A 72,089-nucleotide genomic window follows, 5' to 3' on the forward strand; every position below is an offset into this window, starting at 1 on the left:
TGATCCTCTTTTCCTTTGTTCTTACTAGTTCCTTCATCCTCTTTGAAACATTCATGAATATCCATTCATGAGATATCTCCCGGGAGACAAGGATCCTCCTGCTCGGTTACCCATTCATCATCCGAGTCCATGTTCGACAAACATTCATGAATATCTATCCATGGGATTCCCTATTATCTTTTTCTCTGCCAAAACAACATACACACCTTTTTTTCTGTCAATAATCACCGCCGTCATCCATCATCACCAACACCTCGACCATTGTCGTCCATGATATCCGCTATAACTAGTGAGTACCATGCTCATTGTAATAACAAAATAACGGGGTTTGTTGATTAATCTGTAAGTTTTAGTGGGTCCGAGTTTCGTATTTTGTCAGGTGTAGTCCATTTTTACAAAATAGATTGAAACTACCCCATTTTTGCAGAGGATTTCAATACCCAATTTTGCAAAAAATCCAAGTATAGCATAAAAATATAAAATTCACTATAAGTAAAAATGTAATGACCTACTCAACATAGAAAATTATAGTTAATTATCTATAATCCTTTATAAAATATATTGAATTCTTTTATTTTAGAAAATTCACCAACTTTTTATACCTAAAATACTCATATTTTTTAATTTTAATTCTCCTATACACATAATCTATATTTTTATATTATCAAATTAAAAAAAAAAAACTCTCTCTTTAAATGTTACATGAGGAAATTATCTAAAATAACATATGATTAAATTACAACACTCATATTTTAAAATATCTTTGTTAACCTTTTGAATCAATTACTTTTACATCAATTATTTACACCACTTGACGCCGTCTCCACCACCAATACTCGCTCTCACCACCACACCATCGCCGCCACGACCACCGTCGCATTGCGCGGGTACCGTGCTAGTTTATTATTATGACTAGGATTTTCTAACATTTGACCTTTTTATTTGACGTTGCAATCTAGCACTTTATTATTAACAATTTTTATACGTGGAGGTAGTAAAACAGGTGAATTGGGTAACAAGTCAAGATAGTATTTCCATTTCCTACTAAAGGAGCTTAAGTGATGATCTCACTTAAGGCTCATGTGTCAGCTTCTAAGCCTGTCCACATCAGAAAATACACATAAAATACATAATTGATTATGTCATCTATGTGTTTTTAGTATAAATATAAGGTATATGTATATTTGGTGGGCCTTTTGTGTAAGAGATAGTTTCTTTGAGAAGCTTAGACTACTTTCTTCTCAAAGAAGCTTTTATGTCTATTGATAAAAAAAAATCAGATTCAAAATTTTCTCTCTCTCGAATCTGATGAGCTCTTAGATCTACTTTCTTGGGTTTCAGAGATCTATGTTCATCTTCTCTATTTCGGATCTACGTATATATATATATATATATTTATATACAAAAATAAGATTAATATCGAGTGAGCCGATGGCTCACATATTAGATATTAAACTGATAAGGATCTTAGCAAAAAGGCCGAGAAAGGTATATATATATATATATCTATATAATTATTAAAACAGTAGGAATCCTAAGGATTCTAAAAGGTCTAAAAAATAAAACCTATTTTATAAAAATGCCACCTAGGATTAAAACTTATGTGTCATTCTTAGACATTTTCCTCATTATTTCATGATAAAAAAGTGATAAATTTGATTATATATTAAAAAAGGTTAAAAAAAAAACAAAAGACAAACAAACCGTCCAAATAGAAAACGGCGAAAAAGTAGTATACCATAGGCGACAAAGTAGTTCCGCATTTTTATACATCGTATCATATTATTTGGCAATTATATTCTTTTTCAATGTACCAATAATAATAATCATAAATTAAATTAAATTAGAAAAAAAAAATAGATACAATTCTAATTGCATAGATACATATTCATAGATCTATATCCCGTATATATTCATCACATATATATCCTCTTTTCTCATAAGATCTAATCTTTCAAATTATATAAACCCTTATATTATAGGAATTTAAATCTTCATAATTAGGAATATGATATCATTTACGCAAAAAATACATCAATGTTCATTTTATATATATATCGATCAAGAGTTTTTGAAATTATCTTCTCCTTCCGTATCTCTTTTTTGCTCGAAATATGTAAGTTTTTAATTCATTTATTTATTTTTTTTAAACTGTTTTTTACAAGTATATTATGGTTGAATTAGCTGCTGTGTAAGTTCTCATATTGATTTAACAAAAACATGTAATTTTAAGATTAATTGACTTATTAATTATTAACTATTATCATGGTTGAATTAACTGTTGTGTAAGTTCTCAAATCGATTTAACAAAAACATGTAATTTTAAGATTAATTGAGTTATTAATTATTAATTGTTCACCAAAGAAGGTTAAGTGACTGTGATATCGATTGTGGTGTCAGAAAAGATAAAAGGTAATCAGAATGTTCCAGGAATTAACCATGAAGGCATGAACTATAACATAATTGATTTCCACAAGATAAACCTGTAGTTTAACTATTTACTAATGCATAAAATAACTTTTTTAACTAGCCGCGCATCGCGCGGGGTAAAATACCTAGTATATATTTATAAATATACCGTTCGTATATATTATATACATATATATCAGAAAGTGAATGATTTCGATTTTGGAAAAAAAATTCGAGTTCATGGATATATCAAAAGTGAATGACTTCAAATTTGAGAAAAATTTTCTTTATTCTTTGATTGAGATCTTCATAGATTGGAACGAGCAAGTTAGAAATTGGGTTGTATTTTTTTTTTTTGAAAAATTTCGTGAGATTTTTAGTGTATGTATAGTTTCTGTATCTATATCTATATCTATCTATGTTGTTTTTACTTCAATTGATTTCGTTGTTGTTTGTGATTTTGTGTTATAGGTATCCGTTTGTGGATAAAAGACGGTGACTAAATATCTTATCAAATGGTTAGTTTATATGTATATATATATATGTTTTGATTGTTCAAAATGTGTTTTCGAGTTGATTAGATGTAATTATTTTAGGTACATATGTATATTTTAGGTGTTTTGTAGAGATTACAAGAGTGTTAACAATGGCTATTGCAAATTCTATTGATCCATCCAAAGCAGGTGAGCTGTTTCCCAATGGTGATTTTATTGATTTCATTTTAAATGGATGAAATTTTGGTCATGTTACTGTGGTAAAATCTGATTTAAGTGTTTGTTATTTATTTGAAATATAGAATTAAAAAATATGAATATATGTAGCTGGGTTGTTTAAGTAATGTTTATTTAGCTAATGTCTGATACATATATAATATAAATAGTGTAATCAAACTCTAATTGTATAAATAGTTGATCATTTTCATTGTATAGTTGCTAAAAGACTTTTCTGATGGTGCTGTTTTTTTTCAGGATTTAAAGGAGCAAAAAGAAGGGATCATGCTATTGAAACTAGATCATCGAACCTTGCTGAATTTGCTTTTCTTGAGCAAAGATTCATCTTTCGGTGCCTAATAGCAGACTGTGGTCCGATACTCTCTGTAAGTACCTTTTAAAAATACAACTTTTTTCCCAATATTATACCTTGCTAACCAGAGATTGGAACATGTATGGGTCGGGTAATGGGTCAAACTGGTTCGATTATCAATATCTTTTTGCAAGATGCATTTACTTAGTAGAGGTGGAAAAATGAGCGGGTTTGGATAAACAGCTCAGGTCAAAACATGTTTTTTAAGGTGTTTTGAAGTATGTATTCTGTTTTAGTTATTATTACAAAATTGGTTAAAACTAAGATATAATATATGTGATTAAATAAGTTATTATCATAAATATGATTCATATGTGGTGCAATGTAGCTTTGAGCTAAGATTTGCTGATAAGACAAACCACCTGAAACCACCTCACAATATGTATCATGGACAGGTGTGGTGAGGGTAAAAATTGAAGCCATATTCCTATTGTGCTTCTGCCCCAAAATGAAACTAACTGAACAAGCACTGGTTGTGGTAAGGTCCTAGACATCTTTTATTGCACATTGAGAAGTCATATCCCTATTATGAATCTGCCCAAAACAGGTCTTAAAGGTCACACTCTTAAAACCAAAGTACATGTTGGCATTTAATGTGTATTTGAAAGGTAATCTGTGCATATAACTTGGATATTTATAATTTATGTACTTTGGTTTTAAGAGTGTGACCTTTAAGAGAACGGTGTCATATTTGTAATTAGATTGCTATATCTCAGGTTATTTAGCTGCTTACAAGAATGATCAACATCTGATGAAATGCTTGAGTGAGAAAATTAGTTTCGAAACTTTGATTTTGTGGTTGCTATTTTGTATTAATATTACCTCTTGTGAATCTGTTTTGACACAACACCTAGAAAACAATCGTCTAGAGCTGAATATGATTGATGTACTCTGTTTGTTTCTATAGATTTTGTCCTTAATTAGGATTGAAAAATTAAAGTTGTGAGGGAAGGTTGAAATAGTAAAGTAGATGGGCTTAAGTAATCCACTTCTATGTCAAATCTTCAGGCTTTCTTAGACACCCAAAGCAAGGGGGCGTAAGAGATTTTTTATTGTTTGAAAGTTTTAGATTAAGCTTAATTTTCAAGAGTAAACCTTAATTCTTAAAGTGGTTGTTTAGAAAAGCTCTGCATAAGTTAAAAAGATGGCAGTTTGAAACAATAAAACGAAAGCATATATAAGAATCAATTCGCCTTTTCTTTAAATTGTACAATAGATCTATTAGAAGCCGCAATGTGGTTATCGTTATAAGACACCTGAAACTAAGATTAAAGAAGTTATTATTACCAATTAATTTACCATTAATCATAGATGAAATACTTTGAAAAAGCCTTTTGACAAATATTACACAATGAGTAATGCTTGACAGGTTATATATAAGACCTTGCCTTGCATTCTTCAAAATACGTATATATGTATTATTTACTCATATTATAGTCAAATGTAGTGTTTGTGCTATTGTATAGCTATATCAATGGACAAAAAGTTTGATGGCGGTTTTTGGCTTTTATGGAATGCTACAGGGCATCTCTAGGCTGGTTTGCCCATGAACCCGAATTATTCGAAGTCGAACCAGTTAACCCAAACACCCCCGAATACCAGGTATGTATGCATCATTTATCACTCATAATTTTTATCATACATACTTCTATTTGAAAATAATGAAGCGTTATTTACATTGCTGATTCATGGAATGATGGAAATTGAAAATGGACCAGTAGCTTTATAAATTTGCATTTTAGGTTTATATATGTATATACTTTTCTGTTGGGTAATTTGAAATGAACCATTAGTATGGATTTTTTCGAGCTCAAAGACATGTATTAGGAAATTGAAAATAGACCAGTAGCTATATAAATTTTGACATAATGTTTTCGGCTGGAAGGAGATGTTTTTGGATCATGGAAAGTGTACAAGATGGTTGTGTGCAAAAAACTCAAAAGCAACAGCTATGTATAATTATAAGTGGCCGAGATGGGTTGAGTTGTATGTAAAACTTTAGTTATGTGTTCCTCTGTTTTGAATCTTGAAACGGATATACATAACATGTGATTTTATAATTATTGCCCCTAATGTTTATGTCAGTTATCTTTAGGGGGTATGACCAGCAAAAGAAAGCTTAAAGGCGGAAAACACTAGCAAGCGTCAATGGAGAAGCGTCCTAAGAAGCAAACCTGACAGTTTTAGAGGTACATATATATATATATATATATGCCTTCCAAATCTAACGCATCATACGTTGTCATTGTGTTTAATGGTCTTTACTACATACATTCTTATGCGGACTTTTTTAATCTACAGGATGCTTGTCACATCCGGAAGCGGATTGGTTATCACATAGTATGATGCAGTAGCAGCATTTTGAAGGGTTCTCTACTTTTCTGCTTAATCTAAGCATCTATCCGTCTTAACAAAATTGTTCTTTTGGAATTCCCGATCATTCAACCACCTTTGTGTGGACTTTTACCCAAATCTGATGGTTTTGTAATGAATGTAACTTTAATACTCGCATCTGCAAGCCGCTGGGATTTGTTATATTGTTTTCGTTGTGCACGAGTACATTGTATGAGATCTGCCATCACCTTAATTTTACAACTCATTGTGTAATTTTCCGATCGTCAACATGTGTTTCACACGGTTTCTACATCTATACTTTTAGGAGTTAATCATAGTCTTAATATTATAATTTGTAAACATATAAAATAAGACAACTATTTTTTCAGACATATATTAAGTTATTTATTTAGGTTATATTTCTATACATATCCCGTGTTTTCACACGGGTTCTACATCTAGTTTGATCAGAGATAGTACATATGTTTGTTAGTGAGTCATCGGGCATGAGTTCTATTCCATGTACGCTCTGGGTACCAAACCGATACATGGGACCAGAGGGTTCCCACCCATTCACCTTTTTTTTTTTGAAATGGGCTGGGTTTTGGTTTACACACAAACACTCCTCTGTCTTAACTTTATCAAACCACATAAAACATCGTGAAACATCTTTTAAACACGCCGGTTGGACCAAGATTGACTGGAATTTATTGTCTAAACTCTAAATTCCCATAAACAACCCGTTCTATGGGGTAAGGGTGTAATGCCAAAAGTTTGGCTAATTATCAACGAAACACAATTCGTCACGTGTCATTGCCAAAAACTATTGAGGCCCAATGCCAATTGTAAATTTGGTGATGACAAATATGATGTATAAGCACTTAGAAATCTTTTGGTTCTTGCAATCTGATCTGGGTCAGACTAAGCTGACACAGCTTACGTTCCATTTCTGACCCAGATCATGCTTCATACTTTGTAATTGTTAATCTTATGGAAGCAAGTGTTGTTCAAGCTGCATTAAATGGTTACAGCATTCAGTCCAAGTCGAAGAGGAGGATTGATGTTAGAAAACCAAGCTGGTAGTGGAAAACAACTTGGGATTAATAGTCAGCTTGGAAACACTTAGACAGATTTGTGCTTTGACAAATGGCCCAATCTGTGTCTGAGAATCAAATGAAGATAACAACCTGGATTTGTTGATAAGGACAGATGACGTGACGTGGAAGGTTCCTAGAATCTAGGTTGGTGGTTGGATTACATATGCGTGTCCATACTCTCTTTGGAGGATCAAGAACGTGCTGCAGAATTTGGGGACCAGAAGTACCATGAAAGACACGATCTAATATTCCTTGATCGTCTAACAAATGGAGAATACGTGGCTTATTTGGATACCAAGAGAAGAAGGGCTTTCGCCTATAAAAGCCACATTCCTTGTATGCATATGTGTGGCATTCCTTAGAATCATTCTTCACATATAAGTTTCTTTGCTCTTACACACAGCTTAGCCTGTATATGATCAGCTTAGGTTGATCTTATTGAGTAGAAACATGTTGATTGTAATTTGTCATTTCAAAGGGTTGTTTAGATATCTGTAGGCTATCTTGTTTCCGCAACAACCCTATAATTCTTTGTATAGATTATATATTAATAAAGAATTACATTTGAAAATTACAATCTCTATGCAAGAATGCTAGCTTTACTGTTTTATTGATTCATTATCTTTACATGCTTAATATACATAATTTGAGTCTCTAAAACATTTAGTTAAAAAGTTTGTAAAGATTAAAAAAAAAGTTGTATTCACCCTCTCTACAACAGTTATGTGCTCATTATACTTTGGTATATTGAGACACTTTGGGACATAATAAAAACTAGCCAAAATTTAGCCAAAACTAGTGGTGTAGCAAACAAAACTAGCCAAAGTTTGCCAATTTACTAATGTCGGAAAACATAAAAAAAAGGTAACCGGAATATATAATCAAAGTTGTCGGAAAACTTAAAAAAGTGACCGTTTTTTTGAATAAAATAAAAACTTGGGCATAGAATTTGGGGATCGGGAATTTCGAAAGTCGCAGACGCCATGGCTGCTAATCCGAAGGTTTACCCCGCCAAGATACACCTCGGATCATCCGAGTCCCATTTTTACGAATATTTGTATCATCATCGCCCATTTAACGTAACACCGGCAACCTAACTGCTCAACGGTACCATCATCAACTAAAACTACTTTTTCCAGCTACCTATTGCTTTAATGGAATAAAATCTGTCAACGCTACCAAGGAAAAATACCGCAACGCTACCGCTAAGTTAACACTACCAAGCTAATCACAAAAAAACAATTAACGACAATGTAAAGATATATATATATATATATATATATATATAAACAGCAGTTCCCCGTAAAACCCAAGAAAGGGTTTGCCGGAAAACTAGCCGTCGTAAGCAGCAATAGTTAACCATAAACCAAAGAAAAGGCTCGCCGGAAAACCACATCCGCCATAAGCAGCAGCAGCAGTTAACCAAAAACCCAAGAAAGGGCTCGCCGGAAAACCGATGCAACATGCAACAGCACCAGCAGTTCACGGGAAACCCAAGAAAGGGCTCGCCGGAAAACCGACCGAGCAAGTAGTCAAATAGCCAACTACACCCTTGCACAAGCCAAACAAAGATTTGGCCATTAAAAAGGTGAACGTTTCTGGCCGGTAACCACTAGAAACCCCAAAAAGGGGTTTCTAATCTCACCAGAAAGGGTGATATATAACATTAGGAGCATCGACAAGTTTTATCGACATGTATTCCGACAATAGAATCCAAGAAAAACATAGATCTAGCCTCAAAATCGAAAACCCCCAAATCAATTTTTTAGGTTTCCGGTGATACAAAGGAGATTGGCACAAGAACAAAAAAAAAAAAAGGTCACAAGTACACGCTCCCAACGTTCACAAGGATTGATCAAAACATGCCGATATATATAGCCAAAATAACTAGCCGATTAAACTTACCAAAACTAGCCGATGGATGTGCTATAGGGTTGCCAAAGAGCCGATGCAAGCCGATGTTTTTTGCCGATATAAATAGCCGACTACACCCTTACTTTTAACAACTGTGGGCTGTAAAAGCTATTTAATTAATTAACAATTGATAATTCATCCTTTAATGAAGATCTATCTTACATAGTACACGGATTCATTGGCTAGTTTAACAAGTATAGCATGAAATGCACTATAAGGAAAAATCGAATGACTCAACATAGAAAACCATTAATTCTATAAAATCTTCATGTCATTTGTTAAAGTTATAGTTAATTATTTTTTATATTATTACGATTAAGATTTTCTTACATTTAATGGTGCAAATAATGCATTTAAAACAAGTCATGTTATAAAACAAACTAGAAAGTGTATGAATTTTTTTTTTATAGAAAGTTTACATTTTTTTCTCTCAACTTGGCAAGATTCACAGTTTTTGCCCTTAAGTGAACAATATACAAAAAAAAACCTTAAAGTTGGTCGTTTTTTTCATTTTACACTCCGCGATCTAACGGAGTCCAATTTTGGTTGTTAACCCTTGCACGTGCCAAACACGTGAGGGCATTTCTGTCACTTTCACCTTGAAGACCGAAAGTGAAAAGATATACAACTTTCGGGACGAAAAACACAAAAAATCTTATTCTTCCTTTATAACTCCCATCTTATTCTTCCTTCATCATCATCATTCATCCCAAAACCCAAAATTTACATCCAATCTTAATAAAGCTCATTTAGAGCAACTACAATCCTACAAATTCTAACAAACATCAATTATATAAACATGTATCTAGTATTATATATCTAACCAAAAATGAACCACATTTAATCATACAAATTCTAACCCAAAATGAATCACTGTTAATTTTCATTTGTCTCTGTATATAGGGGTGGTGGTCATAGATGGATACGGTGGTGATGAGGGAAGAGCAGAACGATGGCGGTTGTGCTCATGGTGGTCGTGCTCATGGTGGTCGGAGTTTGGTGGTGGTAATGGTGGATGGAGTTTGGTGGTGGCTATAGTGTATGTTTGAGTTTTTGTATTTTTTTAATCTACAAATATATAATACTAATAGATACATATTTATATAGTTGATGTTTGTTAAAATATGTAGGATTGTAGTTGTTGTAAATGAGTTTTATTAAGATCGCCACCGTATCCACCTATCACCACCACCCTTGTATACAACGACAAATGAAAGTTGGCAGTGGTTTATTTTGGGTTAGAGATATAATACCAATAGATACATGTTTATATAATTGATGTTTCTTAGAATTTGTAGGATTGTAGTTGTTGTAGATGAGTTTTATTAAAATTGGATGTAAATTTTGGGTTTTGGGATGAATGAGAATGATGAAGGAAGAAGAACTTGGGACTTGTAAAGGACATAGGTAATATAAAAGTTTCTTTTTTCATAAGATTTTTTACATTTTTCGTCCCTGAAATTGTACATTTTTTTCAAATTTGGTTTTAAAGATGAAAATGATAGAATTGCCCTCACATGTTTGGCACGTGTAATGGTAAATGACCAAAATTGGACTTCGTTAGGTCACCAAATGTAAAATGAAATAAACGACCAACTTTAGAGGTTTTTTTTTATAATTAATTCACTTAAGGGCACAAACTGTAAATCTTACCAAGTTGAGGGACCAAAAATGTAATTCTCTTTTTTTATTAACTCGCTTTCTCATGAACTTCTCTTTCACAGCTTATGCTCCTTTCATACACCTTATTTAACATTATAAAATGAGTACTCACCATTCAAAAATCCCACTTAAAGTATTGAACGGCCTAAAATACTCATCTGATTTCTATACTACTCTGTATATTATAAAGCAAAAAACTTCTGTTTAAATTTTAAGTTTCAACATTTATTTTTCTAAAATGCCCCCTATCAATTATATATTTACCTAAAAATAACTATATTACTCTTTCTCTCTCCTCAAATCTCAACCAATCATTTTTTCTCTCTTCCCCCATAAACCATTTATTCTTCCAATTCATTCAAAGTTTTTTATCTCCAAAACCATTCATCGATAAATTATAAAAATTATATAGATGTTTTTAAAATTTTATGCTCTTTATTAGAGATGTCATTCGATATACTTTCAACAAATTTTTAAATCCGAGGCCGGAACTCGTACGGTTAAGGCATTTGGCTATCACACTCTATGACCTATCACACTTGATGACCAATCACCCCATCATCTCACCGCCGCAATGTGCGGGTACTTATTCTCGTATTTATTAAGTTATACATCTCAACCTAATAAAGTCATAATATCGTTAATAAAATAATTTATAATATAAAGTCCTCAATCCTTAAAATAAGTGCACTATCTTTTATAACATCAATTACTTTTACATTCATTATCATTACCGCCTCCACCACCTCCACCTGTTGCCTCCGCCATCGTCACCTGTTGCATCCACCGCCGCCACCACCACCATCGCATTGTGCGAGCATATATATAACTCGTATACCAAGTATTTTTTGTGCATCAAGGTATGACAAAATGCATTAGAGCATCTTCAATGGAGAACTTGATAAAAACTTTTTATTATTACATCAAGTTTTGAAAAGAGCTTTTATTCATTGGAGTAAAGACCTTTTTATGTAATGATTTGATGAATTGCAAGTCATTGGAGGAAAAAACTACTCTCTTTCTTTTATATTACAGTATATTATTAAAAAATCTTTCAAACATTTTTTCTAACATTTTATCATTGAGAATCCATCACTATAAAGTGAGTCATGTCTTTGTCCATCCTTGTCTAAATGAGCCGACTCAAAGAGACAATTTATAATTAGCGGAGAGGGTGGTGTTTCTCCACATTTATCCATCCAAACAAAAGAGGGTTGATAAAGGACAGTACCAAGTCGTATTTACTAGGTCCCTACAAAAATGACCGAAAATTTATTGCACAAACCAGTAAGAATAAATTGTTAAAAGATCGTTTTAGGAAAAAGAAGAAAAAGATGTCAAATGAACCATTTCAATAGGATACAAATAATTTTTTTAATATTTTAAAGGAAATAAGTTGTACTTCGTTTACAAAAAAGATTCCATTCAGCTTCTCATTAAAAAGGAAAAAAATAGTATGGCTTCGCCCGGGCTCGAACCGGAGACTTTTAGTGTGTTAGGCTGATTTAATAACCAACTACACCACGAAACCGATTGTGAAAATTTTTTCTGATTATATTTACTTATTTACTATAAATAATGTGGCTCCCAATGCTCCTTCCGTCCTTGGCATTTACCTTTTAATGAGGATCGTGAGATGGAAATTGTACCATAATCCATATTCGCACATCAATGGAGCATGCATAGCTGCAGTTAGTATTGGCCCTTTGGTTTCGGTTCTTTACCTTACTGTCAGTAGATGACGCCATCAACCGAGGGAAGAAGTGAGTTGGGGAAAGGATGATATCGCACTTCCCTTCCATTCGCCTTCATGACAATTGACAACACATACTTTCAAAAAAAGGCTGAAAGGGGGGGCTATGTGGACAACAGTGTTAAAATAAGAAGATTGCAGGGATCAAGAGAAATCATCATTTCCCGGAATATAAAGATCTCAACTTTGACAACAAGAAATGGATCGGCTCATATCAAGAAAAAAATCAACAAAAATTTAATTCCTTTGATTTAGTTACCTTAATTAAAGTATCGGTTATTAGTATAAATAGAGGTTTCAGCTCTGTGTAATAATTATCAGAAAACTTAATAAAACATTTTTTCTTATTTTATATAGCTTAACTTGGTATCAGAACCATAAAACCCTAATAAACAACTATCATATAAAAAAAAAAATCATGAAAAAAAAAAAAAAAAGTTTCCGTCAATCCATTCATCAATCTCGTCATCCGTAAACCACAATCATCCTACCACTTTTTGAGTCAAAGTTACTCTTTTGTTTGTATTCGTTTTTATTTTGCTGCCGTCAAAATCAAATTTGTTCCTCTATCTTTTATTTGTTTTAATCAATTTGTTCCTTTGTTTTTGTTTTTTTCACGAGAGCTATTGCCAGTATCCTCTAATTAATAAGAGCAAAGTTTTCAATAAAAAACCCAAAACCCTTTTTAGTTTGTTCTTCGTAAAACCTTTAATTCATGCTACCTTTGGAAAAAGTCGGGTTCAAGAATTTGAGCTCGCGAGAAAAAGCCGTTTGCAAGAAGAAAAAACCGAGTTCTGATTTTAATCCGCAAGAAAAACAAACACTCCAACTTAAGGGGGAGCGTTTAGAAAAGTAAGAAATATACCTGTATATTTTTTAGGGGGAGATATAGGTATATAAAGAAATGAAGATGGTGCGGTATCTCACAAACAAAATTGTGAGACTATCATGTTGAAGACGGTATCTCAAACCAAGTATACCATATTTGTAGAAGACGGTATCTCAAAACAAGTCTACCATGTCTGAAGAAGGCGATAGCAAAAATCAAGAACTACCATGCCTGAAGAAGGCGGTAGCAAAAATAAAAAACTACCATGCTTGAAGAAGGCGGTAGCAAAAATCAAAAACTACCATGTCTGAAGAAGACGGTAGATCAATAATCAATCAAAGGCTGCTATGTCGGAAGGCGGTAGCTCAACAATCAAATCAAAGAAAAGGCTACCAAGTCTGAAGGCGGTAGCTCAAGTCAAACTCAAAACCAAAACCAAAAGTAAAAACAAACGCAAGTTGAATATTGAAAATCCCACTATTCAACTTGAGGTGGAGTGTTACAATAAGAAGATTGCAGGGATCAGGAGAAATCATCATTTCCCGAATATAAAGATCTCAACTTTGATAGCAAAAAAAGGATCGGCTCATATCAAGAAAAAGATTAACACAAATTTAATTCCTTTGATTTAGTTACCTTAATTAGAGCATCAGTTCTAAATATAAATAGAGGTTTCAGCTCTCACAAAACTTAATAAAACATTCTCTCTTATTTTATATAGCTTAACAAACAGTGCAAAATACATGAATGATGAAAATTCACATATGCATAAAATACATATACTTGAACAACATCACAAATTCACAATATACACACTTAAACAGTACAAGACTTTAAAATAACTACACAATTTACGAGAAAGCCTTTGAGTATCTATTTTGCTTCCGATTAGTGATAACTGCGTCCCATCTCTGTCAATTGGAACATAATTAGTCAATCATAAACTAGCCTAATCATATTAATTAGTTAACATGTAAATAGTCTATTTTGTGGCCTATGAAAGCTATCTATAAACTCTTATAAAGGATATTGGGATTAAGTTTTAAGCACTTTTTTTTATTCTCATACTACCCTCCTTAATTATATTATATTTTACATCCTCTCCTCTAAATGCTAAAATTATCTCTATCAAAATTTAAACCCACAAAAAAAACCATATCAAAAATATATATATATATATATATATATCACTTTTTCCAGCCGATCTCCCTATCGCAACCCTTGCTATCAATTCATCACCATCAACAACTAAATCACAACCTCTCTCTCTCTCCGGATTCATCGCCCCAACCACCACCGCCAGATTCCTCACCATCAACAAGGGTTTTTCTAATATTGACAGCCGCATTCTAGCCGTCGCAACGTGCGGGCACCAGGCTAGTACAAAAAAAAGTAGCTAATATGTATAGATGGCAAAAAGGATGGGTTGGGTAATGGGTCAACCCATAAAAAATGTTAGTATCAAAATTGGTAAATACTTTGTTAATCGGTAATGTGTTGCGTTGACTAGTTACGTGGTAAAGATTTAAAAAAATTTAAATTTGAACAACCAAGATTAAAAAATATGTATATTCATTTCTCTTTATTGTAGGAGCCATCTATCTATATATATATATATATATATATATATATATAATTATTAAAATAATAAGAAACCGAATGATTTTAAAGCCTCTAAAAGCTCAAGCCTATTTTATAAATTTGGCACATAAGATTTATTTTATGTGGCATCTCTATATTTTTTTAACAATATATATACCTAAAAGATAAAAATAAAATTACTCTCATATTTATCAAAATCAATTATTATGTATGAAAAATATATATACTTATATAAAATCAAATCAAATCAAATCTTAAGTACATATTAACAAATCCTGTATGAAAATAATAATATTCATATATAAGTTTATAAGAAGCCATTTCACATTATAAAATTATTTATAAATGGTAGGGCATGATGTATACTTTGTTTAATAGAACGTGATATGAATTGAATCTAATAATTTATATGGGTTTGATCCGTTTATAACAAAAAAGTTGCAATTACTTTTCAGTTGGTATCTGGTCATGCAGTACAATATCAGTTGATTTTTAAATTTATACGCTTCAAAGTAACAAATATTATAGTTGACATAATGGCGGGTTTTAACATTGTGAAAAACTTGCTTAAAACTAATAACTTATCACTAAGAACTACAACTCAAACGCATAAATACATGATGCCACCAATTAAACTTTAGAAGATGAATTTTACCAATGTATATAAAGTAGAAAATAACTTATTAATAATCGTCAACATTTTCGCCATAAACTTATTAATAATCGTCAACATTTTCGCCATAAACCTTACCAACTTAATTTAACTATATTTGTAAACAACCGCACATCGTGCTGGTAAAAAACCTAGTATATATATATATAAGCATATCGAAAAGCGCTTACATGGCGTTTTCTTAGCCCGCCACGTCAGCAGTCATGTTTGCAACACGTCATCAATCAATTTCCACGTGAATATTTAGAGGTAGATTTTATAATGGTTTTAAAACTATTCAAAAATTAGTTGAGATTTAAGAGTTGAACTCGTGACCTAAGGAAGAAGGGAAGAATGCTCAACCATTGAATCACCATTTACTTCACGAATTATTTACTACATTAAAATAGATATCTATTCAATTTTGCCTACTCTACAAAAGGAGATCTATGGAGTACTAATTATTCACCTTGCTAATATGCAAATCATATAAATTCAATTGTTTTTGCTACTGGTTAAGTGCATATGTCGATACGTTTTTTCAAACCTTCATTCACAAATTCTAAAACCTCGATGTTCGATTATTATTATACTAGATTTTAGCCCCGTATCTAATACACGGAGTTACGACGTTATTCAATATTAGATTTTTAATTAAAACATATCCTAAATATTTCAATTGTAATATGACAATGTTATATGTGTTTTCTATAAAGATTATATTTTTAAACGTTTTTTTTTCTTATATATGTCATGACAATTACCAAAAAAAAAAAAACACTTTAAAAATGATGATTATACAATTACCATTAAAATCTTAATATATTTACATTAGATGTTATTTATTTTTAGTTAATTAATTTTATATTAATATGATATTAGCTACTATTATTCTATTGAATATCTATACAACTAATAAAACAATAAGAATCCTAGCTTTATAAAGCCATCCAACTCAACTTAAAAATATTTTTAGACTTTGCCACGTAGGAATTTTCTTACGTGTCGCCTCCATATTTTTTTTGAATATTTATATACAATATAATTAAATAATAATATAAATATATTTTAAAAGTATTTTTAGACTTTGCCACGTAGGAATTTGCTACATTATCGATTTACATTTGATTTATTTTTACACAAATGGTGTTGTTGATGATATCAAAATATCTTAGGGTAAATGTTCTCAAAAGAAGTGTTTAATAACTACGGTAGGTTGAGTGATTGTAATATTGACATGTCAGAAAAGTCAAAAGGTGACCAGAATTTAACCATGAACTATAACATAATCAATTTTCACATAATAAACTTATAGAATACCTATTTACTAATGTATAAAATAACCTTTATAACTAGCCGCGCATCGCGCGGGGTAAAATACCTAGTATATATATATAACTATTATTCTATAAAATATATATTAGTTATTATTTTTAACTTATTACATTGAAGTTATTGGTTTAGAAGTATAAAATATGATTGAAAATTAAAAAATGTAACTTAAACTCATAATTGAAGTAAAAGTCAATTTTAAAATATTGAGATTTGTGATGGATAAGTTATTAGAGAAATTACCTTTTAGTATGTTAAAATATATTTGTTATGTGTAAATCCACATTTAATCCATATGATTTTCGAAACCTTCTTACATAAATTCCAAAACCTCGATGTTCGATTATTATTATACTAAATTTTAGCTTCGTATCTAATACACGGAGTTATGACGTTATTCAATAATATTACATTATTGAATTCGACCTTATTTCAAGTCGTTTTTTGATTTAGTCTTTATTGAATTCGACCTTATTTTTTTATTATTATTGAATTCGACCTTAATTGTCGATTTTGATTTAGTCTTTATTGAATTTGACCTTAATTGTCAATTTTGATTTAGTCTTTATTGAATTCGACCTTATTTTAAGATTTTGATTTAGCTTGATTGAACTTGACGTTATTTCAAGTTGAATTTGATATAGTCTTTATTAAATTCGACATTACTTTATTACATATAATGTCGTTATGTAAAACATGTTGAACTAAATTACTCGATGTTGAACTAAATTACTCGACCACTTATGCGAATATTACATATAAATGTCATATAAACCATGACATTTTTCTTTATTATATGTCGATTTCAACCTAAAGGTTGAGTTCGACCTAAATATTTATAGAGGTCAACCTATCTATTGAGTTCAACCTAATTTTTCTAAGTTGAGTTCGACCTAAACTATTATCAAGTTCGACCTAACATCTTATCCAGTTCAACCTTAATGTTTCAAAGTCAAGTTAGACCTAATCTTGTCTAGTTTGACTTTAACTTATCAAAATCGATCATTACTTGTTGAGTTCTCTTTGATTGTTGAATACAATATCACCTAAAAGTTTTAAGGCAAAATTTGTCACTCAAATTTCAAAAAAAAAAAAAAATTCCTTTCTGTAACATTTTTGCCATAACACATATAGGGAAATTAAAATAAATAAATAAATAATTCAATAATGAAATTTGATTTAGTCACCATGGGTTGCCGCCCCTTGGACCCTGCTTTCAAGGGCGGTAACCCGGACCCCATAACTTACGGGCTTCACACTAAAGTACATAGTCTCATCATTTGTGCCCAAAGGTCAAATATGATTCTAATGTTGCGCTCTTTTTTTCTTTTGCATAATGAACACTAAGTATATTAATTCTGCCCAAAGGTGATTTAATATGCTTTGTGTGCCAAAAGGACTATTTGCATGCAAAATATACACGATTTATAATTTTGTGCCTAGAGGTCAAAAGATAAGCATTGTGTTGCATGACCCTAATGCTCATTTATACTTAGATATTAGTTACTTCTGCCCAAAGGTGATGTAACATCTAAGTAGAGCCTTAATTTAGCTTATTGTTTTGGTGTTTACAATAGGCTTACCTATCACTAGCTTTATTACTATAATAATGGTCATAATCTCATTACTCAAAGGAACATTACTATTAGGCCTACTTATTTTAGGCATTACTTTAGTTCCATTACTATTAAGAGACATTACTTAATCCACCTTAGATAGCTAATCATGTCACTATAAGAGCATTATTATTAGGCCTACTTATTATATGCATTACTATAATAATCTTCTATCACATATATCATAAATTTATATCCTCTTTATCTCCACTATAGTACCTAACTTAGGAATTGAGCCACTTACCAGTGCAAACTTTGCTTCATGAAAAGATTAATTACCTCTAACTATGGAGAATCTAGACCTTGACTATGTCATTTGCCATAATGAGCCCACAACTATTACTGCAAACTCTTTTGCAGCTCAGAAAGCGAATTTTTAAAAGTGGGATAGGGCGAATCGCTTGTCACTAACGATGGTCATGAACTCCATTAATCTCAGTATCCGAGAAGCTATCACTTCAAGTAAACGTCTAAGAGGAAATAGCAGTGTTCATGAACACATAATGAATATAACTGACATGACTCATAAGCTTAAGAGTCCTAGAAATGGAAGTCTCTGACAGTTTTCTTGTGCACTTTATAATGACCTCATCGCTTACTTGTTTCGTCACCTTCAAAATTAACTATAACTCTATGAAGGATAAGCAGACGATGAGTGAACTAATTGCAATGTGTGTGCAAGAAAAGGGTCGCCTCAAGTTGGGCCAACCATAAAGTTATTCAACTAACTATCACTGCTAATTCCAATAAGAGGAAGGGTAATAACAGTAATAAGACTGCGCATAAAGTTTAAAAGGCTTATCATGGTGTAGTTGCCTCTAGCTCTAAGTTCTCGATGAGCAATCTTAAATGTAAATTGTGTTGTGTCAAAGGGCACAGTCAGAAAGATTGCCATAATATCAAAAAATGGCTAGCTAAGAAAGGTAACTTAATGTAATATTTGAATTATTGATGTTCGAATTAATACATGGTGTGATGACTCTCGGTCATAATTTTTCACAATCTTTGTTGTCTCCTAATATTGATGACATAACTAAAACAAAGACAAAATCATCTAAGCAATTAGACAATTCCTCCATGTTGTGCGATAAAAGTTTGACCACATCTCATGAGTTTGCATGATACGACTTACAAAGAATGGAATAGTATATTCTCTCGCCTTTCGTGATTTTGAAACATGTATTTAGTGCCTCAAAGAAAAAATGGCTAAAGGGAATAAGAAATGAGCCACAAGAATTTCCAGCTTGTTGGAAATAATTCATTTTAGTGGTTCTTATCCCGCATCCATCACAAGACATACATCATTTATTACATTCATTGACAATTATTCTCGTTATATGCACTTATATCTGATCTTAATCCTTACAAACTTTTACTGATCTTTAAAACTTTGGTTAAAAATCAATTTGATCATAAAATAAAAGTTGTGAGATCAGATTTAGGGCGTAAGTATTATGGTAGACATACTGATATTGGTCAAGCTCCTGGTCCTTTCCATAACTTTTGAAAGGAACATGGCATAGTTATTCAATACACCATGTCTTGGTTCTCCTTAACAAAATTGTTGCTAAAAGGAGAAATAGAACCTTAATGGACATGGTGTGATGTATGCTTGCCAACACTAACTTACCTATTTTCCTTTGGACTGAGGCCTTAAAAACAACCGTTCATATACTCAATAGGATTTCATGAAAATCTGTCCATAATCTGGATAGGTAGGAAACTGAGTCTAAAATATATGAAAGTATGAGGTTGCCATGTCAAAGCATAAGTCTATAACCATAACTTAAGGAAACTGTATCCTAAAACTCTTACGTGTTTCTTTATCGGTTATCTTGATAATTCAAAAGGTTACCGGTTGCACTGTCCTTCTCACACTACTAGCATTATTGACATGCATCATATCACGTTTCTCGAGAACTCAGAGATCAGTGAGAGCACGACAAATCATAACTTGGATTTGCAAGAAGTACAAGAAGCGAGGGGAACCACTCGTCGGTTATTATTACTCCCCCGATAATTCCTCTTGTACCCAACGTTGCTCCTAATATCACTGATCCACTATCGCCTAATCAATATTCTCCTAATTAGGATACTATTAATACTGAAATATTTTCCCTAACCTAAAAATCAACTCAGGAGGTCATCTAGGTCACGCGGGGCCATAACTTTAATGATTTTATAACTTATTCACTGAAGTTGAGGACATTGGAAAGTTTACTGATCTTACCTCTATTGAGAAGCCATTAATAGCAATCAGCCCACTTAGTGGAATGAAGCCATGATTTAAGGGCTTAATTCCATGTAGCATAATGACGTTTGGGAGTTGGTTGAATTTCCTGAAACATCCAAACCTGTAGGTTGTAAATGGATCTTCAAAACCAAATTAGACCTAAATGGAAACGCCAAACGCTATAAGGCCAAAACTGGTTGCGAAAGGCTTTAATCAAAAGGAAGGAATCGATTATGAAGAGACCTTTTCTCTTGTCTCTTATAAAGATTCCTTAAGGATTGTCATGGCATTTGTAGCTCATTATGATTTTGGGTTACATTAGATGGATGTCAAGACCACTTTCCTGAATCAAAACTTGCATTAAGACGTATACATGCGGCAACCTGAAGAATTCATTCCAAAAGGTAAAGAGCACATGGTCTGCAAGTTGAATTAGTGGATATAGGTTGAACCAAACATCACTAAAAAGGTACCTTAAATTTGATAAAGTCATAAAAGGACAAGACTTCCTAAAGAATCAAGTGGATTAATGCACCTATCTCAAGATCAATGGGAGTAAATTTACCATCCTTGTTTTGTACGTAGATAATATTCTAATTGCAAGTAACAACTTGGATATGTTGCATGAGTCGAAGCGTATACTTTCGCATAATGTCGACATGAAAGATCTCGGTGATACCTCTTATGTCATAGGTATCAAAATACATCGAGATAGGCGTAATGATGTTCAGAGTCTTTCTCAAAAGGCTTATATTGAACACATCTTAGAACGTTATAACATGCAGCACTACACGCCCACTATAGATCTAGTAGTAAAAGGAGACGTATGTAATTGTTTTCGAAGTCTAAATATTGAGATTAAAAGGGAGCGAATGAGGATGATACATTACTTATAAGTAGTTAAGAGCATTATGTACACTCATGTCGTATTTGTCCAGATATCGCTTATATCACCGGTATGCTTGGGAGTTAACTATTTAATCCCGAATCAGCATATTGGATAAAAGTTAAAAGGTTCTACGATATCTGCTAAGGACCAAAGACTACACATTTACTTATAGAAGAAGAGGTGACATCTTAGAAGTAGTGGGATGTTCTAATTTCAATAAGAAATCTATTTCTTGATATATATATATATATATATGTATTTATGATTAGCTGAAAAACCTATCTTTTGACGGAGTCATAAGTAGAAACTGACTGTAACGTCTACCATGATGTCTGAACATTCATAATTTCATGTCATAAGATGTTGTTAACGAACCTAGTCAGTGGACTCGAAAATCGACAACTTTATTTATAGACCATTGAAGCTTCACTGTGATTAACTCAGCCACCGTAACTTGCTTAAACAGTAACAGTTCAACTGACGCTGAGATGTATCTCGATACAAAGTATCTGTTATATATGAACGGATTGAGGAAAATGTTCTTTGTATTGAGTACATAAGTACACATAATATGCTAATGGATCCAATGACCAAAGGTCTTCCTCCTAAAATCTTCGTAGGACACGTGTCGAAGATAAGGCTTATTAAAGGACCTATTATAATAACATGTTGTACTTATTGGTCATTATTATTAATTTAATGAAAAATTTTCCTCCTTATTCAGATTTTGTTTGTCTATTAGTTACAATTCGAGCTCATAATGGTGTATAGACATTATATAACAAAATTTGTCTTAGTCAATTAATCATTGCTTATTAGTTTTAAATTTGAGTCATAGTTTGACTAGTGGGGGTCCTGAGTTGATGTTCTTCTCTACTACCGTACTTATTGACTATGATTCCAGTTTAAAACAAAATGAGTCTTATCCCGGCCGGACTTATTGAATACTCATAGATAAATGATCGCTTGGTCAAGTGTGAGAATGTTGGAACCACGTTAATGTGACCGTCACTGATCGTTTATCATTCGTGATATGATAATTGACGATAACTGAAATCCCTATGTCTAGTAACCATACGATGGGCGTATTTACTCTTAAAGACATATTATAGGGTTTCCCATTAGATGATTGGAAATACGGGGACTTATATTGCACATACTAAACACCAGAGGGCTAATGTTGTACATGATCTCTCTATAAATAGAGAGTCATTTCCAACCATTTTTACTCTAATCTTCCATCTTATTCTTGTGTGTGTTTCTCTTCTAAATTCTCAATCCCATCTAAATACAATCATCCCGTTTTGGGAACCCGACATCAATGACAAACATTATTGCTCTTACAAGGTCCACTGGATCAGGTATTATTATTATTATCATATTTTTATTATATTTAATACGAATCATAATTATTCCAACACACGTTTCTAGTTAGTGTGAACAAATTAAAATTTTGTCACACTTTTATATGTATAAAAGTATATAGAACTAAAAGTGTGTAGAAATTTCTCCATACTAATAAGTGTGTAGAATTAAAAGTTCACACTTTTTAGAGCGTCGGCGCCGTGGTTGGGGTGGTCGGAGATGATGGTGGCTGGTGGTGGTTGTCTCGCCGGAGAAGGAAGTGGTGGCTGGCGGCGGCAGTCTCGCCGGAGAAGAAGCATGCTGCTGGCCGGAGAAGGAGGAAGAATGCTTAATCTGATCTGACCAAAGCTTTGATCCAACAGTTGTGGAGTGTACTTTTGTACTTTGTTTTCATGTGTACTCAAATTAACTTTCATATATATATATATATATATATAATATATATATATATAGGGAAAAGTGAATATAAGGTTGTCCGACATCTAAGCTTAGGTGTGAAACCCCTCACATACAAATTTTTTAATATTTCTTTATTAATGAATAAATGCTTGGGCCCCCATGAATTTTATGGATTAAAAAAAACAATATATGAGTGTTCCACACCTAAGCTTAGATACCTAACAGCCTTATATTCTCATCTCCCATATCTATACTCTCTTATAATACAAACTAGAGTTTCTATTTTTAGAATGTCTTAATCTCTTAAAACATTTATACCATAAGTTTCTTCTATACTCTCTTATAATACAAACTAGAGATTCTATTTTTGGAATCTCTTAATCTCTTAAAACATTTATAACATACATCTTTTATCTACTAAATTATTTTTATCAGCTCCTTAAATGACATGAATTATTTTACATTAATTATCTATCTTACTTGCCGTCGTTGTCACTACAAGTTGCCACCGCCATGCCGCATTGCGCGGGTATTCGTCTAGCGTGTGTGTCTATATATATATATATATATAAATATAGACGTTCCTTATTTTGAGAACCATTATTTTTGTAAGTACCATGAGAACTTTCAAATTATTTATTGGATCACATGGTTTTTTGGTTTATTCACATGTGAAATGATATAAAAAATTATGTTGTAGAAGAAACTTTTTTAAAAAACCTTCAAAATAGCTTTTTGTGAACTTGTGAATGAATATGTTCACGTTTTTGTTCACATGTTAACAAATGGGTATTTATAAGGTTTTGAAAAAAACTTTCTTCTGCAACATATATTTTTATAACGTTTCGCATATGAATGAACAAAAAAAACATGTGATCCAATACATAATTTAAGAGTTCTCAATGTTCTTACAAAAAAATTGGTTCTCAAATTAAGGGTCATAAATACATAGGGAAAAGAGAATAATAAGACTGCCTGATACCTAAGCTTAGGTGTGGAACCCCCCACATACTAATATTTTATTATATATTATTTAATGAATAAATGTCTGGCCCGCCATAATTTTTATGGTTTAAAAAATTAATATGTGAGTGTTCCACACCTAAGCTTAGCTACCTAACAGCCTTCCCCAAGGCTAAGGCTGTTAGGTAGCTAAGCTTAGGCGTGGAATACTCATATATTGTTTTTTTAATCCATAAAAATCAGGGGGCATGTGATTTAATTAAAAACTAGCTTAATACCCGCATAATATGCGGAATTTGTACATTATTTTTCATTAAAAAACTTTTAATGTATGAAAATAATTAATGTATAAATAAATATTCACAAGGTTTTGACCCACAATAATAATATTATGTTCATTGTCAATGAAAATCGTTAATAAATATTGTTTTCAGGCATAAAAATAAAAAATATTCATTGTATATTCCAATAAGTGGGTAAAAAACGGTGAATGTCCAAGAACCCCTTAGTCCCGCAAAAGAATTTTTTCTCTCAACCTAGCGATCATGTAACACAACGTGACAGTGAAATCTCAAGTTTACCATTATATTAGTTATGATATATTAAATACATATTTTTATTAACACTAAGTTATACATACATAACTTTCATATTAGGAGTATCAAATGTGTTATATTAATTATGCAATCACATTAAAAAATAAATCATGTAATATTCATATCAACTCATTCAAAATGGAAAATTGTCAAATATTTGTATCATTTACTGTCACACCCCACCTTTGACGGAATCATAGGATATGACGAAAAGATATAGCAATAGCACATGGACTTTATAATAGAGTCATACTAAATGAAATCCAAATAATTGTGATTTCCACAAGCGGGATAACTCTAGGCAACACGCCTCAAATAGCAAAAGAAATGTAACAAATAACAAATAGCGTTCAATGTTCAAATGCAAACTAGGAATCCATGAAGGATCTCTTTATTGGTCTTCCTAAAGCCCATATGCCCAGTCTCCTTAAACATTATTATTACCTGAAAATGAATGCTCGAAAATGTCAACATAATGTTGGTAAGTTCGTAGGTTTAAAGGAATACAAATGAGTTTGTTGTGCATGATATATGAGGTTTGGACAATAGTGTAAATATAAACATGTAGTAGCATGTATGCATACCAAATACCGATCAATGCCATCATAGTTTTCCAACAACACAAACTCATCACTGCTTGCCAACAACACAATCACATCACTACTTGCCAACATCTCAATAAAACACTGTAATACCAACAACTACCAGCTGGAGTATATAGTTGGTCGATAGATTTCAAATAGTCTTCAATAGATATCAACAGACATCTATTGCATCATAGAATCAACACAAACAAGCTAGCATACGCCTTTCATAATTACACGTATTTGTCCAAGAAAACAAACAAGTTTTGACACAACTAGTAAAGAAATGAAAAGTGTTTTGAGCATCATTTTCCTCCAAATAATAAAAGGGCCACGAAACTCACCTCAATCAGCAAGCAGTTGTGTAAAGTCCAAAAGATCACTAGAATCTACACAACATATACATGTACAAGTTACAATTATTGAACATGGTCAATAACCGTCCATTATAACCTGCATTTGATGAAATACACATATGGCTACTCTCAAGGTATTCATAAAATGATTTGTCATATTTTATTAAGTTATAAGTCATATAACTTAATATAGAGTATTTGTCTCGATGATTTATGATTAAATTCTACAAACTCATATTCACTGGAATTTTCGGTAACTTTATCAATTTTTATTCCAGATCACCCGAACTAACCAAGTCCTTAAATTTTTACCACTGTGACTTTTATGTGTTAGATACTTAAAAGAATTTTTACAGAATTTATTTTGTACTTGAACTATTTTTAAAAATTCGATAATTACAGACTAGTTAGAAAATTCACTGTTTGCGCGCAGAAAAGTTTTATAAATGTTAAGGGCCTTCAAAGCTTCAAAAAAATCCAATTTTTTTACTGTACACTTTTAATATCTTAAAAATGTTTCTGCAAAAATATAAACTTCCAGTTCATAAAATCGGCCAAGATATGACTATTTGAATTCGACCTAAATCTGTTCAGAAAACTCAGCTTTGTGCAATTTTGTTATAAAATTCGTTTGACAACCTTAAACTTCATATTTTGACACTAAACCACTTCCACCAGAAAGTAGACTTCCTGAACTTAATTTTAGACACCAAAATCATGACTTAACCATCTTCCATGACCAAGATACGACCTTTCAAAGTTAACAAACCGAATCTGTCCAGATTCTGAAATAACTCAACTTACTGTTATAAAGACTGTTACAACTAAATATTTATAGATAAACTTTCAAATCTTTCCAACACCTATTTACATCTGTTATTATGATTTCCATGCCTTCATAATTGGATTTCTTTAGTTACATTAATTATTATGCTACATTAAATACTTAAACTTTTAACATTAATATAATTTATACTTCAAGCTTTTGACTTAACCCTAAAAAAAAACACATTTCATTCATTATTATAAATTTTGCCATAATATATATTCATCAACATAGGTTACTTATAAATAAAGATTAATCAATAAAAAGATATGCTTATATATATGTATGTATATATATATATATTATATGAAAAGAGAAGACAAGTGATTTACCCCAAGATTGATGATTTTCTTCTTAGATACCTTGAAAAAGAATAGAATATAATCTTTAAGAATTTTATTATTAATTGTAATTTAAATAAAGATTCATAAGAATTAAAATTAAGCTTACCAAAAAAATTATAGCTTTGATCTTGAGAGTTTCCCTCTTTTTTGTTTAGGTGTTTACTTATATTTATTATAAGGATAAGTGTTTTAGAGTTTGAATGTAATTAGGATATATTAATACATAATTTAACAAGAGTTCTAATAGAAATACAACTTGTCTTTTTTTTTTCTTTTGGTCGTCCCCCTCTCCCCCTAAATGTTATACTCCACCATTTTTGATGTATAATCTTATTATTATTTCTATTTTACTACTTGTATTGATTATAAAAATTACTTTGAATATTATTGATTTTATTCACCAAAATTCTACACTTGTTATACTATATAGGCACATTGACTAGTCAAGAAATTTTGAATTTAAGTTAGAGGCTATAATAAAGTACCGGTTTTGGTGACGGATGTCACATTTACACATAGTAGAAAATACAAAAATATATAAACTTCGTATACTATATAAATGATTTTATTTATTTATAAAAGACTACGAAATACCGTTATTGTACTAAAATAAATAAATATAGAGTACTTTATAAGACTCATTTATTTATATAAAACTATGAGGACCAAAAGTGTTATTGACTAATTTTTTAGTCAATTATGATGTCATGAAAATAATCCAATGGTAGAGAATAAGAGATGAAATTCAATCAATGGTCCTTACTTTTTCAATTTAGAATTTAAGGTTTTATTTTAATATATATTAAAGATAAACAAATATTAAAAAATTAGTATGTAAAAGGTTTCACACTTAAACTTAAGTGCCGGACAACCTTACATTCATTTATATATATATATATATATATGGTTTGATTGGAAAGCCAAATGCTATGCAGGAAACGTTTTATGTACCAAACAACTCTTCATACCAATATATATTAATTAATTTGCAAATCACAATATCTTTATGTAGACTTCAAAATATCGCAAGTCAACAATCAAAAACATATCTATAATATAACTAAAAGAGCAGGTTGAGGATACACTTGACATTCTTAATCCTCACCTTTAGCTTAATACTCCCTCTTTATTAATCTTCTATTTTTTTAATATTTATTTAATAAACAATGACCGATCTTTAATAAAAAGTCTTATAAAAAATCCTCTCTTTACGAACGACAACATACAAAATAAAAGGAAAATAAGGCCCAATCCTATTCTTGGCCTATTCTATTTTTGGCTGCTGGACTTCACACGGGATAAGGGGCAGAAGTTAAGAACCCTTTTGTTTCTCTTTTTATTTAACTAAATTTGAAAAAAAAAGGTAAGTTATAATCAATATTTACATGAAGTTAATTTTCATATGTTTCTTCTTTAGCTTTTTTATTGATTAAGTTTTAATATTGGTCATACACTTTTTGTTTCTATTTTTGTTTGACTAAAGTTGGAAAAAAATGATAAACCAGAATCAATATTTATATGGAGTTAATTTAAAATAAGGCCCAATCCTATTCTTGGCCTATTCTATTTTTGGCTGCTGGACTTCACACGGGATAAGGGGCAGAAGTTAAGAACCCTTTTGTTTCTCTTTTTATTTAACTAAATTTGAAAGAAAAAGGTAAGTTATAATCAATATTTACATGAAGTTAATTTTCATATGTTTCTTCTTTAGCTTTTTTATGGATTAAGTTTTAATATTGGTCATACACTTTTTGTTTCTATTTTTGTTTGACTAAAGTTGGAAAAAAATGATAAACCAGAATCAATATTTATATGGAGTTAATTTTCATATGTTTCTTCTTTAACTTTCGTATTGTTTAAGTTTGTGATATTGATCATACATTTTTTGTTTCACAGTTATTATAAGATTTTTATATCTTGAAACTACCCATATGATGGACGGACCTGAGAACTAATATATATAATTATATATCCTACACGTCTAAAGCATAATAGTAGACATTACGTGTATACTGTATATAACATATGTACTATGCCAAATAATTAACAACGTTATGTTTTATGCTGTTGTACTTTACACAATATATATTATGAGTATATATAGTATAGGTGAAGAGAAGAAAAGAAAATGAATTTTCAATGAAATACTGCATTAAATAAGAAGGGTACTAAATAATGTAGTATCAACTAAATGACATTAAATCGACAATTATTAATATTTACTTTTTTTTCACACACGTACATAATTAAAAAGCAGCTGTAAATAGGAAAATAATTAAAAGGCAATAAATTTATGGTAGTTGCACATAAATTATAGATGTAAATCACTTGTACCTTTCATTTTTGTCATGAAAGAAGGGGCGAGGTACAGTAAAAGAAGAAGAAGACGACGACGACATTGGTGAGGTAGATGAATGATTAATGTGTTTTTTTCCCTTTCTTTTTTGAGTTAATTTCACTACATGCGCTTGGGATATTTCACATTATCAAGTTTTACCCTTTTAATTTAATTTTTTTTTCTTTTTATCATTATATATTTTTTTTAATCATTATATCTCCCTAAGGTGATGCTTCATTATATATCTCACCCTAATAAACATTAGCATGGCTCCAATAGTATAGATATAGATATAGAAATAGATGTATAGAGATATAGAATAGATGGTTAATCTAAAAAAAAAAAGCAAGAAGAAGATGATGTTTAAAGTTGTAAAAAGACTAACATACAATTACATACAATGCACATAAAGGCCTTGATGGAGCCATACTAACGTTCATTAGTTTTTTTTTTTTTTTTGAAAATTTACTTTTATTCTCAAACGGCCAAAACCACCAAATCGTGGTCGGGAAACTATATAAACATTTACAAAACTTGGAACTTACACAAGTGTCCCAAGTTAACGAACTATGCCTTGATCTATTAAAATACCATAAATAACTATAAGAACGAATATCATGGAAAATCTTTTCGATGCACCTGGGCCCGTTAGCAAACCTTTTTCCATTACGAGCCCGCCAAAGACACCAACAAGTGACAAATAAAATTCATTTTATCACCCTACAATTTCCTTGCCTTTGCCTCGCTTGTTCCTGGAACTCCTGTAGCTCGAATATAGTCCGTTAGGTGAGGAGTATATAATGAAACCGAAAATCACCTCATGGAAAGGTAAGGAAAAGAAACTGTGAAATTGTACCTATAATAGGTACAACATTTACAAAAATAAAAATAAAAAATTACAAAATTAACCTTCATGTATTATAAATACCCATGAATGCCTCTTGAAAATCATCTTGCAGTACCCAAAATTTATAGAGCCTGCTGTACATATAATTTCCCCAATGTAATAACAAAACAAAACAAAACAAAAATTTTATAATATGTATACGCTAATTTTTTTTTGTCTTTTAACAAAATGCTTGGTTTATTTTAGATAAAATGTTTGATTAGTTTTAAACGAGCATAGTGTCCGCACGTTACGTCGGCTAGAAGGTGATGACAATATAAAAGGGAGGTGGTGGTGGAGATCGAGGGAGGCGGTGGAGAAGGAGGGTGGCGGCAGATGGTGATAGAGGTCGATGAGAGTGGGTAATGATTAAAAAGAATGGAGAAAAGAGAGTATATAAAAGTTTTATGTTTAAGTAGGAGTATTTTGGGAAGAAAAAAAATGCTGAATTTTAAAAAATACAATACTCTTTATAAGGGAGTATAGATATAGAAGAAATAATGCCTACAGAAACATTCAAGTAATTTTCAGGTTTTCTTACTTGAAAACTTGCAAATTGGTCCTTTAAATATTTGAAATTTACTTTAATCATCTTCTAATCATATTTCTTGAATTATTCTTTCACTATCGAAATCAACTTTTTTCTTATCGAATAGTTATATCAATTAACAATAAACAAATCCACATATAAGTTTGATGAGTTTTTCATGACTTAACCAATACATTCTATGCAATCCACAATGAGTGTTTTTCTCCCAATTTAATTGCCAATAAATCTTATAGACAACCCCATATTTTATACTAATGTTTATTATTTGAGTGTTTGGGCGTTCAATGATGTCAAAATTTTAGTTTATTTATGTTTTGGGTTTTTGGATATTAGTTTGACGTTAGAATTAATCTTTCTCCATCTTAAATGTGAATAATGTACTATAGTGCAATGTGGGCATATGAATTTATTATCGGGATAATGGCTGGCGAAAAAAATGGCGTGTTAAACATGTGACAAAACATGAGCAATAAATTGGTTTTACTTATAAGACGGTCAACAATATTTGAAGGACCAATTTGCAAGGTTTTGAGTAAAAAAAATTACAGACAATTATGGATTACCTGAATGCTTATGCAAGAACTAGACGGGTTTCCGCGTGATTCAGCGGTGATGATGATAGTGACGAAGGTTGTAATGGTGGAGGCGATGTGCGACGGTGACAGTGGTGATGAATGTAAATTAATTGATGTACGTGGGTTAGTTTGGTTCTTTAAGGGTTGCAGAATTTATGTTGTAATTTATTTTATTAAGGGTATTATAGGTAAATAAGTGAAGATATTTAAATTAGTGATAGAGAAGAGAGATAATATGGTCATTTCAACACCTTAATTACTTAAGGGGAGAGGTAGTTTGCTTTATAGAGTAGTATAGCTGTATAGAAAAAATGGTTTTACTCATAAAATATTATTTTTATTATATTTTAACTCACAAATTTATAATATAACTAAAAGAGGGGGTTGGGGGTACACTTGACACCTTTTATCTCCCTCCTTTAGCCTAAAATTCCATTCTTATTAATCATCATCTTATATCCTACTAGCTAATAAACTCGGGTTCAACCTGGGTATATTAATTAAAATTCTTTTAAAAATATAAAGATAACTATATATGACATAATAAATAAATTAAAATCTTTTTAAGAAAAACTATGAACATGCCACATAATATTTTTTTTAGAAATCTACTAAATTAGTTAACATAATCTACCAATATATATATATATATATATAACAAGGTCTAAATTCTTTTATAAAGAAATAATGACCGTTAGATGAGTTCAAACTTTTAATCACAACCTTTAGATCAAAATAATTGTAGCATTACCAAATTTATTTTTAAGTAACCTAACATTAGTTCTTCAACTATGGTAAACTTAAAGAATTACATACGTTGTATTCTTTTCAACTTCCATACGTATATTAATATTTAGTTATTATCTTATTTATCAATTAACAATTGATTGATATTTTTATATAAAGTATCAACATGTCGACAATATTTGTTATTTTAGTATAAAGATTTTGATTTATTTTGGATGGTTTTTATAAGATATATGTAGATTAATTATAGTGAAAGAACTCTATCTTTAATTTATGATTATTTGATCAAACTTAATTATTTCATATGATAATATTAATATTCATATTTTACCGTATTTGTCAAAATATACCCTTAATAATTATTGAAATATATCATAAATAATAGTATGTATAAATTATTTGATTCTCATTCTTTCGTTTACTAATTGTGATATTATTATTTATGCATTCTTTAAGCTTGTAGTTTTAAGATATATCTTTTATTTATTGATTGATTGTATTGTAACTTATCATAGGATAGCAATACGTAAACTTGTGATTTTATTTTATTAAAATGGATCATCGCCCTTATGATGTTTCTTTTTTTATTAACCTTGTCATAAATATTTGTTTAATTTACCTTTCTTATTTTTATAAAATTTAATTTTTTAATAAATTCAAATATGGTCATTAGTTATGAAAAATAATTTCTACATATTATAATTATACAAAATAGTTAATTTAAGATAAAACTACATTTTTGGTCTCTCAACTTGACAAGATTCACAGTTTTTGCCCTTAAGTGAATTAATTACAGAAAAAACCATGAAGTTGGTCAATTTTTTCAATTTTTACTCTGCAACCAAACGCCGTCTATTTGGTCCGTCAAGTGAGAGACAAATTCGTCATTTCATCATGTTTATCTTTTCTTCATCATTCATTCATCACCTCATCATAATATCATTTTTCATCACCAGATTTCATCATCACATGATGATTGAAACAAAAAACAACAAGGCAACATATCTATTTCTGATCCTAACTACAACATCAAACAATTTATATCCCAAACTAGCTATTTAACTAACTCTATAAACATATATAAAAGTTATCATCAACAGTGAAAATTACACCCATGAAGTTATGTGTTAGTCGGCACCATCAAGACAAATTCAAGCACCGTTTTCAGATCCATCCAACCCTTTAGATCTGACAACCACCATTGTCGGCGCTATCACCACATATTCAACCACCGTCGCCAGATCTGGCTTCCGCTTTAGATCCGACAACCGTTGTCGCACCACCACCACAGATTCAACCACCCACCACCAGATGAGTCCCATCAGAACTTGTGTTTGGGATGAAGAATTAGATATAGATAGGTATATGGAGAAATATGCGTGTGCTTTTTAGGTTATAATTTTTGGTGTTTTAGTATATGGACATATAGATACAGATAGGTATAGATATAGATGGATATATGTACTATTGCTTCCTTCTTGTTTTTATTTGGAGCAGCCATCATCACTCTTGCTCTATAGATGTAAGATATATGTATATATATATGTGTATAGATTGAATATAAAGATATAAACTTAGGTTTTTCCAATTTCGTATTATGGAAGAAGAAGAAGAAGAATAGCGAGATAACGAATTTGCCCCTCACTTAACGGACCAAATAGACGGCGTTTGGTTGCGGAGTAAAAACTGAAAAAATTGACCAACTTCAGGGTTTTTTCCGTAATTAATTCACTTAAGGGCAAAAACTGTGAATCTTGCCAAGTTGAGGGACGAAAAATGTAATTTTCTCTTAATTTAATGATATAATCATACAAAATAGAATTAAAAATTAAGTAAATACAACATCAGTCCTTTCATTTTAGATAATTAAAATGGTGTATTTAGTTGGTTTATTGTATTTAATGAAAATATATAAAGTTGAAATCATGAATAAGTTTAACATATTTTAATGATGGATGTATTTGTAAATGTCGTTTTTTTAAGTTAACATTAATTTTTTTATTGTAAATAAACAAACAAAGAACTATTGTAATCAAATATTAAGTTTTCACAATAGACTTTATTATTATATTGATTTAAATTTTTTTTAACATCAAAAATATATTGAATTTTATTATATATTTTCCAATAATTATAAAGTGCTCTCTTAATTGCCAAAATGAGTCAAATCGACCATTCGATTCATAAATGAAAACATAGAAACATAAAATAATAGCGTTATTAAAAAGTAAAAGTTATTATAATACTACTTAGCAAACTTCAAACTTTGAAATTTAATCATAAGATTTTCATTACAACTACCATCGACCAATATATATACATATGAGAAAAGTGAATATGTGGCTATTATGTACCAAAACTTAAGTATAGATCATCTCACATATAAATTTTCAAATATTTGTTGTAAAATAAATAAATCACATAGCCCCCATTAATTTGATGGCTTAAAAAAATGGCATGTGAGAAGTTTCATACCTAAACTCTGGTACATCGTACATGATAGCCACATTCTCTTTCCCATATATATATATATATATAGGGGGATGGGAATATAAGGCTGTCGGATATCTAAGCTTAGGTGTGGAACACTCACATATTGTTTTTGTAATCCATAAAAATCATGGGGGCCCATGCATTTATTCATTAAACAAGAAATAATAAAATATAAGTTTAAGTGCCAGACAGCCTTATTTTCTCTTTTCCCATATATATATACATATATATATATATAGAGAGAGAGATATAGAGAGATCAAAAGAAAAGGTACCTTAAAGAGATATATGATATTCGTTTTTGATTTTATTTATTTTTTTGTTTTTTTTCATTCTTTCTTTAATTAACTAATTCTAAAAAAAAATCACTTTTTAAATAAATCAATACATTTGAGTATTAAGTCAACTTAGAGATCCAAGATGGCTTAACTTAAGAAAGGATAAGTTGGCTAAGTCTACAACTAAACATTTAAACATTCTTTTATATTTTTTCTTATCAACAAATCTAATCAATTACATTATGGCTCAATGTGTAAATCCTACTAGACAACTTCAATACATAAATTTTTTTGAATAATTATATCATCATGTTTCAACTTATCGTATCTATAATTAGTAAGTATGTTATCATGAAAACTTAATTTATTTATTTCGCGTATTACGTGAGAAAATAATCTAGTTTATATATATAAGTACCTATTGCATTAATAAAAATAATAAAATACACTTTAAATTTAAATAGAAATTTAAAATAAATATTTAATGGATTATTTATTTTTAAAAATGTTCAATAATAAATATGATATCATAAATAAATTAAAATCTTTTTAAGAAAAAACTATGAACAAGCCACATAATACTTTTTTCTAAAAATAGTTTTAAAAGACAATATAAAGATTGCTATATAATTTTTTTTATTTTTTCCCCGCCTGTTCTAATTATTTTTTTTTATCTTTCCTATCATATATCTTTTTCTATTCCTATAAAAACAAATCATAATCTATCCTTTATTCCTCTTCTCAAAATAAAGTTACGAATATATAAATTCAATCAAATTTCTCCAGTTGTTAATGCTTCTTATCTACTCGAACACTTTGATTAAATCTACACGCAAGTTCTTTTTTCCCCTCTTTTGTAAAATCATAAACAATACCACCGGGTATTGTTCTTCTCTTTTTGTTTTCTTTGATCCTATATCATTGTATTGTTATTATCTTTTTTTTTTTTCCATTATTTGATTTTGTATTAATGTTGATTTTATATTATTATACATTATCTTTATCTCAATAGTACTCTTTTCCATGTATATTTCAATTTTCGGATGTAGTATTTTCGTAATTTGTAGAATGGGCAACTTGGACATGAGGATCGAGTACAACGAGTGTCTCTACATTTGCTTTGTGATCACATATATATGAAACTTTGTAAATGATGTGATACCACAGGAATCAAAAATGTATTTCGTTCTTACTTTAATTTGCATAAGTGGTTGAAAAATGAACAAGTGTTCATTGGAGTTATCTTTTATGTCTTGAAGTTACTCATTATGGCACGTGTTATATGTGATATTGATTAACCTTTACGTACGGTATATATAATTCTTATAGTGTAAATGACTTATACATCATCACTATGACCTTGATAATTTTGTATATTCTTCCATTCCAGTTTAATTGTATACATATGATATTTGAGTGACCTTTACCATTTGGTTTATAGTTGATTTCATTTGATAATCGTTGTCCAGGATCAATGGTAGCTGCTCATGAATAGGTTCACCGTTCATGTTGATTTTAGTAGTTGCTCATGAGGTCAATATTTTGTTGCCTTCTCATTCATGGTTCTTCCTAATTAAAACTGCTCTAATTTTGTTTTGCTATTGTAAATAAATAATCTTAATTACTTAGGGTTTAATTAAAATCAAATTAACTTTGGGTATGCATGGCTCATTGTAAAGATAAAAAAAAAAAAACTTACAATCGACTATCAAAAAGGTTTTTTTTATTTTTATTTATATACTGTATTCATATTTAATCATATTATTATTATTATTATTATTATTATTATTATTATTATTATTATTATTATTATTATTATTATTTAACATTTAATTCTTATGTTATTGATATTATTATCTTTTTTAATTTAGTTTGTTTCCCATTATAGATCGTTATAACTTCTTCTTCAATAAGAAAAAATAATACCACATTAGTTCACTTGAAGATTTTAAGCCAACACATGTTAACATCGTCTACGACTACGTGTTGTGTATGTATGGATTATTTCGGAGTGGAATAACCCGAAGAAAATCAAAACGTTCGAGATGGTCTTTGTTTATGAATTAGTATGTATTTTTCAAATTATATACTTCGTTGCAAATTTTTTATTCAACTAAATTTGAAAAAAAAAGGGTAAACTTGAATCAATATTTATATGAAGTTAATTTTCATATGTTTTTCCTTTAATTTTCGTACTGATTAAGTTGTGATATTGGTCATATTGATGATTGCTCGAATCATATTAGCTTTGATTAATATATTTTAAAAGTATCCGTCCATTGGATGATCTGAACACTAGTACAGAAATAAAATTAGAAGCATTACAAAATCTTTATAAAGAGTGGAGATGACTAGAGACACATAGAGGAGAGTCGCATGATTTTTTGTTTATAGATATCAAGTATATTATAAACTTTTTTATTTTTATAATCATACTTTGACTTGAATGTCCAAAACATTTACTGCCATAATATTCTGTTTTAATATGAGGAACATAGGTTCTTAGAACTATATATATATATATACTAGGTATTTTACCCCGCGCGATGCGCGGCTAGCTAAAAAGATTATTTTATACATTAGTAAATAGTTATTCTATTGGTTTATTATGTAAAAATTGATTATGTTATAGTTCATGGTTAATTCATGTATCACTCTGGTCACCTTTTGTATTTTCAGACATGTCGATAGCACAGTCACTTAATCTATTATAGTGATTACACATCCCTTCTAAGAACATTTAACCTAAGATATTTTGATATCATCAACAACACCATTTGTGTAGCCATAAATCACGTAAAAATGTATTCACTTTATAGATTAACACTACAACAAATCAAACGTAAATCGCGTAATAATGTAACATGTTATCTATTCATCAAACGTAATAATATGTACAAAGTAAAAAACCAAACATGACAAAAATTTAGTCATATAAAATACACATAAATTTAGTCATATGAAATACACATAAATACAATATGAATAAGTAAAAAAACCCAATAAGATAAATAAGAGAAAATCATTATAGTTTTTGCTTTTTATTATATGATAGACTTTGTTTGATGATTAGAATAACAACCAACTTTAGTTAAAGTTTCGGCAAAAAAAAAAAAAGAGAGAAACAACAAAATTGATTGGTCATATATAATCTAATAATATATTCAAATAATTTCTAAAATTTGATATAGTCTTTAAAGTTGTATATATTTTAATAAATAATATTATTTTTGTCAAATATGTGTGCCATTTTAGTAGATGCATGGACGTTATTTTATTTTTTTTAATATGAAGTTTTGATATTATTTTTTTATCTTGTGTATATAATTATGATTAATATATCATATTATATTTAATAAAATAAAATAGATTATTTTGAGAATAAATAAAGGTTATAAAATAAATATATTATAAAAAATGTATGGAGATGCCACGTAGGATAAAATCCTATGTGGCAATATTTAAAATTAGCTTTAAATTGAAAGAAGGCTTTAGAAGGCTAGGATTCTTATTGTTTTAATCTATATATAGATATATAATATATATATATAGGTTTTAGGTAAAATAAAACAAGTATTAAAGTAAAACAAATAAAACAATAGGTTTTTCTTCACTGAAGATCACCGTGCAGCATGAAAATCATTGTGCATCAATTGCTTCGTGAATCTTCGTGCATCAATTTAACTATGATCCAAGGGTCAAGATCATGTCTTATTTGTTTTACTTTAATATTTGTTCTATAATAACCAACCCCTATATATATATATATATATTATATAAAGATAAAGATGTTATTTATAAAACTAAACGGACAAAACTACATCAAATAACTAACTTCCGATTGTCTAAATAGTCAATAACAATAACTTCGATCATTAATCATTCCATTTCATCCATCAAATTTTTTTCTGACAATAACAATAACTGCTTTTTGACAAGTTTTTTTAGCCTATTTTTATCTTTCTTATATTATATTATATAGAATTTTTTCTGGTTTTGGTTTTTTAACATTTTTCTTGGATTTTGATTTTTTTTTTATTTTTCACAAAAAATATATATGTATTTGATAGGACAAACTATTGAATATTGTTATAGTATTTTAGGATTTTTGAAATTTATAATTAGTATAATGGAACCACATCAATAATAAACGCAAACACGATAATTGAAGTTCCGCACATATTACATTTATTATTAAATAATATTTAAAAAAAATATTAAAAATGACATACCAAAACTTGTAGAACATATTTTCATATTCGTAAGTTTGTAACTAATACATTTATAAAATCTGTTGTAAAATAAATTTTATTGTACTTGTATAAATAAATTATTATTGTATGTAGGAATGATAGTTTTGCTTATCAAAAGCTGTTGCTATATCTAATAAGCTAAAAGTATAAATGAAAATGTTTTGGGAAGTTCTCACTCCAATTTCATGCACATATATGCTTATGGTGATATGTTTTTTTCTTCTTTGTAATTAATTCTAGTGTATATGAGATATATACATATATATGGGTTAGTATTGATAGAACTTGGTACATTACACATACTAAAAAATGTTGACATGGTTAAAAAAAAGTATGTTAACTATCATAAACAACAAGTTGTTATAATTAAATAATAAAGTTAATTAGACTTTTATTTTTGTTGATTTATTTCAATGGTGTGGATTAAAAACATGTTTTCATTTGTAGCTAGACTTCATGGAAAAAACGATGCTTTATTGTTGCAAAATTGGACGAGATTGTTGTATCAGTTGTCAAACGGTTTAGTGTAAGCTGCTTCAAGACATAAAATGTCTTTGTAAGGTTTAGATCTTAGCTAGGTTAGATTTGGGTTCTGCAAATGAGAATGTTTTACCTTAACTATGATTTTGTAAACTCATGGGGCATCTTGTGATATATTTTTGAGATTGTTGGTTTTGATGTATGATGCAAAAATGAATGAATCAATGAATATTTGTGTTTGAGATGTTTTGTTATAAGTTGTAAGAAGAGTTATTGATTTAGTGTTTATATATTTGTCAAATGAAGATGTCCAGGAATGAAAAAAAAGAAAAAGAAAATCTACTAGTAAATAATCAATTAATCATACACGATGAACTAAAAACCGTGTCAGAAAAAGATACAAATAGACAAGGTTTTGAAGACCGTGTCAAAAGTAGGATTTTTACACGGTTAAAAAACAGTGTAAAAAGGGTTAGAATCAGTTACACAATCCTTTTATACGAAACCAAAACCGTGTAAAAATCCAGTTTTTAACCGTGTAAAAAACCATGTTTTTGTAGTAGTGAAAATTCACAAAATCAAAATGTGTGAGACTTTTTACTAAGTTGGATATAATACAATCCCACCTTTCACTTCCTCGTATATAATTCATTAGCCCCCAAAAAAAAAAGTTAATTTATGCGAGCGGTCAAAATCCATGAAATGGGTAATTAACTACAATTGTTAACATGTAGCAATTTAAATTTATACCTACCTCATTTGTACTGGAGATAAGTTATTTGTTATTCATTGAATAAAAATACTAAATTGTTAACATGTGCACATGTCCTTAATCGATCGATCCGGCCATTTAATAAGACGAATACAAAAAAGTCCTTATAAATAGGAACCAAAACTATAGGTAGAGATCACCACCAAGCTTTCTTTGATACTACAATCTATATTATGTCTACTTCACTACCCCTGATCACCTCTTCAGTTACTACTACTTTTACGGCTCGAACCAAGAAAACTCAAGGGTTCCGAGTCTCATCATGCAACAACGTAACACCAACAAATAATGATGACAATGATAATAACCAACTCATACTCCCCGAAACCCAAAAACTTGTCCTGCCCAACAATATGAATGTAGACCGAAGGAACCTCCTTGTGGGTCTGGGCGGTGTCTGCACCGCCGCAAACTTAGCTTCCTTGTCATCCACGTTAGCTTCTCCCATTACAGCTCCTGATCCCAAATGCAAGTACTCGTATGTCGATAAACCTGGATCGGCTATAAGGACACTAAAATGTTGTCCTCCTAACCTTGGGAAGGAGGTTAAACCTTTCGTGTTTCCACACAAAAAAGAACCGGTGAGAATGAGATGGCCGGCACATAAAGGGACTAAAGAGCAAGTCGAGAAGTACAAACGCGCCATTGCAGCCATGCGGGCCCTCCCAGACGACCACCCGCATAGCTTCAAACAACAAGCTTCAATTCATTGTGCTTATTGTAACGGAGGTTACACTCAAATCGAAAGCGGGTTTCCTGATGTCGAGCTCCAGATTCATAATTCCTGGCTCTTCTTTCCATTCCATCGTTGGTACCTGTACTTTTACGAAAGAATCTTGGGAAAGTTAATCGACGATCCCACTTTCGCGTTACCTTACTGGAACTGGGACGATCCAGCTGGAATGGAGATTCCGGAAATTTTTCTAGGGGATGAAAGCAATCCCCTATATGATTTTTTCCGTGACCCGAAACATCTACCTCCAAGAGTAGTCGACTTAGCATACAGTGGGAAAGACCAAGATATCGATCCCAGTCTTGATCAAAAAGAGTGCAATCTTATTACCATGCACCGTGATATGATTACGAACGCGGTTGATGACATCAGTTTCTTTGGAGGCGTATACGTAGGTGGGAGCGAGCCTGTTAAAAACGGAGACCCCTCGATTGGATCCGTGGAAGCCGGTTGTCACACTGCGATGCATTTATGGGTTGGTAGACCGCGCTCGGAGTTTCCTAACGGAGAGGACATGGGTAACTTCTATTCCGCGGGTTATGACCCGTTGTTTTTTGTGCATCATGCTAATGTCGACCGTATGTGGAAGCTATGGAAGGATTTATGCCTTCCAGGACACGTAGAACCCGTCGAGGACGAGTGGTTAAATTCTTCGTACTTGTTTTACGACGAGAATGAAGACCTCATACGAGTTTATAACAAAGACGCGGTTGATATGAGGAAGCTGGGATTTGATTATTCACATACCGATATTAATAACGTCCCGTGGAGGAACAGTCGACCCGCCAAACGTAAGGAAAAGTTACCGCCGGCCTCAGGAGGTGTGCACCCGGGGAAACAACCGTTAAAACTAACCGATAAGAACCTCAAGGTTCGTGTTACCAGGCCGGATCCTCCTAAGGACGACGACAGGAAGAATTACAAGGAGGTTTTGTTTATCGACGGGATAAAACACAAGGGTAATAAGCTTGTGAAATTTGATGTGTTCGTGAATGACAAGATTAGCGCCGATGATCAGGCTCTCTCGACTTGTGACCCAGAATACGCGGGTGGGTTTGCCCAGATTGCACATGGCAGTGATATGGCGATGCCTTGTGGAGCCAGGTTCGGGTTGGACGAGCTGTTGGAGGACACAAACTCCGAAGACGACAAGGTTGCTGTGGTTAAATTGGTGCCAAGGACCCCGGCTGAAAAAATCACCATTGGGAATATCAGAATCGATTGGGTTTCCGCTTCTATCCCATTAGCGGATGTGGAAAAGTTGAACAGCGAGGTGTTTCTGCCTGTTAAACTAGGCAACATCCTCAAGGTTAGTATTGATAGACCAGATGTGATCGAGAAGCGGTTTTACAAAGAGGTTTTGTCTATTAAGGGTAAAAACCTGGATAATAAGGCTGTGAAATTTGATGTCTTTGTGAATGACAAGGTTAACAAAAACTCTAAAAAGGAAGATCTTCCCACGCCTTGCAGCCCTGAATACGCGGGTAGGTTTGCACGGCTTCCACTTAACAACGGTGATTCGTCTTCGGATTTTGAGGTGACATTCGACCTGGACAAGCTGTTGCGTGACACAAAAACCAACCACAAAAGGGAGGTTGTGGTTGCATTGGTGCCAAAGACAGCCGAGACTAAAAGTCTCATCATTACGGACATCCTGATCAAGTTGGTGCCTATGTTATTAACTACTTAACTTAATCTTGATTGTTGTAGTAATTAATAAATAAATTGTGCATTTTGGCCATACACACGTAGCATTAGGATGCACCGTGTATGTTGTGTAGCCATATCATAATATGCACATTATATATGTTGCAAGGTTTTCGTTGATGTTTGGTTGATATAATAAAATTGGTTTTCCTATTCAAATCTTGTGAATTATTTTTTTTAGAATGACATAAAGTATTATCAATGAACGTACCAGCTAGCAAGATGCTAAAAGCAGGTCAATGTACTAATTACACATCTAGATTTATCTCAGGGCTTTAACTGCTAAGACTGTAATAAGGTTGAAAAAACTCGTGCCAATTGCAGCTGAGACACGAAAAAGAAAGCATCAGCCATGAAAAAATGGAGTCATGATCCATGTATGCCAAGTTGATCCGCCCTTTCTGTCGCGCCTATGAACCCATAGGAAAAAGGTAGAAACAATAATGGCATTGAAGATGTCCAGCCCACTCTCGTGAATGTCGTTATGTAAGCATTGTTTCTAGCCTTCCATACGTGCCACCAACTAGTAAAAAGGAAAGCCTCAAGTCTAAGACGTGATTTTTCATTTATGACAAGTGAGTCGCAGCATGATAAAGTAGCTTCAGGGGTAACAGCGGGAATGGGCAACAGAATCCAGGTGCTTAAAGAAGATCTGATCTCAGACGCAATTTTACATCCATGAAACAAATGGTTAGTCGTTTCCACACCAGAATTGCATAACGTGCATCGAAACGTGTTGACATCAATCCCTCTACCGAAGAGATTGACATTCGCAGGGATTCCATTTCGTCTCAATCGCCAAATGAATGTGTTAACTTTCTTTGGGACACAAGGATTCCATTTAGTTTTCAAGTTAGAATCTATAGGTAAACAATAATGATCGATGTTTCTCCTTACATGAGCAATAGAAAAATATGTATTTCCATTAAATTCAACAACTATTTGTCGCTTTCTTTATTAACAATGTCACTTGGGAGTTCGCTCATCAAAAGGTTAAGCTGATCAAATTCTCGAGTGCTTCTAAGTGGTCTGCTCCAACTCCATTGCCCTCCATCCTCATTGGGTCGATCTTTAACATAACACTTGCCATCCGTATCAAGAGTAGCCAATCTCGGAACCTGTTGGCCAAAGTATCATTACCACACCATCAATCCGTCCAGAATCTAGTTTGAGAACCATCCCCAACTTTGCGACTAATAGTGATGTGTTTCACATCAGAGATTGTACGAGTATCCTTGATAGAATTCACAACTCTAGCCATAATCCTTTATTCTTAGCAACTAGATTGTGGAAACAATTGTACCCATAGATTATTTGGACTATCTAGCGCGCGCCACTTCCACTTATAAAGTAGGGCTCGATTCATTGCATCAAGACTGCCAAGACCGTAATGATTCCAGAATCTAATTGATCTTCTTTGGCATTCTAAAAATAGATTAGAAATATATCCCCAATGAGCCAAAAACTGAGGGTATAAGAGTAGACCTGCTGCCTATCGACAAAAGATTAGCTTTCCAGTTGGCTAGTCGATTTTAAAACTTTGTAATGATAGGTTTCCATGTCGAGATCATCCTAGAACTATTTTCAATAGGAATGCCGAAGTATTTGAAAGGTAACTTCTGAGCTTTACACCCCATGTTCTACGCCATATCATTACCTTCAAGTTCATTATCAACCCTAATACCAGTAATAGGGGATTTATCTATATATATTTTTAGGCCCGAGACACAATAAAAGAAACAAATGGCATTAGAGATGACAACTAAATTCTCCTTTCACCACTCTCCCACAACCATAACATCATCTGCATAAAAAAGATGAGAAACAAAAACCTGGTTAATGTTAGCACATCTAAAGGAGCCCCGTCATCAAAGCGAATGAAACCCCGTCAGGACCAGCAGCTTTATCCCCACCAGAGTTCCAAACTGCTGCCTTAATTTCTTCCAAAGAGAACTCCACCTCAAGGTTCGCTGATTGGGCAATAGAAAGAGTATTGAATTCAGAAGAATCCATGCCGAAAGGAATTCTTTCAAACCTTTTAAATTTATTTTGAAAGTGATCTAAAAAAATCTGTTTGATGTCACTTGGATCTGTCATCCAAATGCCATTACTTTTTATTCCTTTGAGCGATCCTGATCTTCTTCTTTTGTTAATGATGGAATGAAAAAACTTTGAGTTTTCATCTCCCTCTACACTCCATTTAATCTTTGCTTTTTGTTTCGGGTCACAGTTGTAGCTATGTTCTATCGCTTGAAGCTCGACCATGAGGGCTCTTCTTTTTCCCGAATAACTCCTTGTTATCTCTATTTGAGATTATTCTTGCATCAACAACCGCAATTTCCTTGGTAATAACTTTTGTACTCCGAGTATTTTGCCTATCCTTATTCCAACTCTTGATTTTGTTTTTCAACCTCTTTAACTTATCTTTCAACTCTACAAAAGCACCATTGTTGCTTTGGGAATCCTTTTTTTTCAGCTAGAAGCAAGGTTGTAAATAACGGTCGGCGGTTCCTTAGCGGCGGACGACCTTTAAGGTTAAATTACATTTCGCGGCGTTATAACGGAGACTATAAAATATAAAGGAATTTATATAAAAAAAAAATGAATATATATGCAATATCCTAACAAAATTAGTCAAAAAGGACCGTTAAATCCGTTATTTGACCGTTAAATCCCGTTATAACAACCGTTAAATTCCATTATAACGGTCGTTAAGGCCGTTAAATCCGTTATATGACCTTTATTGACCTAGACCTTTAAATTTACCCTCCAACCCCTTTAACGTAACAGTGGACCTCCGTTACCGTTATAACGGCCGTTATTTACAACACTGGCTAGAAGACATGATATCGTCAAACCCTTCAATATCCGGCTAAGAATTAAAGAGCTTAAACGGTATCGGACCAAAATCCATTTTCTTTCTAGTGAACAAAAGAGGGCGATGATCGGATATAATGTCATCTAAGGCTTCCAGCACCATATCTGTGGCCACGTTAAGCAATTGTTGATTAACTAAGAATCGATCAAGACGGATGGCTTTAGAGCCTTCACGATTGACTCTTGTGAACCTGCGTCTTCCCAAACAAATATCTATTAAGTTCCTTGTGTCAATTGATAAATTGAAGTTAGAAGCATTAGTACTAGAAAAAGCAGAACCCATGCGTTTGTCGGGGGATCTCACGGAGTTGAAATCTCCACATATAAGATGAGCACCCGGATTGTCGCTCATGAATACAATCATATTTTCCCATAATTTGACTTAATCGAGATCAACTTGGGGAGCATATACGTTTACCATGAAGCACTACTCCATATTGTCATTAATCCATCTTTCTTTAATAATAAAATTGTCAAATACAAATGAAGCATCTTTGGAAAAACACTTGGGGTCCCAAATAGACAAAATACCACCCGAATGGCCCTTGGCTAAAGATTCCACGAAGTCAAGACTGTAATTTCCCCATAAAGATTTTACTCTAATTACATCACAAGAATTCATCATTGACTCTCGAATCGCAACAAAACTCGCCCCGTGTTTATTAAGAAAGAGTCGAAACTTTTCTCTTTTCTTCACGCACCCTGTTCCGCACATATTGAGGGATATGATATTCATTGGAAACCGAAATTGTCACTCATCTTACCTACTTGTTGTTCAACTTCTAACGGGTCCCCGGCCTCTCACTTTAAATTTCATGCATTCTCCCAACTTTGTAATCATTTTTGATTTCTCTTCTATGCTGGTTGAAACACTAGATGAGCAATACGAAACGTACATATTCTGGTTCGATTTCTTTGAGATTCAACATCGACCACCTGCTCTACATCTACACCCATTTTTTTCGTTATTTAGATACAAGCCTTTTATGGAATTAGGAGCTGGTGAGGATTCTGTTGTAGAAGCATCAAAGTGATTGGTCTCTTCAACAAGTAGTTTACTCTGATTGTTAGGTGCCTCGGGATTTTCAATATCATTTGGGACAAGGTTTGCCTCATTAATTGATTAAATAATGCCATCTCTAATAGGTGGGCAAGATTTGCCACGTTTATGGCTTTTAGCATCCTTTTTAATAATTTCGTCTAAGGAAAAAATGTCATCCAAAATGGCATGCTAGCTCTACTGAATCTAACAAGTCTTTTGGATTAGACTTGGCCTCTGTATCTTTGGGAGGATTCTGATTAAATTTATCAGAAGGAGTATCTCCCTCGACTTTAGAATAACTTCCATCCATGTCGCTATTTTCTTTGCATAAATCTGAATTGAATTGCTCGCTTCGGCCTTCGTCATCTGTAGAAACCCATCTCCTTCCATGTCATCATCATGGGAAAATTCATCACATGAAGAAGAATCATACCTATCCTTTACCAATTTAGGCTCCCACATAGAAACTTCCTTTAACCAAACATTGACCAGTTTGTCATAAAGAATAACACTTAACTCCTCAAAATCTAATTAGCTACCTAACAATCAAGATGTAGTAAGTTCCAAGAGTGATATTTAGAGAACCAAACGTTGGCTAAATTGTTTATATGTTTCAAAGTACTCGGGCTATAATGAAGTTCAATTTTTTTTTTAAAGGGGACATAATTTAAGTGTGTTTATCAAAATAGATTTTGGGAAAATTAATTCATGAAACTAGTAAATCCGTTATTCGAAAAACCTGACTCGTGAAAAGTGGGCTAATTTGGTTTTTGAAAAACCAGACTCAAATTTTGAATTTTGAGTATGGTAATCCGAAATCCGGACTCAAAGTGTTGCAGGTAGTTGCAGTTGATGTGACAAGAGAGGCGCAAGCTTTGTTCAGAGATACAGTAGACGATGCGCTTTGCTCGAGACGGGTGATCCAAAAACCGGACTCGCACTAGGTGACAAAAGTCCATGCATGCATTCAACACCTAAAAAAGTTTATAAACATGCAAATTTTCAGAACTTAAGTATGCAAACATTGAGCAAAATTCAATCTTTCTTTCAAATAAATATTATCCATCATCATTCAAATTTCCAAAACTCAAATGGCATCTCTTAATATTACCTGTGGCCCAAGACTCCCAAATTTATTGTGGTTACAAGCCCAAGATTCCCATAGCTCACATAACATATATAACGACCGCCATGTGAATTTTCTAAGACATAGAACAACCGATGGATGGCTCGATGACACATTGACCAGAACCTTCCACGCAAATGTCATGGAGCATATTAGGAATGCTGGTTTTGAGGGTGTATTCATGGCATGTGTTCACACAGAGTCGATCATCTATTGATAAACGCTCTGGTGGAGAGATGGCATTTAAAGACAAATACATTTCATTTTCCTATTGGTGAAGCAATTGTGACCTTACAAGATGTCCAGGTCATATGGGGTTTACCAATAAATGGACCAGCAGTTACTGGTGAATGGGTAACAAAAACAAGGAATGTTGATTACTGGAATGATTTGTGTTTTCAGTATATAGGGTTTTAGCCTACTGATGAGGATGATGACGACGACTTGACAAACGGTAAAATCGAGTTAAAAACTTTAAATGTACACATAATCATGGAGATTGCCATAAAAAATGATCAGCAGTGCCAGCAGCAAACTAGAATAATTATTCTAGCTCATATTGGTTTAGAGGTGGTGAAAGATCCAAGCACCTATGATGTAAGTTTAAATTATTTGCAGTACCTTGATGACCTGAGCTACGGAGTTCGAAAGAGTTGGGGTTCTGCAGCTCTTTGTTGTTTGTACAGAAACCTTGCGAAAGCGGCTGTGATATATCTTTCATTAGAGATGTCATTCGAGACGGATTTTTAAATCCGATTATGGAGCTCGTACGGCTAAAGCATTTAACTATCATACTCTATGACATATCAACTCTTATGATCTATCACACTTTATGACATATCACATCTATGACCTAGCTATCACCCTACCCTCTTATCGCCACAACGCGCAGATACTTACTCTCTCGTATCATAAGATATATCATGTTAAGTTATATATCTCAAAATCATATAAAAATACTTAAAACTATTCATTATTTTCAAGAACATGTATTGTAATTTAAATTAATTTATTTGATAGAATGTCTACAACTTTTGGATTGAGGGGAAAAAACGAAAGCTATTATATAGGGTAACATAATGATTTCAAAATCAAATATTTGGTCCGTGTCTTTCACCGGTAAAATGTTTGCGCTTTTGACTTTTTAATTTCAGAATTCGGCCCCTATTTTATCCTTCTTTAATAACTAATTCACTAATAACTTAAATTTTATTTATGATATTTAAATAAAATATCATTTGTTACTGTAACCATTGATTAATATCAGCATTGTCTCATATGGTTCTTGTGGTTTTTGATAAATATTTTATTCTCGTAATAATTCAATCCTTTATTCATATATGTATTCTTTAATTATATTCTTTAGTTTTTCTTAATAAAGGAAGGAAAGAAAATGACACAGGGAGAAATCATCCTAATTTTGAGAGGAAAGATATTAAACCAATTTAAATTATAACTTCCCCTTCTTTTCCCCCTTTTCTTTCCCACCTTTTAAAAATTCTTAAATATGCATTTTATTAATATTTTCTTCTTATTCCTTTTCTTTCTTCACTAAAAAAATCTTAACAATAGGAGGGTTTGGGGGGCACACCCCGTCAATCAATGTATAGGTTTATGACGACAAAACACCAGAAATTCAGTAAAAATGATACTCGTTACTTGACAACTTGGACAATTATCACTATCATACATGTACTCTTCATTTATTTACTCTTACTTAGAGTATGAGGTACAAGGCGTGCTCGATAACGCCAAGTGGGCCCTCCACTTGTTTAACGCCATTCAATAGCTTCTTATTTCTCACGTCCTTCACATAGCTTTCCATGGCTTCCTACATAAAGCCCCTTGGACCAATATTCATAGCTTCCCACTTAGCTTTCCATGGCGTTATGGAGATAAAAAGTGGTAAAAGAACGTCGTATCACGCCTTGCTCCGTAGTTTTAACATACACTAAGAGTTTTCAAAAGTAATTTTTTCATTTCTAATTTACAGGGCCTACAAATGTAACAATTTTTATTTATTTATTTTAGCTTACCACTTTTATACCTTTTTTAAAACAAAAAAGTAACAATTTTATAGTATTTTTTTTTTATCTTTAACCTTATCAATAGATGAAACAAATTCAGCCCAAAATTGTGGATAACAACCATCATCTCATTTTCACCAATAGATTCAAATAATAAATAGGAACACCTACTTTTAATCTATGCATATACATTAATCAAGCATAATATTCTTAATTCTTAACCAACAACAATGGCTACTACTACATTTGATACCTTTAAGTATAACTTTAAGTATAGCTGGGGAAAAAAAGGTTGTGAAAACCTATAGTAAAATAAAGGCATCAACAAAAACAACATCGGGACCCAATCTTGAGAGCGAGATATGGAAAAATGAGATGTAGTCGGTTTTACCACTATGAAAGTTAGAGAGGCTCTTACCACTATCCAGAGTTAGAGAGAGGCTGCTTCCAGAAGGGCATCTCACCAAAAGCGACAAGAGTAGGAGAGTGTAAAAATTTTAGTAAGCATATGAGTCATCTGAATATCATTTACCTATAGTAAAATAGAGAAGATTAGGAAACATACCACATAGCTCACAGTTTTCATTCGAAAAGGTCTTCTCAACATCACTTATATGAATTTAGATTCTTTATTTTTTTTTTGTTTGTTTGTTTCCTAACAAACACATTTCTTTTCAAGTCACATTTCTTCTCAAGTGCATTTATTCCCACACATGTTATAACCAAAGGAGCTGTCTAATATCTTGTCTTTGTCTGGTGTAAAAGAACGTGAACCACCCATCAAGACGAAGAGCCACCGAAATGCTGAGTTTCCGGTAAATGGAAAAATAACCACCACCAGATCTAGATGTCGTTGGATGTTTTCTTCTTGAAGCTCAACAAAAGCGTAACGAAATTGAGGGGGCATATTTGAATTTGATGAGTGGTTGTATCTAGTGAGGATGAATAAAAGATAGATAAATTTTTACGTAAAGAGTAACAAAGAGAGTTCATCACTTATTATATTTTGTTGTAACTTCAATTGGTGATCACTTTTAGGCCCTTGCTAACCCGTCATTAATGTGCATAAATTTTTTTTTGAAAGGTGAATTTCACTTAGAAACTTCGTGTCGCGATTCGACAGCGGGAGGTCTAATATACGTTGTCTTAATTAACCGAGTCCGCGCTAAAGAGCTCTCTCGAAGTAGAAATGTCTATTTCAAATACTCGATGGGGGGAAGCCCCCTACTAATCCGGCCGAATGCACGACGATCAATAGGGGTAAACCCTGCCTCCTCAGACTTGAACTTAGGTATACCCAAGCCAAACCTTCATAGAAAGACTTTCCTATGTACTTCCCAATTTTTGAACCCAAGACCTCCTGTTTATAATACAGGTGCTCAAGCACTTGAGCTAATTAGAAAGTACATTAATGTGATAAATAATTGTACTTTTATCATAAAATTTAATGGTGAGATTTTGATATTATAGATACAACTTTTTTACATATACTAATGACAACACTCTAATTAAAATTTTCTTAAGTTTTAATATTATATTTGTTGTTCGAACAAAATAATAATGTTAAGTATGACTTCACATTTCCGTCAACCCACCTCTATACATGTCGTCAACGATTTAATCTTGATCGTAAATGGATCGGATGACTATTCGTCATTCTTTTGCGGCAAAGATTTTATTAATGAGGATCGAGTAGATGTCAAAAGGAACGGTTAAAGGTACATTATTAAAAGGGTAACCAGTGGTTCGTCCCTGGCCTCGTTCGACTTGCAGGAACGGTCACTCGTTCCTTGCTCGTCCGGCACGCTCGTCCGCCTCGTTCGTTCCTCTAGGGACTAGTCTTCTTTGTTGCTCTTTTTTTTTTATTTGAATGTAACGGTTGGATTTCAAAAGGGAAGGAGACAAAAATAAGTTTCACAACTTGACAAGATTAGCCCCTAAACGGCTATATAGTTCAAAACAGGTTCAAAAAAGTGACAACTTTGGTCCTTAACGGCTAGTTTTTCAAAATGGCTATATATACACTTCAAGTGAACCACCATTTGACACCACTCTTGCATATATTCAGCTATATTATACCAAAACACACTTTCGTATACATAAATCATCATGAACAACCAGTTTCATTCAAGTTTATCAACGTACACGAGACCCGATTTGTTTCCTACTGGAGACGATGATGAAGAGATTTTTGGTATCATGGCCGAATGTGTTGATTTGCTTGAACAAGGTGAATCATCAAGACCATACATACCCCGTAGCGTCGTCGAAAGAGATCGATATGGTGCTGACGAGCGCCTAATGACAGCTTACTTTAACGAAAACCCAAAGTATTCGTTGAAGAGCTTTAGGCGACGATTTCGTATGTCTAGACCTATGTTCATGCGCATTGTCAACGACATAATATCATACCCATCTCGCAATCCAGGTCCTGTGCCTTTGCATTTTAAAAGAATGCAAGACAAGCAGCTTGATGCCCAAGGAAAGCCTAGTTTCAGCACCATCCAAAAGTTTGTATGCGCCATACGTCAATTGGCGTATAGCTACAATCCCGACTCGCTTGACGAGTATCTACAGATGGGTGAAGAAACAACAAGGTGTTATCTGGACTATTATTGTAAGTGTGTGTTTGAACTTTACAGGGATGAATACTTGCGTAGACCAACACCGGAGGACATACAACGCTTGTACGCTTGACATGAAGAGCTTCATGGCTTCCCAGGCATGCTTGGAAGCGTTGATTGCATGCACTGGCCTTGGAATAACTGCCCCAAGGCATGGCAAGGTCAGTTTACGCGTGGTGATCACGGTTATCCAACCATCATGCTTGAAGCAGTAGCTTCATACGATAGGTGGATCTGGCATGCTTTTATCGGCACAGCTGGTTCGAACAACGATATAAATGTTTTGAACCAGTCGCCTTTATTTAGGGAAATCATTGAAGATCGTGCATCTGATAGCTCGTTCATTGTTCTGAACCAGTCGCCTTTATCCCGAATGGTCGACTTTTGTAAAGGCGTATTCACGCCCTCAAGATGAGAAGTGAAAGAAATTTTAAAAGTTTCAAGAAAGTGCCCGGAAGGATGTCAAGCGTGCCTTTGGAGGGCTTCAAAACTCATGGCACATTCTAACTCAACCAACAAGATCAAAAAGCATGAATCGGATCACTTGAACAATGTACGCATGCGTTATATTGCATAACATGAAGGTTGAAGATGCGGGGTACGCCATAAGCTCACTCGAGGATGGAGACGACATTGATCCAATCGTCTTACCGGAGCGTACGTTCGGGGAAAGGATTGCACTTCACCAACGTACCGGCAAGGAGCTTCGAGATCGCACTCTGCATCATGCTCTTCGTCATGATCTTACGGAGCATGTATGGCGCCTCCCGGCTTAATGTGTGTTTTTTATAATAAACTATTGTTAATGTTTTTATTTTAATGTGTGTTTTCTTTATTTGAAGTATTGTAATGTGTTTTTATAAATAAATTGTGTAATGTTTTTATTTTTAATGAAGTGTTTTTTATTTGTGTATGTTTTAATTTGTTATATTTTTAGAGGGTTAAAAGTGTAAACTTTGGATAAATGGGTAGAATTAAGTAATTGGTGGGTCCAAGACTAGTCTTTGGTGGATGATGCCATTGGGTACATTTTGGGGGGATTAGTCCTTGGAGTGTTTTTTGCTGATGTGACGCTGACAGGGACTAGTCTTTGGTGGATAAGTGGTAACCATTAAGGAGCCTTTAAGTTGCCATACAGAAAGACTATGGAAAAGATAAACTTTCTACGCCGACTACATACCACACAAAACCATGAATGAGTACTCCCTGCATCCAAGATATCATAGTTTGACATTTTGATTATTTTTTCTTTTAACTATGTCCGTTAATAGTTTTGTTTTAGTTAAACGAGAGTAAGTATCCGTGCGTTGTGGCGGTGAGATGGTGGGGTGATAGCTAGGTTATAGAGTGTGATATGTCATAAAGTGTGATAGGTCATAGGAGTTGATATGTCATAGAGTATGATAGTCAAATGTCTTAGCCGTACGGGCTTTGTCCTTGGATTTAAAAATTCGTCGAAAGTATATCGAATGACATCTCTAATGAAAGAGTATGAAATTTTTAGAACACTCATATAATTATTATAATTTATCGATGTACGGTTTTTGAGATAAAAGATTTTGAATGAATTAGAGGAATAAATGATTTATGGAGGAGAGAAAAAAAAATGTTTGGTTGAGATTTGAGCAGAGAGAAAGAGATTATAATTATTTTAAGTAAATATAAAATAGATAGGAGGGACATTTTGAGGATTTACTTAAAATCAATATTGAAAATTTAAATTCAATGTTGAAAATGTAGAGGCTTTTTACTTTATAGGGTTTAATCACTGGATACACCATGTAATTTCCTTCTTGTACACGGTTTTATAATATCAAATTTTATTGAAGTGGAACACCCTTATACTTTCATTTTTTGTACATGGTTGCATAAAGGTTATAGGCTGTAAATTCTATTTTCATTTAAAATAAAAACTTACATATAAATATTTGTACTATACTCAGTTGACTTTTAAGTCAACATAATATGTTTCAAACTAACAACTTCGAGATCGAATAACTTGTAATTGAAACACGATCCAACCAAACGGCTTTCACACATGTATTCTCTAGACCCCAATCTATATATATCAACTAAGTAACAACCTTAAAACTTGCACAATCAACCCGAAAACCTTACGAGAGCACAAAAACTAACTTTCATTCGAACAATCAGGTGGTAACGAAACTTCACCAAACTTTACACATAACTTAGTGAAACATAAACGAACTCATAGAAATAGAATGTTTGTCAGGCTCCCTCCCCGTTCGCCCCTGTTTGATCAAATAGAAAGTTTGGTGAAGTTTCGTTACCATCTGATCGTTCGCATGAAAGTTAGTTTTTGTGCTCTCGTAAGATTTTCGGGTAGATTGTGCAAGTTTTAAGGTTGTTACTTACTTGATATATATAGATTGAGGTCTAGAGAATACATGTGTGAAAGCCGTTTGGTTGGATCGTTTTTCGGTTACAAGACTAGTAAGCACTTATGAAGGGTCAGCTGACTTGATTAAAACCAAGAAAATTGACCTCAAACGTGCTTATGAAAATTTCTTTTCTCTTCCTGATGAAAGTCTCGAGAGCACATATACCCGATTTAAAGGGTTGCTCAATGACATGACAAACGTTGGCATTACCCATGACAATTTTGAGGTATGCCATAAGTTCATCAATTCTCTTCCTCTAAAATGGCAGAATCTTAGACAAATCCTCCGAACCACCAAAAAGATTCAAGAACTAGATCTTGAGGAGTTGTTTGGCACTCTTCAATTTGAAGAGAAGGCCTTGGCTCAAAACATTAGAGCCTCTGCTGAATCTAGGAGACATGCTGGCTCCTCTTCTGCTACCAGCACTTCTGCAAACCCCTTATCTGACCCTCTTGCTCTCATCTCTTCTGAGCCCATCTATCCCAATGATGGTGCCAGCACCTCTTCTCTTCCAGCATCCTTTCAAGCTCTTGTTGAAGAGCTTGATGCTGAAGAGAAACAGGAAATGTTCAGTGATTTTGTAGAATTTGCATTAATCGCTGGAAAGAAGTACTCCAGGAAATGGAACAACCGTAAGTCGGTTGCTCCATATAAGCCTCCTGTGGATAAATCACAAGAGGAATACTGGAAATGTGGTAGAAAAGGCCACTATCAAAAGGAATGCAGGGTTTCTATCCCAACTCCTGCTGCTCCAAAATCTAACTCATCTAAAACTGCTGATGAATACAGGAACAAGTATTATCAGCTCAAAGCCAAAATGGCTGAAACTGAAGAGGCCAAAACACCAGGCAAAGGTCTGGTCGCTGAAGAGCATGAATGGGCTGATTCAGATGACTCTGATGATGAGGAGTATGTTGACGCCATGTGTCTCATGGCTCTGGCTGATAGTGATGCGCTGACAAAAGACCAAGTCTCAACAAGTCAGTGGGTCAATGTCACTGTCAAAAAGGTACATACTCTTCTTTCAACTACTGATAAGGACAAAACCAAAATTCTTGAATCCTTGTCATGTGATCTTCAGTTCGTAGAAACTCTGCGTGCTGAAGCTCACTCAAAACTCCTTTCAGTAAGTTCTGAATTGAGTGAAAAATCTGATAAACTCAACAGACTGAAGAATGTTCATGTTGAACTTCAGTCACATGAGTTGCTGACTCAAAAACTTCAGCTTGAAAATGAAAAACTCAAGCTTGAAGTTCTCAACCTCAAGAAGATTGTGACCTCCTGGTCAAAAGCTTCTAAGTTTCATCATCAATGTCTTAATGAACAAGTCCCTGCACAAGTTCAGGCAGTAATAGGTGGAGATTTTGAATCTGCTGCCTGTATCGCTGACATGTTTAAAGATGATGTGAAACCGGAAATCACAATTCCTCCTTCTGGTATTACTTCTCCTGAGGAAATGAAAAAGTGGTATTTCATCAAAGGAAATGATTACCACACTGAAATGGACGCTGGATCCTCCACATCTCTCTCCAGCGACCCTTCAAATTCTTTTGAAGCTAAAGCAGTTAGCTCATCCTCGTCTTCAAGTAACATATTTTCCCATTTGCCTATTGTTGGCATGATGCCACATGAAGGCAAAATTCAATATTCTCCAAATGAAACATTTCATGGAGACATCTCAAGTGATGGATACAAGTCCATCGCTCCTCAACCCCTTACTTTGAATAAGTCTGAAACGTTCAAAAGAAGTAACGTTGCTGCTCCGTATGACTATAGCACGCCTCAGCGAGCTGATCATACTAAGCAGCAACCTCAGTCTATCTCATCAAATTCTTTTCCTTCTAAAATCTCAAGTGCTGATGTATCTCAGCATGAACGTCTCATGGAGAGACGTGTAAGGTTTGGACATGTTAGGATTCATAATGAGGGCTCATCTCAAGCCAAATCGGCTGTCCATCAGCGGGCCTCTCATCCTTCTCCACCACGATCCATTCTGAGACACCCAACTCCTCTAAGAAGTAAGGTGCCTCAGTCGGTCAACAGACCAACCACTCCTCAGCGAGGAAACATTCCTCCTCAGCAGCGACTAAGAAGTGTTACTCCTCAGCGAGGAAATGCTTCCCAGCACCAATCAAGGAGTGTAACTCCACAAAGGGGACACTTGCCACATCAGCAAGTGAGATCCTCCACTCCCAATAAAAGACAGTTGTCTTCCCAGCAGTCACAGTCATCTATTCCTCGTATGGAATATCTCCCTCATAGGCAAGGGAGGTCTTCCACACCTAATCGATCTTCTAGATCGACCACTCCCAATAAGGTTCCTCAATCCTGCACCTCCTCATCTCAAACTGATCTAAAACAAGCTTGGAGTGTGTTAAGAGGGTCACAAATGGCCTCCTCTTCCACTCCTCGTCTAGATGACCCCACTGGCAAATCTCTCTTGGGTCCCCCTCCTCTCTCAAAGAATTCTTGCAAACAAAAATCAAAGCCTAAGTCCAAGGCAAAGACTAAGGCTTCAACCTCTTCTGACCCAAAAATTGTTGAACTTGCTCAACAGGTCAATGATTTGTCTTCTCAACTTAAAGAATTCCTTCTTAGCAATCAGCAAAGCAACTCCTCTAACAGAAAATGCTATATATGTGGCATGAGAGGTCACATTGCTACAGATTGCTGTAACTCGAGAGACGCCCTTGAAGTTGTTGTGCAATCAAATGCTCACACTTCAGCCTATGCCTCTCTAATCAACCATGCCTCATCTTCCATGATTAGTGAGAGTCCTCCAAATGAATCTCTCTTCATTGACACTGGGTCTATGGGGACTCATCAATCTAATCTTGCCAACTACATTGCTTCTCAACGCATTGAGATTCCTCATTCTCAGAATGTCATCTCCAATTCGTGGGGACGACCTGCAATGCTGGTTGAGTTCAGTGCTCCCAACGTTGTCAGCAACTCAGTGGTGCTTCGAGAAAATGAGAATAACATGATAACCACTGATGAGAATGACAGAATTCATGTGCTTCCTGACTTAGGAAACCACTTCTCCCTTGAGGAAACTTTCTCCGCTGAGTCTTCCGCTACCGGACAAACTGAAGGTTATGGTCTCCTCTCAAATGGGTTAATCAAATTCTCCAAAGTTGCCTATGTGAATGGATTAAAACACAATCTCATAAGCATAAGTCAACTTTGTGACGCTGACTACAAAGTCATTCTTGATAAACATCAAGGGACTGTTGTAAATATAAATAAGGAAGTCGTATTGGTTGCTCCAAGAAAACGAGATGTATATCTCGTTGACTTCACTCCTATCAAAACTGATAGTGAGACTTGTTTCTTTGCAAAGTCAGCTGCTGAACTGAATTGGTTATGGCACAAGCGTATGTCGCATGTGAATTTCAAAACCATAAACTCACTGGCCAAAAAGAACCTTATTCGTAGCCTTCCTCCTCTCTCTTTCGAAAAACATAGGCTCTGTGGTGCTTGTGAAAAAGGCAAATGCCATAGAGCTACTTTCAAAACTAAACAAGCCAACTCTGTTAAGGGTTGTTTTCACCTTCTTCACATGGACCTTTTTGGTCCAGTGAATGTCCAAAGTCTAAAGGGTAGCAGATACACTTTAGTTATTATGGATGAATATTCACGATATACTTGGACAATTTTCCTTAATTTCAAGAGTGATGCTGCTGATGAAATCATTAAATTCATTAAGAAAATGGAAAATCTCAACAGCATAAGGGTCAAAGAACTCAGAAGTGATCATGGCACTGAGTTTAGAAACCACACTCTTGAAACTTTTTGTGCTGATCAAGGGATCTCACAAAACTTCTCTTCCACTAGAACTCCTGAGCAAAATGGTGTTGCTGAAAGGAGAAATAGAACTCTTATAGAGGCAGCACGCACTATGCTCAGTGAGTCCTCTCTTCCCAGTAGGTTTTGGGCTGAAGCAGTCAACACTGCTTGTCACACCCAAAATAGATGTCTTATTGTCAAAAGACATGACAAAACTGCTTATGAGGCTTTAAGAGGAAAGAAACCTCAAATCAAATACTTTCATGTATTTGGATGTCCTGTCTTTATTCTTAATAACAAGGATCATTTAGGGAAATTTGATCTGAAAGCTGATGATGGTTACTTTGTTGGATACTCTTCTATCAGCAAAGCTTTTAGAGTATTCAATACCCGTCTTCAAAAAGTGGATGAATCAATTCATGTCACTTTTGATGAAAGCTCTTCTGCTCTTAGAGATATCCAACCATCTTCTACTGCAGAGATCTTCAATGAGTTCATTAACCCTCCTATGGAGGATGCTGACTCATATGTCGATGCTTCTTGCTTGCCTCCTCTTGATCAGCAACTCACTGAGGATGGTTCAGCAGACCCTGAACTAGAGCAAGTTGCTGCTCATATCTACACGATTGAGCCAGTTGAGCCTATCTTAAGGTCAATCCATGCAGCATCAGCCAAACCTAGATCACTGGCTGATGATATGCAAGTTGATGACTCTACTGATGAAGAGTTTCATGATGCTTCAGCTAACACTGAGGATATGGAGTTTGCTGACAACTCCAACATCAATGATAACTCAACTCAGTCAAATAACTCAACTGATCATCCTGATACTGAACCCACTGTCACTATTGACCTTTCTTCATATAATCCTCTTCCTTTTGTTCACTTCTCCCCATCTTCTGCTGATACTCAACTTGGTTCTTCAAGTGTTCCTTCACTTAAGTGGACAGCCAGTCATCCTGCTCACCAAATTATTGGTGATCCTTAGCAGGGCATTGTGACTCGATCAGCGACTAGAAACACATGTCTATATGTTAACTTCTTGTCAATGATCACTCCCAAAAATATCGGTGAAGCCATGGCTGATCCCTCTTGGGTTGCTGCCATGCAGGAAGAACTCACTCAATTTCAACGACAGCACGTCTGGTTTTTAGTTCCTTTACCACATGGTAAGGAACCCATTGGTACCAAATGGGTCTATCGAAACAAAATGGACGAAGACGGTGTTGTTGTACGCAACAAGGCTAGGCTGGTTGCACAAGGTTATCTTCAAGAAGAAGGAGTCGACTTTGATGAAACCTTTGCTCCAGTGGCCAGATTAGAAGCTATACGCTTATTTTTGGCACATGCTACTTATCAAGACTTCAAGGTCTATCAAATGGACGTTAAGAGTGCCTTCCTAAATGGAAAACTCGATGAAGAAGTCTATGTCGAGCAGCCACCTGGTTTTGAGGATCCAGCCAAGCCACATCATGTCTATCGTCTCTACAAGGCCTTATACGGTCTTAAGCAAGCCCCTAGGGCTTGGTACGACACTCTCTCTGAATTTCTACTTTCTAACAACTTTCAGCGAGGATCCATTGATAGCACCCTTTTCATCTTTCGAAAAGGTGCTCATATACTATATGTCCAAATTTATGTTGATGACATTATCTTTGGATCCTCGAGCACTAAACTATGTAAAAAGTTTAGCTCTCTAATGTCATCCCACTTTGAAATGAGTATGATGGGAGAATTAACCTTCTTTCTTGGGTTGCAAATACGTCAGCTCACTGATGGTATTTTTATCAACCAGGAAAAGTATATCCGAGACATGTTGGCCAAGTTTGATATGTCTGACATTTCTCCAAAACCTACCCCCATGTCTCCTCCCAATAATCTCCATGCTGATCCTGATGGTAAGCATGTGAACCCCACTCACTATCGTGGGATGATTGGCTCGCTAATGTATCTTACAGCGAGTCGTCCTGATATCATGTTTGCTACTTGCTTATGTGCAAGATATCAAGCATCTCCTAGAGAGTCTCATCTTCTTGCTGTCAAACGCATTTTCAAATATCTGAAGGGCACAATGACCTTAGGTCTTTGGTATCCCAGGGAGTCAAATTTTGATCTTGTTGCTTACTCTGACTCTGACTATGCTGGTTGCATGTTAGATCGTAAGAGTACCAGTGGAGGATGTCAACTGTTGGGGGGGCGATTAACTAGTTGGTCTAGTAAGAAACAGCATACAGTGTCCATCTCCACTGCTGAAGCTGAATATGTGTCGGCAGAGAGTTGTTGTGCACAAGTCCTCTGGATGAAACACCAACTCGCTGACTATGACTTAGATTACACTAAGATTCCCATTATGTGTGACAACACAAGTGCGATCGCTATCACACATAATCCTGTTCAACATTCCAAAACCAAACACATAGACATTAGGTATCATTTCATACGTGACCACGTCATGAAAGGGGATGTTGAAATTTATTTCATCCCCACTGATGATCAACTCGCTGACATCTTCACAAAACCCTTAGATGAGAAGAGATTTAAAGATCTTGTCAGTAGGTTGGGAATGTTGAATGGTGACTCAACTATCTAACTTACATGTCATGTATAAGCTTAATTGGAGTCAGCAAGTTTAAGTTTGTCTTACTTACAATAAAAGCAAAATAAAGGCAATGGAAAGCCAAAAGTTTCCATCTAGTCCAATAGCAAACGGTTATTGGTAAAGACTTATAAAATCCGTTGATCCCTGTTGCTTTGGGAAAAAGCAAAATAAAGGCAATGGAAAGTCAAAAGTTTCCATCTAGTCCAATAGCAAACGGCTATTGGTAAAGACTTATAAAATCCGTTGATCCATGTTGCTTTGGGAAAAAAGCAAAATAAAGGCAATGGAAAGCCAAAAGTTTCCATCTAGTCCAATAGCAAACGGTTATTGGTAAAAACTCCTAAAATCCGTTGATGGCTGACAATTTGCCAAAATTTGTATCTCAGCGACCATATGTATGTCATATGCTCGCTAATGTCTTATTTAAAACATGTTCTTATCAATACGTTCGCTGAGACATGTTCTATTGAATAAAATAAAACATATTAAATAAAACATAGGACTGGATCTGAAACTCACTATTTCGAATATAACTATGTTGGCAACGTGGCAGTCTTGTGTGCCACATATTATGCACCTTTACAAAAAAGTTACCCACTTGTTTTACTCAAGTACGTCATCTGACCACTTGAGACCATGACTATGCCTCTGTTGGTCTGTATCTGTCAGAGGCATACGGCGCATACTCGAGTATTTTGAAAATATCCTTTTTTTCTTTTTCAAAACGTTACTCACAAAGGGTTTTATAAATATAAATTTATATAGGGTTACAGTTGTTAGACGACTGTAGATGTTGAAAATGAGGAAAGAGAAAAACTCTCTTTTGTCCTTTCATTTCTGACCAATCACATTCCTTCACCATACCCTATATATACTACTTCATACCCATTCTTCCTTTTTTTCATGCTTTCTTTCAACTATTCATTCTCTTCTAAATCTCTCAAAAACTCTTAATCTTCTCAAAATCATCATCTTTGCTTTCTCTATTCTCTGCATCTTCACAGTGTTCTTTTTTTCTAAACTTTAAAATGGCTTCATCTTCTCAAACTCCATCTGCTTCCGCCGCCACTCAAAAGTCTTATCTAAATTCTTCTTCCTTCTCTCCATCTGCCAATGTTGTAAAATCCTCAAAGATCTCTTTCAATGCTTCTGAGATGGTTGTTAAACCTAACAACTATCTCGGCTCGTCTGAAGTACCGGAAGGTACAAAAGGATATAAGCCAATACTCGATTTCATTCGTGCTTCCCCGGCCAGTCACTGTATAATGGCAGATCCGGAGAAGATATATGTTCATCTTCTTCGTGAATTCTGGTGGACATGTAACTATGATGAGTCCACCCAGTCTATCGTGGGTACTGTTCGAGAAGGAACAAAATCCATTTCTATCACTCCAGCGTCGTTACGCCGTACTCTACGCTTCCCACAAGAAGATGAGGAAAATGTATTTGTGGAAGCGGCTGGAGATGATGAGTGGAAGGCATGGTTGCCTTCCATCGGGTACAATCACAATTTGAGGAACCCTCCGGCCATCCCTAACAATCCTCTTAAACAAAATCTCCCAGGGATATGGAGGGTTCTATTCACCCATGTGATCCAGTGCATGGGTGGAAACTCTGGGTCATATAATCAGGCGTCCTCTACTTTGATGCCTATTATTCATGCCTTGGCAGAAGGAAGGTTTGTAGATTTTGCCTTGTTGATCTTCAATGATATGAAGAACAAGGTCTCGCTGAACAACAGATCTCACACAGTGCCCTTTGTGAGAATTTTCTCCCTCATCTTCAAAGAGGCGCTGGGTGATGAGTATGATTTACCAAATGCTGCCTCGATACACGTTGCACGGGTTGGCAGCAACATCTATAAGCAACCAGCTGAACACTTGGTTGCTCGCCTCACTCCACATATAAAAGAGGTACTCTTCTCCTTAAACTCTTCTTTATACCCCAAAAGCAGCGACTGGGAGGTAGCACTTCTTACTGATGAAGTGGCTGATACGGTCGCTGCGGACGCCGGAATGCCTTCTGAGGCTGGTTCGCTGATAAACCCCCCAGCGACCTCCAAAGCCTCTAAAAAGACCAAAACAATTCCTAAGGCAGCGTCCCCAACTATAAATCTACAATCTTCACCCTCCGCTGTCGTCCCAAAACGAAAGCGGAGTGATTCAAAGGGAAAACCAAAGGTTAGGAAGTCCTCTACGCCCAAGGACGATAGTACCCAAGCCACCCCATCAGCAGCCTCCCAACAGGCTGCTGACGAGTTAAACGGGAGCAGCAAGCAGCCACCTCAAATTTCTGTAGGTGAGGTTGGTGAAGATATTGGGTTACCCCAGCCCACTAGAGGTCTTAGTCCAAATCCACCCCAAGTAAATATTCCCTCTTCTCTATAAATACCCTCTGAGTCGTTGACAGCAGCCAGATCACAGGTGATGCTAGAGTCAACACCCTCTACGGCCGATGATACCTTGGTAGAACAACACATTGAGGTTGAGGCACCAGGTTCCCTTTCCCCAACCACTATCAATGTCTCGGAAACTGTTTGTGCAGGGACCGAGACTAACATTTTTGCAGACTTCGATATGGAAGATGAATACGGCTGCGAGTTTGATCCATAAGATTCTCATGCTGAAGTTACACTCGCTGCCGCTGAAGAGAGTGAAGAAGAAGTTGTTGTGGGTTGTGGGTGAGATGTTTGAAGGTGATATGGGCTTCATAATGATTGGGGAGCATCAAAGAAATGAAGAGATGCCCGAGATGCTTGCTGATATGCCTCCTCCTCCTTCCTACTCCCCAAGGCCCACAGAAAGTTTTGAATCTATGGGGCACTTTGGAGAGTTTAAGACTGTGCTTAATGATGAAGAACTGCAAAGAAGGAAGGAGCTGTGCAAGAATCAACGTATTAGACCAGGAGTGTATGTTGAAGTTGAAGAACTGGATGATGAAGTTATAATGGAAGTGCCTCCTATGCATCATCCAGATTTCTTTGGCACTCCTTGCTCCAAGAACCCAGTCTCTCTAAGATCCCTAAGGATGCCAGAGCTTGACGATGAAAGAATATACACCGCAGTGGACTTGCCTGGACTTGACTATGTTGAAACGTATCAATTGCAAGAGCTGCTGAGAAGAATTCAGGTGTGCCAAAGTCAAGGGAATAGGCATGGGTACTTGTATGCGTGGTTGGTTGATCAGGTTGCCCAAGTACATTTAGAAGCGCATACAAAATTTCAATACTTAGTGCATAGCAGTGTTAATCTCAATGATGGGTTGGCTGAGCAGAAAAATGTAGTTATTCGAATGATTAAGGCTCAGCAGCAGCATACTGCATCAAATGAGAGGCTCTTCAAGCAGAATCAAACCCTTCTCAATGCAAGTATGAATCGGGTTAGTGTCTCAAACTCCTCTATCTCTGCCTCGCTGAATAAACTTAAAGAACAAATTGCTAAGTCAGCGACGGCAACCGAAAACACTGCCCTTCTTTCTTCTCTTCAACAACTCTCCCAATCGAATATTCTTTTTACAGCTCAACTCAATCATCTTCAAAACTCCATCAACTCCTTCTCTCGCAATCAACAAAATTTTCTGTCAACTCTCACCACCGAAATTGCCTCTCTCAAATCTTCCTTAAATTTCTCTTCATTGGCTGCTGATAAACTCAGGATAGAGGAATCTATCAGCAGCCAGCGCAAACTTGAAAAGGAGGTCTCTGACCTTAAACAGATGATGAAAGAAATAATGGGTCTCCTCAAGAATAAAGTGGAAGTAGCAAGTACTCCAGCTACTTCCAAGGGGGAGAAAACTGCAATTAACGAGGAGACCCCAAATGCTGAAAATGTGCCCCTCGCTGCCAAAGATCGTGTACAGGCAGCAAGTGTTGAGGGGGAGCACGCTGAAGAAAGAAGTGCAAAGCCCGCTGAAGTTGCGACAGCGAGGCCAATAAATGTGTCAGCTTTCAAACCAACAGATGAGTTTCATGCTGCCCTTGTAAAGAAGTATGCTGAAAAGGGAAAAGCAGCAGCAGTAACTCAAGGCAAACCACCTAAGGTTCCCATCTCAGCATCTGCACAAAAAGATAAGCTCATGTCCGGAGCTCTTCCCAAGTCTTCTTCAGAAACATCTGCTGAACTCACTCCCACTGAGATAGTCATTCAAGAAGAGCTGAAGAAAAAGAGAATTCAAGAAGAACTATCTCAGAAACTGATAAGTGAGCTGATTGGCACTGAAGAACTTGAAAGTGTTGACGATGAAACCAAAAGGTTAGCTAAGCAGTCTGGTGGTTTGGAAGCTCTCAAGAGGAAAGAGCTTGAATTCTTTGCGAGTAAGAAGAAGAAGCTTGAAGAAGCAAAGGTGTGCCCAGGGTATTCACTCTTAAAAATGTCAAATCTGACACCCTTGGGCCCACTGAGTGGATCGAGATCTATAAGCTCATCAAAGACAACAAAACACCGGTCTTTGATCCACTCATAAAGATGGCTGGTGATCAAATCAAGCAGACAAGGAGGATGGAAAAGAAATACAAAGTTGAAGACTCTTTGCTCAGTGCTGCCAGACATCCATACTCTCCTTCCTCTCAGCAACCCAGAAGCGGTGTCAAGAGGACAGCTTCTGGGCAGGTTACATCCTCACTCCCCACCATTCTTAGAACTTTGTCAAAATCTGACATTGGGGAGGAATCTTCACTCAACCTTCGCATGCCTTCAAGACTACTTTTCGTGGAAGGGTTGTACAGTGAAGACTTGGGAGGATTTTGCTTCACAAATGTTCATGGTCATGAGCTCTTTTTTAGGACCAGTGAACTCTCTGCTGCTCCCTCTAGATTTCTTGTAAAATTAAGGAAATACTGCTCAAGGACTTCAAACAATCCAAGATTCATTCAGCTGATTGATGAAGAGCTGATGAAGTCCGAGAGACAAAAAGACAAGGCGTTCATAGAAGCAAAACAAGAATCTGTGTGGGAGTAGTTTTATACTTGTAACTTGTTTACTTTGCTGTACTTGTAACTTGTTTCTCATATATAAAATCAGCATTGTATCAAAAATCCCTTGTCAAATGTTTGTTAGTGCAAGCCCTCTATTCAGCTAAGTCTCCTCAGCGAATAGGGGGAGATTGTTGGATCAGGGATTCGCTGAGGGAACTCAGCGAGTGGCTCATTCAGCGAGCTGTCAGCGAGCTCACTTATCTGCAAGCATATTCGATCTTCAAAGTCTAAAGGATATGTTCAATGACTCACCGTCCAGTATTTGTTAGTCAAATATGAGCGGGAATTTGAAGATTAGAAGAATGGTCCCAAGGACACGTGTTGAAAGATCAAGATGAAGACATGTGACCTTGTACTACTTCGTTGCAGTGAAGTTTCTCTTTCATACCGTTTTTGGAAACAAACAAGATGAAGGAAAGAGGCTTCTGCAGATCTGAATGATCCACCAATAGATAGTTGACAACCTTCATGTGTCAACATCTACTAGAGTAGTCATGTGATTCCTTATCTGCCTATAAAAGGAATCACTTGACCTAGCCACCAAATGAGTTGGTGTGTTCCACTGTTTTACTTTATTCTCTCTAAGTAAATTTGTTAAGTTTTTGTGTGTTCAAAAACTTAACATATATTTTCTGTTTATTGTTTATTGTTGTTGTAAAACAACCATCCATGTTTTCATCGTTTAGTTTGATATACATATAACTAAACAAAGTTCTTTACTTCTCATCTCTATTCTTGTTATTTCGTATTTACTTTACAAGTTAGTTAATTAAAACACAAGCAGTGCATTCTAGGACCATCACCTATACATGGCTAGAAGGGTTATTCTAGCTATTATTGTTTCAGAGATTTTTCTTCACCCTAACACCTATGATGTTAGTTTGAATTTGGTGAGGAACCTAGGAGACCTGAGCAAAGAAGTTCGAAAGAGCAGCTCTTGCGTGTATGTATAGAAACCTGTCTAAGGGGAATATGCCTGCAAGAAAGGGTATTGGTGGGCCTTGTTGTTGCTCCAATATTGGGCATGGGAAAGAATGCCACAGATTTCCCCACGCGTCACGATACGTAAAGAGGACAGACCGTATGCTTATCGGTCCTGCTTAGCAAATAGATGGCATGAGAGACTTCTCAAATGTTGAGACACCAGCACGCACGCTTACTGTATACCGGGCTTTTTTCAACACGCTCACGAATGACAGGTATTTAAATAATATTTTTTCATGTGTTTAATATTTTATATACTTTGTTAGTTATAATAATTTAAAACTTTTATAATATAGTTCAAATGGACTTCGTGTGAAGAGTTCATCCACCTACTCCCCCTGAGATGTAGGTCTAGTCGACGCATATGGAGATATATGGGTCCATTGATCCATTGGGATGAGTTGGAGGTACAACTAGCACATAGAGTTGCTAGACAGTTTGGCATCATACAAACCATTCCATCTAATTATGGTTTGTTGGAACCAAACGAGTTTAGTAACCTTAAAAAATGCGAAAGGGGAGACCTGTTGTGGTCTATTGGGGTGTAAAACGTGCCAACTATATCAACCAGTGGGAAAACCAACACCAGAGTCTCCACCAAGGAGAGTGAGGGACCACCACTGTGGACGGATATATGCAGTGGTATCATGAGCATACCGTCTTAATAGTCGGTAAATCCGGCCAGGCCTAGCCTCCTAGTGAATACCCTGCCTGGGGGTCTAATCAACCATTGTTTGTAAGTATATTTTTTAAAAAGAAAACTGCTACTAATAAATATTAAAATTGTTACTTATATTTGAATGCGCAACAAGAGGGTTTATTGTAGGTTGATGAGCGATCTCGTTTGTATCAAGAATCACATTCGGTGGTCAGCCAAATGTTTGGGGAGTTTAGAACAATACTGGAGGCGGTATTTTCTTTCAGTCATCAGAAACAACGTATGAATTATACGTTACAAAATTTTCAGTTTCCTGAGTCACGGGAATTTCAAATGCCTCCCTCCCAACATAATCAAGGTGGGACTTCATGAGGTGTTGGTCCTTCCAATTCAGGTGCTGGTCCTCCCAGTTTTAATACCCAACCTGTGTTTAGGCCGTCACCAAATTCGGGTTTTCAAGCTTACCAACCGGGTAATTCACAGGCTGGTGCCTCAAGTTCAAGCACCCAACAAATGTTTTCGGGTACCAAACAATTATTTACCGGTACCTCCCAAAACCCGGGCTATTTTACCCCGAATCCACCACTTCATCTGTTCATTGTCTCTCCAACTATTTTTGCACTTGATTACTCATAGAGTGGTCAATCGGCACGAAACTTCTCTCCTTTTCCAATGCAAAAACTTATTTCCTTTTCCAAGTTGTTCTTAACACTCAGTTACAAATCTAGGAAATGAAGAAGAAGAAGAAAAAGAAGAAGAAGAAGAACAACAACAACAACATGTGCTGCCACATAGAAGTCGCAGAGTTCGTCGTGCCCCACCAGGATATGGAATGGGGTGGGGGGTTGCTAGATAGATTCTATTATGTGTTTTTTTTAAATGTTTTTACTAATAAGTATCTGTTTGTCATGAATAAGATAAATATTAAGGGTGAGTGTGGGTCGGTTTGGGTCGATTTTTGCTTAAAACCGAAACCCGAACCGATTCATTCGGTTTTAGAAAACCAAAAGCATTGGATTCGGTTTTTGCTCGGTTCGATTTTTCGGTTTTCCGGTTCGGTTTGGATCGGTTTCGGTTTTTTTAATAACTTTTTTTAAAAAAGTTTCTTATATATTATGTTACAAATTTAGCTTTCAATTGTTAAGAAAAGAAATATGATATAAAAACTCAAATACAGGGAAGCTTTCAATTGTATAACTTTTATAAAACGAATTACTTTTACTGCACTTTTTTATCAAAAATATACAATTTGTATAGATTTGTACATTAAAAAGATAAAAAGACCTAGATATATTAACATATTTATAAATTATATGTAATAAATATAAATGTAATATGATATAAATATAAAATAATTTAAATAAATTTAGTTCGGTTCGGTTCGGTTTTTGATTGGTTTTTTGGCATATGAAACCGAAACCGATTTGTTCGGTTTTTAGAAAACGAAAACCAAACCAATGGATTTCAATCGGTTTTTGGTTTTTTCGGTTCGGTTTTGTCGATGTTTTTCGGTTTTTGGTTTTTCGGTTTGGTTTTGCTCACCCCTAATAAATATTATGTTTTTTTGTAATCAAAATAATACATATAAAACTTACATCAAAATAATACATATTCAAAATAACAATATAAAACTTAGATAAAAATAGTACATATTCAAAATACTACTCCCTCCGTCCCACTAGAAGTGTCATGTTTATAATTTTTAAAGTCTAACACTTACAACTTTCACCTTAAATAATTTTATTTGTGTGAGGTAATACTTGTTGAAAGTTATATGAATCGATTGTGTTTTGGAAGTGTTTTGTAATGGTATAAATTTTATCAGTTTTTATATAACACAAAAAAAAATATATATTTAAGGTCAAAGTTTAGAAATAAAGACTTTGAATATTCAAAGTAGGATACTTGTAATGGGATAGAGGGAGTACATAAATTTTCTAACGAAAACCGTCTTCAACTACCAATTTATAATATGTCGCATAGTCGATTTTTTTATCAATCAACTTTAACAGTTTCTTAAGTTCCGAAGTTATTATCGATGTTTGGTAATGTAGACTCAATATATTCGTTATGCATTTCTTCACATATAATGATTCTGCTGCTAATTTTCCTTATTTCTTTTATTTTCTTCTTATGTTCGAGCTTCCTTTGTTCCATAAGAAGCTTACAATCATTAATTTTGTGGTAAAGTTCATACCCATCATCAATATTATCTTTACATTACGCTTTCAATGCATGATATGTTACTGTAGGAGGTGATGATGGGTCAGATGACGATGAAAAAGCCATAACTTTTGTTTTAAAAAATTTATACTGATAATGTTTGTTACAAATGCATAAAGGAAAACCGAATTATATATATACACACTCAATTCGAAACCGGTTTTGGCAATATCGGTTTCGAAATACATTCAATGTACCACTGTAGCTGGTCAACTTTTGTACCTGCCCTTATCACATCGTCTGAACCACACCTGCACACTCTGAACCCGGGCTTGCTACTACCGGTTTCAAAGTTCCTTTTTTGAACCCGGTTTTGGGAATACCAGGTTCGGGCCAAAAAAACGAAACTAGTACTGGGAGTATCGGTTTACCCACTTTAAAAAAAAAAAAATTCAAAATCTTGTTTGACAAAACACCTTTAAAAAATTTCCGCTTCAAAAAATTAGTGGTAATCGACCAAATACCATCGTAAGCTTTCAAATACTAAAACCATAATTCTATGTGAAACACGTTTCCCTACCTTCTTTGTACTATATTCTTATTTGTAATTGTAGTGCACATGCATGTTCCTAATTAAGAAAGATCAATTAAACCCCTTATATATAGGGAAGCAAAAATATACGTAGAGGTCACACCGACCTAACTTTCTTTGATACATCGATCATCATGTCTTGTTTACTACTCACCTCTTCATTTACTACTACTAATTCCAAGCCAAACACTTTCAAGGCTCGAACCATCAAAACCCGAGGGTTACGAGTCTCATGTAACGTAACACCGACAAATGATGATAACCAAATCATACTCCCCGAAACCCAAAAACTTATCATGCCAAATGTAGACCGAAGGGACCTCCTTGTGGGTCTCGGCGGTCTCTGCACCGCCGGGAACTTATCTTCCTTGTCATCGGCATTAGCTGATCCAATTGTAGCTCCTCCTCCGGACTTGTCTTGCAAGGACGCGAGTGTCGGGAATAATGCTAAAAAGACTTTGAGGCCACTAGAATGTTGTCCTCCTAACCTTAATAAGAAAGTTAAACGTTTTGTGTTTCCAAATGATCAAGAACCGGTGAGAATAAGATGGCCGGCACATAAAGGCACTAAAGAGCAAGTCGACAAGTACAAAAAAGCCGTTGCAGCTATGCGGGCCCTCCCAGACGACCACCCACATAGCTTCAAACAACAAGCTTCAATTCATTGTGCTTATTGTAATGGAGGTTACACTCAAGCGCTTAGCGGCTATCCTGATACCGAGCTTCAGATTCATAACTCGTGGCTCTTCTTTCCTTTCCATCGTTGGTACTTGTACTTTTACGAAAGAATCCTGGGTAAACTAATTTGTGATCCCACTTTCGCGTTACCTTACTGGAACTGGGACAATCCAGCTGGAATGCAGATTCCTGAAATGTTTCTATATGAAAAATGCAATCCCAAATATCTAGGGGATAAATGCAATCCCCTATATGACGAATACCGTGACCCGAAACATCAACCTCCACAGTTGGTGAACCTACAATTCAATGGGGATGACAAGGATTCCGATACTATTGATCTGATAAAGCGCAATCTTTTCACAGTGTACCGTGATTTGGTGAGGAATGGGGGTGATACCATCAGTTTCTTTGGAGGCATGTATGTAGCTGGGGATGACCCTGTTAGAAATGGTGACCCCTCGGTTGGATCCGTGGAAGCCAGTTCTCACACTGCCGTACATCGATGGGTAGGTAACTCGAACTTACCTAATGGAGAGGACATGGGCAACTTCTATTCCGCGGGTTATGACCCTTTATTTTATGTGCATCATGCTAATGTCGACCGTATGTGGAAGCTATGGAAGGATTTACGCCTTCCAGGGCACGTAGAACCAACCGAGTGCGATTGGTTAAATTCTTCGTACGTGTTTTATGATGAGAATCAAGACCTTGTGCGAGTTTTTAACAAAGACTCGGTTGATATAAAGAAGCTGAAGTTTGATTATCCAAAGTTTGAGCTCCCGTGGATCAATAGTCGACCCCCTAGACGTGACAAAATGTCACAAGTTGCTTTGATCGCATTAGGAGATGTGAAATCGTTGGACGAGGTGAAGTTCCCCTTTAAACTAGACAAGATCCTCAAGGT

General features: G+C 34.2%; 2 protein-coding genes, 1 long non-coding RNA gene and 1 pseudogene across 7 annotated transcripts in view; 3 read left to right on the top strand and 1 right to left on the bottom strand.

Moving 5' to 3' along the window:
• Positions 1 to 1,330: 1,330 nt before the first annotated feature.
• On the bottom strand, positions 1,331 to 1,492 carry LOC122594716 (annotated as a pseudogene).
• A 1,132-nt stretch (positions 1,493 to 2,624) lies between these two features.
• LOC122594149 lies at positions 2,625 to 6,045 on the top strand. Of its 5 annotated transcripts, none has more exons than XR_006322937.1 (8): positions 2,625 to 2,927; positions 3,025 to 3,092; positions 3,378 to 3,505; positions 3,888 to 3,970; positions 4,194 to 4,256; positions 5,016 to 5,094; positions 5,578 to 5,681; positions 5,794 to 6,045. It is a non-coding gene; the product is annotated as an uncharacterized LOC122594149 (long non-coding RNA). The 5 variants fall into 5 exon arrangements; XR_006322938.1 differs by having other exon boundaries at positions 4,209 to 4,256; XR_006322936.1 differs by lacking the exon at positions 4,194 to 4,256 and having other exon boundaries at positions 2,626 to 2,927; positions 3,006 to 3,092.
• A 34,315-nt stretch (positions 6,046 to 40,360) lies between these two features.
• Positions 40,361 to 42,808, top strand: LOC122594199 (polyphenol oxidase I, chloroplastic-like). Its single transcript, XM_043766669.1, has 2 exons — positions 40,361 to 42,609; positions 42,648 to 42,808. The coding sequence occupies exons 1-2, from the start codon at positions 40,383 to 40,385 to the stop codon at positions 42,650 to 42,652; spliced, it is 2,232 nt and encodes a 743-aa protein (XP_043622604.1). The 5' UTR covers positions 40,361 to 40,382; the 3' UTR covers positions 42,653 to 42,808.
• Positions 42,809 to 70,606: 27,798 nt separating this feature from the next.
• The window catches only part of LOC122592578 (polyphenol oxidase I, chloroplastic-like), a 2,043-nt gene continuing 560 nt past the window's right edge, over positions 70,607 to 72,089 (top strand). Inside the window, exon 1 of the mRNA XM_043764840.1 lies at positions 70,607 to 72,089. This exon is cut by the window's right edge and continues 560 nt beyond it. Within this exon, the coding sequence (XP_043620775.1) occupies positions 70,639 to 72,089 (1,451 nt within the window). The 5' untranslated portion in view covers positions 70,607 to 70,638.

The sequence above is a fragment of the Erigeron canadensis genome, chromosome 3 (genome assembly GCF_010389155.1).
Source record: "Erigeron canadensis isolate Cc75 chromosome 3, C_canadensis_v1, whole genome shotgun sequence".
Lineage (NCBI taxonomy): Eukaryota > Viridiplantae > Streptophyta > Magnoliopsida > Asterales > Asteraceae > Erigeron > Erigeron canadensis.

Excerpts from the sequence above, each read along its gene's own strand:
- LOC122594199 (XM_043766669.1), top strand. The coding sequence starts at position 40,383 with ATGTCTACTTCACTACCCCTGATCACCTCTTCAGTTACTACTACTTTT.